This window comes from Theropithecus gelada, chromosome X, assembly GCF_003255815.1.
Source record: "Theropithecus gelada isolate Dixy chromosome X, Tgel_1.0, whole genome shotgun sequence".
NCBI lineage: Eukaryota > Metazoa > Chordata > Mammalia > Primates > Cercopithecidae > Theropithecus > Theropithecus gelada.
This window is the reverse complement of record NC_037689.1, coordinates 83893873-83965961: the sequence shown is the minus strand read 5'-3', so window position 1 is coordinate 83965961 and position 72089 is coordinate 83893873. Positions and strand designations below refer to the sequence as shown.

Here is a 72089-nt window from a genome sequence, read left to right as displayed (position 1 = left end):
ATGAGACATTAGACAAAACTAGCCATCATCTCAAGTTATTTCACTATTAACTTTTTCTTTTTTTGTTTTTGAGACAGAGTCTTGCTCTGTAGCCCAGGCTGGAGTGCAATGGTGCAATCTTGGCTCACTGCAACCTCCTGGGTTCAAGCAATTATCCTGCCTCAGCCTCCCTGGTAGCTGGGATTACAGGTGTGTGCCACCACACCCAGCTAATTTTTGTATTTTAGTAGAGACGGGGTTTCACCATATTGGCCAGGCTGATCTCAAACTCTTGACCTCAAGCAATCCACCAGCCTCAGCCTCCCAAAGTGCTGGGATTACAGGCATGAGCCACTGTGCCTGCCACTATTAACTATTTTTACAGCATATGAACATCAGGCAGTCATCACCAAAGCAAATTATATGGGTGTTGTTTTGGTTTTTTTGTTGTTTATTCGTTTGTTTCTTGTTGACAGCTCAGAAGATGCAGCTGTTTTCATTAAACCAACAGTATCAAGCTAGTCTTATTTACCAAAGATTTACTCAAGTCACATAAACTTGAAAAATATTTGGGTTAGTTCCCATATTTCTAGCAGTTTTAGTCTTCCATTTAGGTAAGCACTCATTTACCTCTAAGTCAATTTGGTTTTTGGTTTTTGTTTGTTTGAGACATGGTTTTGCTCTCTCAGCCAGGCTGGATGTAGTGCAGTGGTGCAATCATAGCTCACTACAGCCTCATCTGCCAAGCTCAAGCAACTCTCCCACCTCAGCCTCCCAAGCAGCTGACACTTGCAGACACACACAACCATGCCCTGCTATTTTTTTTTTTTTTTAAGTAGACATAAGGTCTCACTATGTTGCACAGGCTGGTCTTGAATTCTAGAGCTCAAATGATCCTCACATCTCAGCCTCCCAAAATAGTTGGGATTACAGGCATGAGCCACCATGCCCAGCTGATGTCTACAGCCAATTTGAATAGAACTCCTTTAAGAGATTTTATAACATGGGCCTGGCATGGTGGCTCATGCCTGTAATCTCAGCACTTTGGGAGGTCAAGGCAGGCAGATCACTTGAGCTTAGGAGTTCAAGACCAGCCTGGCCAACATGGCGAAACCTAGTCTCTATTAAAAATACAAAAATTAGCCAGGCCTGCTGGCAGGCCCCTGTAACTCCAGCACCTTGGAACACCAAGGCGGGTGGATCACCTGAGGTCAGGAGTTTAAGACCAGCCTGGCCAACATGGCAAAACCCCATCTCTACTAAAAATACAAAAGTTAGCCGAGCGTGGTGGCGTGTACCTGTAATCCCAGCTACTCAGGAGGGTGGGGCAGGAGAACCGCTTGAACCTGGGAGGCGGAGATTGCAGTGAGCCGAGGTCACACCACTGCACTCCAGCCTGGGTGGTAAAGCAAGACTACGTCTCAAACAAAAAATTAAGAGATTTTATATCATGTAGACATAACATGCAAACATGCTTGTGTATACACATCCATAAGCATACATAGGCATACAAATAAACACAAATAAAGATCTTACGGCATTTTACTTTAAAAGTTTTAGTCTTGAGGCAGTAAAATATAGTAATATAAACTCACTGGTTTATCCTCACTTATATTTTTATGTAAATTGTGTTTCTGACCCCCAAAAATAGAACAAATTAAGGTTACCTACTCACAAGGCTAAAGGTTTTTTGTTGTTGTTGTTGTTTCTTAAAGATGCAGTTTCACTCTGTCACCCGTGCTGGAGGGCAATGGCACAATCTTGGCTCACTGCAACCTCCGCCTCCTTGGTTCAAGTGATTCTTCTGCCTCAGCCTCCCAAGTAGCTGGAATCACAGGCGCCCACCATCACGCCCGGCTAATTTTTGTAGTTTTTAGTAAAGACAGGGTTTCCCATGTTGGCCAGGCTGGTCTCCAACTCCTGACCTCAGATAATCCGCCCACCTCGGCCTCCCAAAGTGCTGGGATTACAGGCGTGAGCCACCGCACCCAGCCAGCTAAAGCTTTTTACTGTTAATAGAAAAGAATTTTTTAAGATTTTTTTTTCAGGCCGGGCGCAGTGGTGCACGTCTGTAATCCCAGCACTTTGGGAAACTGAGGCAGGGGTATCACCTGAGGTCAGGAGTTCAAGACCAGCCTAACATGGTGAAACCCTGTCTCTACTAAATACAAAAAAAATAGCCGGACGTGGTGGCACATGCCTGTAATCCGAGCTACCTGGGAGGCTGAGAAAGGAGAATCGCTTGTATCTGGGAGGTGGAGGTTGCAGTGAACCGATATCATGCCACTGAACTCCAGGCTAGGCAACAAGAGTGAAACTCCGTCTAAAAAAAAAAAAAAAAAAAAAGGATTTTTCAGGTTTTTTGTTGTTGTTGTTTGTTTATTGCTGAGAATCATCTTCCTAAAGTTTGCATTTCAAAAGGGATAAGACAGAGTAGAAAGTTACATCTCAAAGGCACAGAGAAAGAATGTAAGTTTTCACCAAGAAGGAGGGGGCATGTTTGCCTATTAGAGGTCTAGTGTAGTTACTTTTTACATTTTTCTTTCTTTTTCTTAAGTGTAGGACCGTTCTGTTTCCAACGCTCTAATTTTTTAAAGTATCTGCAGACATCTTGAGATGAATAAGTGAAGTTTGGAGATTGATAATAAGGATAGGTGGGCTTTGAATTGCTTCTAGAGGCACATTCATGTTTTTGTAAGGACTCAATTTGTAAGACAAGGACTGCTGTTTTTAATTCCCCCAAAAATTAGGTTGCAGGCTGAATTATATCAAGGGGTTGACCAATCCATCTGATTACATTATCTATAATTTGCTTTTTTATATCAGGGAGATTTCCAACCAAAATGGAAATTAAAAGATTCCTCTGTTCTAGATTTACATGTGTTCATCTTTGGAATGTTTTAATAATCTGTTTTCTTTCGTTCTGAGTATATAGTTCCATTTTAGCTCAAGAGAGAAGGCCCACCCCCCCCAAAAAAAACAGTTCCTATTATGCTCTGAATATATATAAACCAAAGTTCTAAACCAAAGGTATACCTAATAGATCACTCAAACCAAAACTAATAAGCCTCTTTTGGCTTTAACCATGGACATATGAGGCATCTCCAGAGAGGGAGCAAGAAGATGCAGCCCTTCCAAGATACAAAGCCACTCCCAAAGACAGCCAGAAGAAAACCTTAAGACGATGATCCTGAGAGCTGGCAACAGTAGGTACACTAGCCTCAAATGGGGCACAACCCACATTCCTGTCCAGCCATACTTCGGGGTGCTCCCAACCTTTTGATTGTCTGCTTATACATGCAGGCCTGATAACCCATGTGCCTCTAACAGGCAGAAAGTTAAACCAAGTTCTCAAGACACAAAAATGAGACAAACAGGAAAACAATAGCTGTCCACAAGAGGGAAAGGATCACTACCAAATGGGTACTCCAAAACCAAAAGTCATAATTCAAAGCAATTCTTACAAATGTTTCTCTCCTTAGCTAAAGGAATGTAATGAGGAAATGGAGCTGGATTTGGAGGAGGGGAGTTTTAAATTAGGACCATGAGATCCAAAAGATATTCTGAAGGGTCAGAGACAGGGAGTTGGGGAACTATAAGAGGGCAGAGAAGTAGAATTTACAATGAGTTAAAAGGATTTTAACTTTGTTCTAATCTGATTTCTGCTTTTTGATCTTGCTAAGGGTATCTCTAAAGCTAGCTGTTATACCCCTTTATGCCCTTTTTTCAATTTGACCTTCTCATAGGTACCAATAAATAGTTGTTTAGAAGAGCCCTCTGAAAATACATTTTTTTAATATAGTCAATTCAGTTATCCTAAAAGTGACTCAAACCAATAAGTCTTTTCACAGAAAGATGTAGAGTTAACCCAAAAGTTATTCTAACTTTCCAGGTTTAGAATATGTGATCTGAGAGACCAAAATAGATTCTATCAACTAAGATGTACCCTAAGGTTAAGAAAATAAAAGTTACCTGTATTAGTCTGTTCTCGCATTGCTATAAAGAACTACCTGAGACTGGGTAATTTATAAAGAGGTCTAATTTGTTCACGATTCTGCTGGCTGTACAGGAAGCATGATGCTGGCATCAGCTTGGCTTCTGGTGAGGCCTCAGGAAACTTACGATCATGTCAGAAGGCAATGGGATAGCAGGCAGGTCACATGGTGAAAGCAAGAGCAAGAAAGCGAGGGGGAGGTGCCACACACTTTTAAATGATCAGATCTCACTCGCTATCATGAGGAAAATACAAAGGGGAATGATGCTAAATTATTCATGAGAAATCCACCCCCATAATCCAATCACCTCCCTGCAGTCCCCACCTCCAGCAATGGGGATTACATTTCTTTATTTTATTTATTTTTATTATTTTATTTTATTTATTCATTTATTTTTGAGACAGAGTATTGCTCTGTTGCCCAGGCTGGAGTGCAGTGGCACAATCTTGGCTCATGGAAACCTCTGCCTCCCAGGTTCAAGCAATTCTCCTGCCTCAGTCTCCCAAGTGGCTGGGATTACAGGCGCCTGCCACCACACTCGGCTAATTTTTGTATTTTTAGTAGAGACGGGATTTTGCCATGTTGGCCAGGCTGGTCTAGAACTCCTGACATCAGGTGATCCTCCTGCCTCGGCCTCCCAAATTGCTGGGATTACAGGCATGAGCCACCGCCCCAGGCTGGGATTACATTTCGATATGAGATTTGGGTGGGGACACACGTCCAAACTCTATCATCCACAGAATGTGGGATGCCTCCAGTCACAAACCTCCTGGTCTTTAACACTAGGCAAGTGATATTGGGATGGGAATTGCCAAGCACTAACCAAGCAATGAAGGTTAAAACAACAAAAGCCCCTTATGGACTGGGACTGCTTATTGTGACAGACTCTCCTGAAAGTTGACATGGTCAGTCAAAGAGAATGCTGCTTGTCACTTCTTGTCTCAGGTTCCAACCTGTTTGACTGGCTGCCTGATGCAAGCCCATACTTGAGCCCCACTCCACCAGATGGCAGATATCAGAGAGAGTGTTCTCTGGTCAGAAAGCCAAGCTCTCAGGACATAAAACAAGATGAAAGGAGAACCTCATCCAGTTTATTTGTCTCTGGGACCCACACCAAATTTTGTCTAAACTCACACCACTTTGGTGAGAACTCTAAACTCACCAATCTGTGAGGCCAGCTTGAACAACAGGTTTATAAGGGCCTGTCCCCATGTCCTGCCCTATGTTTCTACTCCTCATGACACATGACATGAAAGACAAAATAAATGGAAAACAAAGGCCATATCTGGGAGGAAAGGGATCAGAAAACAAGAATAGTCATACTCCCCTCCCCAAAATACTAGAATCCTTATACAGGAACTAGTTCAGTGGCCAGGTGCAGTGGCACATACCTGTAATCTCAGCACTTTTAGAGGCTGAGGTGGCCAGATCACTTGAGGCCAGGAGTTTGAGACCAGCCTGGCCAACAAGACAAAACCCCATCTCTATTAAAAATACAAAAATTGGCAGGGTGTGCTGGTGCACACCTGTAATCTCAGCTACTGGGGAGACCGAGGCATGAGAATCGCTTGAACCCAGGAGGCAGAGATTGTAGTGAGTCAAGATCATGCCACCGCATTCCAGCCTGAGTGACAGAGTGAGACTCTTGTCAAAAAAAAAAAAAGAAAGAAAAAAAGAACTAGTTCCCACACATTTCTTCTGCTGAACCAAATTTAGAAAGGGTAAGACAAAGAGACTCAACACTCTTGCTTCAACCAGACTCTGAAGGAAGAGACCTGAAAACCTGATGTGGTCAGAAATCTTACCTGTGGCTAGCATTTTCATCAGGGGTCCCAGAATCCTATAGTTTCAGCATTTGTGGAGCAAGCTGGTCCCTTCCAGTGAGGCCCTGGGTTGGGTGCCAACTATAGGGGAGTAAAAATAGGCTTTCCTCCACCCTTCTATGTTCCTTGGCTGGGCTATGAATTAAATGGATATAAGACAGATTAACTGGATTTTAAAAACCTATTTCATTACATACATATGTATGGGAATCCCACAAATTATGAGACTTGTAGAAGGGTCAGATTACTGTGTTATAGGACCAACAGGTTTGTATGCCCACTGTGCAGTAACATACCAATACACTGAAACAGAAGGGTTTGCAGCAGAGAAAGAGTCTAGTGATTGCATGGCACCAAGTGAGGAGATGGCAGGAGACCCTCAAATCAATCCTCTCAAGGAGCTCTGGGCTGGGGTTTCTAAGGGGATCCCGGAGGGTGAGGGGGCTGGAGAATTGGGGCCATTGATTGGTTGGGTTAAGGGGGATGAAATAATCAGGATGTGCAAACTGCATTCTTTGGTGAGTCAGCTTCTTGTGGGGTTCTTCACCCCAGCTGATGTCAGTAGTTTTACTGGCATACAGGACCTGAAAAACATATCGCAAATGGAAAACTTAATATTTTATAATGTTCAAGTTGTGCACTTTATTATTATTATGTTCATCAAGCATGAATGAATTAGCACCTTATGGTTATAAATGTTGATTCATAATATTCAATTTAAGTACAGCTACAATTGATTTGGCTGGGTTCAGGCTCCCACCATGCTGGATCATAACATCCCCAAATTTTAAAAATACCAAATGCATGACAATGCTCCCATGAGTGATCATGAGGTGATTAGTCATTGTTCCATTGAGATGTCTTATTTAAGAGGAATAAGCTGGCAATCTTAGTGTCCATGGCCCTGAAGAACCAGATGCCAGGTTTAATTTCAGTATAAGTCACACCCAAGTGTAATGGGCCTGGAGCAAGGAGGGTGGAACTTCCCAGATGGGTTTCTGATTTCTCGAAGGCTGGTAGTTTAAGAAGGTGAATTGGAGGTGATAAGCATGTTGACAGGGAATGATTTGACTTGGATGTGCTATGTACAATAAATGACTGAATGTCCTATGTAATATTAAGGATTTGCTGTACTGGACAATGGGTGTGTATGCAAATCTGTCCTTGTGATATGTTCAATAAATGTATGATAGGTTATTATGGCATTATTGTTCTTGCTGGATATTCATGGAAGTAGGAATTTAATGTATGACAATACATCAATGTACAATGTATGATTAAGCATATATGATACTGGTACGTTAATTCTTGGGGTGGAGCAGGAATGAGCAACGTATATAGTTGTAATATTAATTTTTGTGGATTCTTCAATACTGACATAGCAGTTAAAATAAAATTATTGTACTCCCAAGTAGAGAAATCAGGGGATAGTTAAGGTACAACTTAAGCTTTGGGTGCTGGTGGTGAAGCAGGAAGCTTCCTCCTTGAAACTGTCCTGGGGAGAAGGGCCCTCCATTTTTGGTTTGCAAGACCAGAGTAATTTAGTTATACTACAAGGACTTCTTCATTTGAGTAACTTATTTTCTATTAGACTAGTGAGTACCATAAAAACCAGGATGAGGGAAAAATATGCAATAGATGCTGCTTAGCCGACGATGATGAAGCCTCGCCTCTGATTCATGTAAGCTTAAGAAGGTCTGCTACTGGCCGGGCGCGGTGGCTCATGCCTGTAATCCCAGCACTTTGGGAGGCCGACGCAGGTGGATCACGAGGTCGGGAGATCGAGACCATCCTGGCTAACACGGTGAAACCACGTCTCTACTAAAAATACAAAAAAATTAGCCGGGTGTGGTGGCGGGCACTTGTAGTACCAGCTACTTGGGAGGCTGAGGCAGGAGAATGGCGTGAACCTGGGAGGCAGAGTTTGCAGTGAGCGGAGATCAGGCCACAGCACTCCAGCCAGACAGAGCGAGACTCCGTCTCAAAAAAAAAAAAAAAAAAAGAAGGCCCGCTACTAACATTCAACACAACATTGACTTAATGGTTGAAATATCATGCTTCGCTGCTTGGATATGTGAAGTATTGGAACAATAGTTAGGATAAGAATGGAGAGGACAAAGGGCAGTACCCCTCTTAGTTTGTTAGGGACAGAATGTAGAACTGTGTAGGCAAACAAAAAGTATCACTCTGGTTTAATGTAGGGTGGTGTATTGAGGGGATTTGCTGGAGTCTAGTTGGTCAGGTGAGAATGAATGGGTCAGGTGAGAATAAAGTAGTAATAGAAGAAAGGGGATCAGGCTTAAGATGTCTTTGTATTAGTAGGGGTGAAATGGAATTTTGTTAGAATCTGATGAAACTCCTGACAGGTTGTTAGATCCTGTCTTGTGGAGAAATAAAAGGTGGACAGCTACTAGGGCTACAATAGCAAAGGGTAAGATGAAGTGAAGGCAAAGAATCATGTGAGGGTGGCCTTGTCAACTGAAAAGCCCCATCAAATTCACTGCACAAGATCAGTGCCAGTATACGGAATAACTGATACGAGGTTGTGATTTCTGTTGTACCTCAAAAGTTTGTCTATTCTCATGGCAAGACATAACCTATAAATGCTGTACTATTATAGCAATAATAAAATAATACCAGTGTTTCAGGTTTCTAGGCAAGGATAAGACCCATAATATAAGCCTCATCCTACATGTAAGAAGAAGCAGATGAAGAATATTGATGCTCCATTGGCATGTAGATATTGGATAAATCAGCCATAATTTACATCTCAACAGATGTGTGTGATGGAGAAGAATGCAGCTATTATATCTGATGTATAGTGTATGGCTAGGAACAGTCCTGTAATAATTTGTAGGGCCAGGCAGACACCTAGAAGAGAGCCAAAATTTCATCATGCAGAAATGTTTGGTAGTGCTGATAGGTCAATAAATGAGTGATTAATAAGTTTTATTAAGCAGTGGGTTTTTCGGATGTTGGTCACTAGAGTTCTTATAGTTGAAGTACTGTATTAGGGTTCTCTAGAGGGACAGAACTAATGAAATATATATATATATATATTTCATCATATATATTCCCTTTATATATATGTATATATATGAGAGTTTATTAAGTATGAACTCACATGATCACAAGGTCCCACAATAGGCTGTCTGCAGGCTGAGGAGCAAGGAGAGCCAGTCCGAGTTCCAAAACTGATGATCTTGGAGTCTGATGTTCAAGAGCAGGAAGCATCTGGCATGGGAGAAAGATGTAGGCTGGGAGCCTAGGCCAGTCTCTCCTTTCGCATTTTTCTGCCCTCTTGCATTCTAGCTGCACTGGCAGCTTATTAGATGGTGCCCACCCAGATTAAGTGTGGGTCTGCCTTTTCCAGCCCACTGACTCAAATGTTAATCTCCTTTCGTAACACTCTCACAGGCACACCCAGGATAAATACTTTGTATCCAGGATCAATACTTTGTATCCTTCAATCCAATCAAGTTGACACTCACTATTGACCATCACAAGCACAATGATGATTTTTCATGTCATTGGTCATGGCTAAATTCCATGTGAAAATTATGACATAGACTGTGTAAGAGTTAAAGAAAGAGGAGCTGGGCACAGTGGCTCATGCCTATAATCCCAGCACTTTGGGAGGCTGAGGCAGGTGGATCATGAGGTCGGGAGATTGAGACCAGCCTGGTCAACATGGAGAAACCCCGTCTCTACTAACAATACAAAAATTAGCCAGGGGTGGTGGTGCATGCCTGTAATCCCAGCTACTCAGGAGGCTAAGGCAGGAAAATCGCTTGAACCCAGGAGGCGGAGGTTGCAGTGAGCCAAGATCACACCATTGCACTCCAGCCTGGGCAACAAGAGTGAAACTCCATCTAAAAAAAGAAAGAGAGAGAGAGAGAGAAAAGAAAGAAAGAAAGAGGAAAGAAACACGAAACGCAGCTGGCAGTTAAAAACAGGTTTACTTTAGATAAAACCTGAGAGGCACTCCTGGCTGATTTCGGTCAGGAGCACTTTCTCTTACGGACTAAGAGTATATATTGGTTTTAGGGTGGGGGGACTTATCACAAGCTTGGAATGTTTCTGTGTGAGGAAGAAGTTTTATGGTGGGGTTGGAATGTCTCTGGGAGGAGGGGAGGTTATCTTGGGGCAGACATCTTTCCGGCCAGAGGGGGCTTATCTCGAAGCTGGCATCTTCCTGGCTGGAGGGGTGTTTATCTCAAGGCTGGCATGTCTGTGGTCAGGGAGGAGTTTGGAATGTTTCTGGTTGGAGATGTTATTTGTGGTTTATGGTCATGCCGACCTTAGCCATTAGGCTGATACCCTTTGGATTTAGGCGGTTTTCTACTAAGGTGAACTTTAGAATGAGGGACTTGTCCAAAATGGCGATGCTCCTGCTCTGTCAGACTGTGTTTTTATTAAGTACAATTTTTGTTGTGGGCTTTGTGGGTTTTTCTTCAAAGCCTTCACCTATTTCTGGAGGTTTAGGGTTGATCATTAGTAGACGAGTAGGTTGTGGTACTGTGTTAAATTTTGGTGGTGCTTTTCTGGGGTTAATTTTTTTTTAATTTACTTGGGGTGAATGATAGTGGTTTTCGAATGTGCTACAGCAATGGCTACTGAGGAGTACTCTGAAGCTTGGGGCTCAAGTGTTGTTATGAGGTGCCCTGTTGTTGGGGTTATTGTTAGAATTATTTATGGTTATGTGAATAGTGCATTATGATGAGGTAGAAATTATTACTGATTATTAAAATATGGAAAATTGGGTGGTTTTTAAGGGTGAAGAAGTAGGGCTTTGTGAAGATTCTGTAGGTACTGCTGCATTGTACAGTTATGGTAGTTGATTAATGGTGGTTTCTGGTTTATCTTTGTCAGCATTTTTATTGTGATTGAGATTACTTGGGGAAACAGGGTTATATGATTAAGAATAAGATTAGAAATACTGGGATAAGAAAGGAGAGAAAATAGAGTTTGGTTAGGCCTTTTTGACTGGATACAGTGATTGAGGTTAGTTTTTAGAGCTGGGCTATATTTTTTGGTGTTGCTTTTTCTTTTCTTTTTTTTTTTTTTTTTTGTCTTTTTTTCTTGAGACGGAGTTTTGCTCTTGTTGCCCAGGCTGGAGTGTAATGGCACAATCTTGGCTCACCGCAACCTCCGCCTCCCGGGTTCAAGCGATTCTCCTGCCTCAGCCTCCCGAGTAGCTGGGATTACAGGCATGTGCCACCACACCCAGCTAATTTTGTATTTTTAGTAGAGATGGGGTTTCTCCATGTTGGTCAGGCTGGTCTCGAACTCCCGACCTCAAGTGATCCACCTGCCTTGGCCTCCCAAAGTGCTGGGATTATAGGCATGAGCCACCACGCTCGGTCTGGTGTTGCTTTTTCTATTTGAATTAAGTATCATAGAAGGAATGCTATATTTTGGCTTGCAGTGAGGTTTGAGTATGGTGTTATGTGTTGTATTGTAATTGGGAAGAACCCCAGTATATCGTAGGAGAATTTATATGTGTGTGAGGGGATTTTAAGATTGTTAGTCATAGATTGTTAGTCAGGAAATTAGTTCTTTTTTTTTTTTTTTTTTTTCAGACAAAGTTTTGCTTTCATTAACAGGCTGGAGTGCAGTGGCATGATCTCGGGTCACTGCAACCTCCACCTCCCAAATTTAAGCCATTCTCATGCCTCAGCCTCCCGAGTAGCTGGGATTACAGGCCTGAGCCACCACGCCTGGCTACTTTTTTGTATTTTTAGTAGAGATGGGGTTTTGCCATGTTGGCCAGGATCGTCTCGAACTTCTGACCTCAGGTGATCCACCTGCCTTCGCCTCCCAAAGTGCTGGGATTACAGGTGTGAGCCACCTCACCTGGCTCACATTAAGTTCTATTGCTACTGAAAATCCTAGAATAATAGTTATGCCAAGGGCTGTAAGTTTTAGGAAGAGGGGCAGAGTTATTTGGGGAATAGGTATAGGAGTAATATTGTTGGAGATGAAAAATCCAGCAAAAATACTACCAATTGCTAGACATTTAATTTAGTTTATTAGAAGAGGGTTACTTTTTGTTTTTTGTTTGTTTGTTTGTTTCTGAGATGCAGTCTCNTAGAAGAGGGTTACTTTTTGTTTTTTGTTTGTTTGTTTGTTTCTGAGATGCAGTCTCACTCTGTCACCCAAGCTGGAGTGCAGTGGCGCGATCTTGCTTCACTGCAACCCCTGCCTCTTGGGTTCAAGCAATTTTGCTGTCTCAGCCTCCCAAGTAGCTGTGATTACAGGCGAGTACCACCATGCCCGGCCGATTTTTTGTAAATTTAGTAGAGGTGGGGTTTCACCATGTTGGCCAGGCTGGTCTCGAACTCCTGGCCTCAAGTGATCCACCCACCTCAGCCTCCCAGAGTGCCAAGATTACAGGTGTGAGCCACTGCACCTGGCCTGAGTTATTTTTGTTGATGACAACTAAGGTTATAAAGCAAGGCTGTCCTAGTAGTGTGAAGAAAATAATTTGGGTACTGTATACAGCCTTTAGGGAGGTGGTGATGAGTGTAATTAACAGGGCTCAGCCATTAGTATATGATGTGCTTGTGGTTTCAATGATGAGATCGTTGGAGTAGAAGCCTGTAAGGCAACATATACCTGCGAGGCTGCCAATGATAAGTGAGGACGAAGTGAAGATGTCTTGTTCATTATTTAGTTTATGAATAATAGATCCAGAGCATATACACTATGGCTTTGAAGAAAGTGTGAGTATAGATATGAAGAAATGTTAGGTGAAGTTGATTAATGACAGTTGTACCTATTGAGACCTAGTTGACTTGAGGTAGAAAATGCTACAATTTTTTTGATATCATTTTGTGTTAGAGCTCAGATTGCTGTGAATAAAGTGGTGATGGCACCTAAGCATAGTGTAAGTGCCTGAACGATTATATTATTTTGTATTAAGGGGTAAAAGCAAATTAGTAGGCAGATACCTGCTACTACTATTGTGCTAGAATGAAGGAGGGCAGAAATGGGAGTTGGGCCTTCCACGGCTGATGGAAGTCATGGATGAAGTCCAAATGGAACTGATTTGCCAGTTGCTGCTACTAGGAGCCCAATTAGTAGGATATTGGGGTTGGGGTTAAGAATAAATATCTGTTGAAATTCTCATGTATTAGAGAATGACAGGAACCATGCTATTGCTAAGGTGAAGCCAATGTCTCCAATGCAATTATGTAGAATTTCTTATACAGCTGCTGTGTTAGCATCTGTTCAGCCATATCATCAGCTGATTAGTAGTAAAGATACAGTACTTGCTCCCTCTCATCCAACAAAAAGTTGGTAGTGACTAGAATTAGTATGGTGATGAGAAATGTGAGTAAATATTTGAAGAATGACTGATATTAGGGCCTGAGTGTATATATAATATTTATTTATTTATTTTGAGATGGAGTCTCACTCTGTCGCCCAGGCTGGAGTGCAGTGGCATGATCTTGACTCACTGCAACCTCCACCTCCTGGGTTCAAGCGATTCTCCTGCCTCAGCCTCCTGAGTAGCTGGGACTACAGGTACACACCACTATGCCTGGCTAATTTTCGTATTTTCAGCATGTTGGCCAGGCTGGTCTCAAACTCCTTACCTCAGGTGGTCTTCCTACCTCAGCCTCCCAAAGTGCTGGGATTATAGACGCGAGCCACTGTGCCAGGCCATCATATTTAAATTCTATAATCGACCATGTGATGAAGAGTGCTACTGGTATAAATACTACCGAAAAATAATCTAGTTTAAAGCTAAGTGAGAGTTTTAGGGTTTGGGTGGTCTTTCAGTGTCAGTTTGAGGTGATGGTTTCCTGAAGTAGGTAAATAAATGTAGTAGTTGGAATGAGACTGGTAATGAAGGGCTCATGTGATGGAGGTTTTTATGTAGGTGAGGTAGGAGTTACTTTTGTAAATATTAGTTGAAGTAATAATAATTGGAAAAGTTAAAGGAGGAGAATTTACGCGTATTACTCTTATTTGGAGTTGCGCCAATCTTTTTGGCACCTAAGGCCAATGAATAGCTTCTATCCTTTAAAAGTTGAGCCTTATTGTTAGATATGGGGGCATGAATTAGCAGTTCTTGCATGCTTTCTTGGTAAATAAGAAGTTGGAGGCTTCTATTATTAGACTCACAATCTAATGTTTTGGTTCGACTGTATTTACAATATATGAAGCCCAAAATCATTTTGGGGTTCAGTGACAGGAAGAGGAATGGTAAAAGATGTATGGACGTTAAGGTGTTTTCTCATGTAAAGGAAGGTTTAATGCTATTAATGTAAAAGGTAAATATCCCTCATTGTATTATAATTTATATATATATATATATATATATAGTGAATAGAGGCCTGTAATTGACATGTTAAGTCCTATAAACACATACTGAAGTTACATCAGGAGAATGAAGCTATAGTTACAAAAAATTCTCCAATTTGGTTGATGGTTGTGGGGAAAGCGAGATTAGTAAGACTAGCTAAAAGCTATCACATCCCTATTAGGGGAGTGTTTGGAGACCTCAGTGCTGCTTGGCCCACTGGAGACCTCTGTGGCCGGCAATGCCCCTGCCTGGGCCTCACTCAGCCCTGGGCTCTCCACAGGAGGTACCCTGCTCACTCAGCCCAGTGGGTTGCACTTGGCTTGTGCTCCGGCCCAGCACACTCACTATGGGATCCATGCTCAGCCCTCAGCTGGGCCAAGTGTGCCACGACCTACTTCCACCTTGGGCGCAGGCATCTGGATGAGGGGACTGTGGTAGTGCCTGAACAGGGATGCCAGTGACCTTGAAGCCCCAAAGAGGGTGTTGCAGCATGCTAACAGCTCTTTAAATTCCACTGTCCACAGCCTGACAAAGGGGGGCATGTGGTGCCCAGCAGCTCCCTCTCCTGCTTGCTCAGCAAGCCGGAGGGGAGTGCTACAGGGTTACAGTTCTGTTCACACACACCATTCAGGTGTCCCAAGTTCTTGTCCCACATCCAAGAAGAATGAGGTTATGCTGTCAGCCAGTGGGTGAGCAAGGCAAACTGAGTGATGAAACAGCTCTCAGTGGAGAAGGGACCCAAGTTGGGCAGCCCTTTTACCCAAAGTCAGGTAGGCTCCCCACAACCTGAAGGCAGGTAGTCCCAAAGTGTGAATGAGTCTGGGGCTTTTGTGGACTCAGAATGGGGAAGCGTGTGCTGATTAGTTTATGAGTGTGCAAAAAAGGCTAAAAAAAGACACAACTCAAAGATGGGCACAACAGTGTAAAAAACCAATTAGGGAAGGGTAGGTATATGTAAAATAGGTGAAGGGTGGGGATCAATCAGAGGAAAGCACGCCAAACAGGAAGAGAGGTTCTCAATCCGGTCTGTGGATTTATTGAGACTTGTAGCTTGGTTTTCAGACTTTAAACTGTCTTTGGTTTGAAGGTCAGGTTTCACAGGGGACCTGCCCCTGTCTGCCTAGGGATTTGTCTGCCTCCTGCTGCTATCATCAGGCTAATAGTATTGTTCAACTATGGATTCGTTCATAATTTGAGTTTGCAAGGCAAAACAGTATAGATGATGTGAGTCCATGGGCAATTTTTAGGACAACTGCACCTATAAAACTTCAGGGTATTTGGATGAGGATGGCTACAATAAAAAGTGCCATGTGGCTGCTTACAGAAGAATAGGCAATGATGCAGGGGCCTTTGAAAACAGTATGCTGAGAATAGATAGGGCTCAAGGACAGTATCTCCAATTGAACTTTTAATGAACTCCCGTAGGCGCCAAGAAGGCGGGCAGATAAAGAAGAGCATAGAAACAAAGAACTGAGTAGAAGGTTACATCTGGGAAAAGAAAGTTTGTTTTGCATTGCATTCTTTCTGCTGACGTGGGGTTTATGGAGTATAAATAAAGTGAGGCGCAGGCTCTGAGCGCGGCCGCCATGTTCTCTGTGTGTCTTTGTCTTTTGTGTGTTCTTTCATTCTCCACCACCCCCGGTACGGACCCCAACAAGTGGCGCAGCGAGCAGGGTCAGCACGGGTGAGTAGGGGAGAACAAGAAGGGGAACCCCCTAGGAGCGGGTAAGGCTTGGATATTGTTAAGGGGAACCTTCTTAAGCTTTCATTATGGGAATTCCATCTCTCTGGCCTCAGAATATTTATGGCTGTTTCAAGGACTGTTGCTGTCTATGGGAGTAGAAGTGAAAGAAAAAGACTTTGAAGCGATTGTTTGCCCATGTTGAACAACATTGTTACTGGTTTCAGTATCAGACTAAAGTGCAGCTGAATCGGAAAAAATGGTTACAGGTAGTAAAAGCTCTGCTTAGAGCTCTCTAGTTAGGGGATATTATGCCTCTAAAATTGTGGACCTTGTGTAACTCTATCACTCAGACATTAGAGTTACTTGAGACTGATTCAGAGTGTGGTAATGTAGCCACAAAAGGAAAGGTATCTGAGGATTTGGGAAAAAAATAAATCTGAAATGGAGCCCATTTGTGCCAGGATAACAGAGGATGGGGGGGTAGCAAAAGGGGGAGAAGAGAAAAAGCCAGCTCTTCCTTCTTCTAAGGGAAATTCTGACATGCAGTGTATTATGGAAATGCTTCAACAAATATTATAGATATATTCTTCTAATTCACCTTTGCGAGCTTTCCCTGTTTCTTTTCCTTCTGCCCTGTTAAAAGAGGATTTTCCAGAGCCTCCAACCCCCGGCTTCCTTATCTTTACCTTTGTTTGGCAAAGTTGAAGCCCTGTTCACATCAGACATACTTTAAATTTATACTAAACACCTGTTTAATATGTCAAAACCAGTGTATATGTATATCTTATTGTTTGTTAAAATATTATGAGTATTTCAATAGTCAATAAGCACATTAATATTAACTATTAATATTAATATAGTATTAATAACCCCAACAATGTGCACACAATTTTTCTAGGAAATTGTTATGTTATAGGGGTGCATAGGTTCCACCAATTTATACTCCAAACAAAAGTTGAGTATTCGAGTTGCTTAACACATTAACTACCTCTTGATATTTTCTGTGTTTTTAAATTTTAACCATTGTATTGTGTATGTAATGATTCTCAATTTGGTATTAATATACATATTTCCTACTGAGTAATGATGTTAGACATATAGGTTTATTGTCATTTCTTTGTTCTGCTACTTTTGGTTGGGTTATTTGCCTTTTCCTATTAATATGTTGGGATTCTTTGTATTTGGGGATATGAGTATTATTATATATTATATATACTTTTAATTAAAAAAAATTATTTAAGGAGCTGGATCTGTTTCCAATTATTTGTGCTTCTTTTGCTCCTAATGCTCAGTTTTCAAATGGTGGCAATAATATCCAATTTAATGCCTTACAAATTAAATTTTTAAAAGAAATGAAAGCTGCCATTTCTAACTATGAACGCCTATCCTTGGTCTTCTTGATATTTTTTCATCAGAAAATTTGATAATTCCTATAGACTGGAAGACTTTGGGGAAGGCTTTTCTTGATCGTTCTCAGTGGTTACAATTGCACAGCTGGTAAATGAACAAGGCGCATGTACAGGCTAGAAAAAATGTTATGTGTGATCCCCCTGGACCCACTGAGGAACAACTCACAGGCACGGGCCAATATGCTACTCTTAATGCTCAGGCTGGTTTAGATGATGTTGCCTTTACTCAAATCAAGACTTTGTTTTTGGCCGGGCGCGGTGGCTCAAGCCTGTAATCCCAGCACTTTGGGAGGCCGAGATGGGCGGATCACGAGGTCAGGAGATCGAGACCATCCTGGCGAACACAGTGAAACCCCGTCTCTACTAAGAAATGCAAAAAATAGCCGGGCGAGATGGCGGGCGCCTGTAGTCCCAGCTACTCGGGAGGCTGAGGCCGGAGAATGGCGTGAACCCGGGAGGCGGAGCTTGCAGTGAGCTGAGATCCGGCCACTGCACTCCAGCCTGGGCTACAGAGTGAGACTCCGTCTAAAAAAAAAAAAAAAAAAGACTTTGTTTTTAAGGGCCTGAAATAAGGTAGAGATAACAGGAAAATCTTCCCTTTCCTCTGTGTAGATTTTACAGGGCACAAATGAACCATATCTATATTTCGTAGCCTGTCTTCAGGATGCTGTCTTCAAAATTGTGGGTGCTGGCCTTGCTTCAAAAATTTTGTTACAAACATTGTCTTTTAAAAATGCTTATGCTGACTGTTAAAAATTGTTAAAATCGTTAAAGGCCAATGGGGCCAATTTAGATAAATATATTAAAACTTGTGTTAGTGTTGGAGGGGCTATTTATAATGCTCAATTATTTGCTGGAGCTTTGTTTAAAGCCTTAAAAGGAAATAACAAACAAGGTGTTTGCTTTCAGTGTGGTAAACCTAGACATTTCAAAAAAGAATGTCATAAAAATTGAACACTTTTATCCCTCAAGGCAGAAAGCTGCCTTCAGAGGTGTACAAATGTTGTGGTAAAGGTCGACATTGGACAAATAAATGTCGTTCCAAAACTGATAAAAGTGGAAATTTACTGTCTCCTCTCCTGGGAAACGGGAGCTGGGGCCCACAGGCTTGGGGCCCCAACAATTACAATACAAGTCTACTACAATACCCAGTGAGCAATGACCTACAACATCAAGGAATAAATTCAAGTCCTCCTTAAGGATCCCACACCTTACCCCAGTTTCTCAGCCTTATGCGGTAACTAAGCAGAGCGCCGCTGCTGACTTAGCTATTACTCAGCCTTATACTTTGTCTCCTAATAGAGGAGTATATAAATTAGCTATTAGAGTGTGTGGCCCTTTGCCAAAAGGACATGATGTTACTAATAAAATTCTTATTATGGTTCAAGTCTCACAATTTATATGCCTAGAGGCAGGGGAACGTATTCTCAATAGGGAGGGTTTGGTAGCACAGAAAAAACTGTTTTTTGGGAAACTTTAGTTTCTAATCAAAAGCCCTTATGTTCATTGCACATTAATGAAATAGTTTTTAAAGGGTTAATTGATACGAGGGTGAATATGTCTATTATTTGTTTAAATTAGTGGCCTATACAATGGGAAAAAAGACAAGTTTCAGTTATACTCACTAGCTTGGGTGCTGCTTCTGTGGTTTATCAAGACGTAGAACCTTTAACCTGTGTCGGTCCTAAAGGTCAACAAGGTCAAGTGTTTTTTTTATTTTTATATTGTTCCTATCAATATTAATTTTTGGGAACAAGATCTTTCACAACAATTTGCTGCTTTTTTAAACATTCCTCATATTTCCTCAGCTGCCAAAAATATGATGTTCAAAATGGGCTACAATCCTTTAAACTCATAGCCACCACTCCTATTTAGGTGAAACAGTGACCATTATTTAAAGAAATACTTAGGACTCTAAAAGAGTAAGTCAAAAAACAAATGGCCGAGAGGAATATAAAGCCACGTATTTCTGCATGGAATTCCCATCTTTGTCTTGTCTTAAAACTATAAATGGTTACATTAAACCTAGGGAAAGTTTACAGCCTGGTCTTCCTAATCCTGCCCTTATCCCACAAAGTTAAAAATTAATGGTCATAGATCTCAAAAATTGTTTTTTCTCTATTCCATTACAACCTCAAGATTGTAAAAAGTTTGCCTTTATTATTCCTAAAAATAATAATGGACAACCTATTCAAAAATATCAGTAGAAGCTTCTTCCTCAGGGTATACTTAATAGCCCTACTGTATGTCAAAAATTCTTACATAGGACTTTAAATCCTGTAAAAAATTAGTTTCCAACTGTGTTAATTTATCATTATATGGATCTTCTCTGTCCCTGTTTTTAATAATTCTCAGCCACTTTCTCGATATCAATGGAAAGTTTTACCTCAAGGTCTGTTAAACAGCCCTACCTTGTGTCAAGAATTTGTCCATAGGGCCTTGGATCCTGTTCGAAAGCGTCATCCTTCTGTTCTTTTATATCATTATATGGATGACATTCTTCTTGCTGCACCCACCAGAGAAAAGCAGCAAGATGCTTTTGTATCATTACAAACTCAGCTTTCTTTCTACTCGCTTAATATTGCCACAGAAAAAATTTAACTGGATTTTCCTATTCAATATTTAGGTTATACCTTGGGGGCACAAAATATTCGACCCCAAAAAATTCAAAGTCGACGTGATCATTTAAAAACATTAAATGATTTTCAAAAGCTTCTAGGAGACATTAATTGGATGCGTCCTGTTTTAGGAATACCAACATATCACTTATAACATCTTTTTTCTATTCTAGAAGGAGACAGTCACTTGGACAGCTCACGCCATTTAACTCCTTTGGCTTTACAGGAACTCCAGCTTGTAGAAGAGCAACTTTAACAGGCCCCTTCCTAATGTTCCCTTTTCTTTTTGTTTATTTCATACTTTACATTCTCCTACAGGAATGATTCATCAAACCAATCGGCCGCTAGAATGGATCTTTTTGTCCAATAAAACATCTAAACGCTTGGCTACTTATATCGATCGTTTAGCTGAACTGATCATCAAAGGACGGCATCACTGTCGACAACTTTGGGGAGGAGATCCTTCCTTAATTGTCTCTCAATTCACTCATAGTCAGATCACTTATCTTCTTGCAACTTCTGATTCTTGGCAAGAAGCTTCATCAGTCTTGAGTTACAGTTTATCCTTATCCCTCGGTGCAACAGGGAGAATTGTTTGCTATTCTCATGGTCTTACTTGATTTCCCTACTACTGGTTGTAACATTGTTAGTGATTCTCAATACGCCGTTTATGTTACTTCTTTTATTTCTCAGGCCACTTTACCTCTTTGTGCTACTTCTTCTCTTCAGAAATTCTTTTCTTTGTTTTCCTTTACTTTGAGCCAATGTCGAGCTCCTTTATTCATCACTCATCTTCGTTCTCATTCTCAACTTTCTGGACCATTAGTTCATGGTAATACTCAGATTGATTTGCTTTTAATCGGCCACCTACATGCTGCAGAACAAAAATATACTCTACATCACACTAATAGTTCTGGCCTTCAACGACGGTTTCATTTAACTCATAAACAAGCTCGTTCTCTTATTCGAGCTTGTCCTTCCTGTGCTCCTTTGAGCATTCCATTCTTCCATCCTGGGGTTAATCCACGAGGTGTCCCTTCTTTTGGACGATTAAAGTATGTTCATCATACCATTGATACCTTTTCTCATTTCTGTTATTACTCATCTCTTAGCTTGTTTCGCCATCATGGGCATTCCTCTTATACTTAATGTCTCTTGTAAATTACAAGTTTTCTTACAGCAATACACTATTCAACATATCATCGGTATCCCGGGCAACAGTCAAGGTCAAGCCATCACTGAGCGTGCAAATTTAACTTTAAAAACTCAACTATTAAAACAAAACAAAAAGGGGGAAATGGGCCCCCCAGAAACCAGATTTTGAAGGTTCTTTTTACCTTAATTTTTTTGAATCAATGGAGACAATTGCAAGATTCCGCTGCTGTAACCCATCTTTCCTCACCTCCCTCGGTGATAGTCCCTGCTGACAATTTAAAGGTTTGGTATCCTAATGAAGAAGGTAAGTATGTTCAAGGGCAAGTTCTAAAACAGGGACGGGGCTATGCTCTTGTCCTTACAGGGAGCGGACCTGAGTGGTTTCCTACAAGATGATTGAAACCCTGTTGAAAAGAAAACTGGATTCAGCATGCATTTCTTCCTTTGTTGGATGTGCCTCGGTGGGGGACTTATTTCCCTTAGTGAGGCTTTGTATGAATATTGCACTTATATTCCCTTTCCACCCTTTTATCAGGGAGTCGCCTGGGGAGAGGCGGAAATTAAGGTTTTCACCAATGACACTACTTGGATGCCGTCCCCCTATATAGACAAGGACAATATAGAATGGAAAACGGGAATTATAAACAACACATACCAATTTGGAGTGGAAGAACTTCCAATATGCATGGGAAATAGTTCTCATTGTCTCCGAAAATTGCATGAAGCCTGGGTTGTTCGCTATAATCATAGTCATGTGGCTGCTAATACTGTTATTATAATCATACTGTATATAGTAATGAAACTATTCCTAGTTCTTTACCTTTTTGTCCTATTCCAGAGGTTTCTCCTAATATTGAGGTGCTGGAGTGGCAACAATGTCGGGGAAATAAACCCCGGATTTTATTAGAATACAATGAAATGTAAATAACTGATTGGAGTGTGCACAGTGATTTTCAAACAAAATTTAGTCACATACCTTTGAAATGGCACCGGGTAAATAAAAGTATTGCTGCTAACAATAATGAAACCTTGGTATGGCGTGAAGGAGGCCTAAGTACAGAGTCATCTTTGGAAGTTGTTAGCTGCAGGGGATGCCATTAGCATTTTTGTGGGGAATATGCCCCTTAATCTTTCTAACCCGAATAACTCCTTTCATATTCAGTTATATCGAAATACCTCCTGATATATTATTGCTTGTGTCTGTAAGCCCTACCTATTATTAGCAGGGAATTTGACATGGGATAATGATATGGGGATTGTTAATTGTACAGATACATGTACATTTTTGTCTTGCCTCAATCATTCCTGGTGGCACAACTTTACTGAGGATATTTATATCCTCAGGGCTCGTAAGGAAATTTGGCTGCTTGTTAACCTTACGTGACCACGGGGGGCATCACCTCTTGAGACTTATATTTGAACTTCTCTCCAGCGAACCCTCCGTGCCCTTGGACTTATAATTGCCTCGGTGATGAGCCTTGTCGCCATCGTCTCCATTGCGGCCGTAGCAGGGCTCGCTCTTCATCAAAGCATACAAAATGCTGAATTTGTGCAGCAATGGCACGAACAATCTCACCGGTTATGGCTTCAACAACGAAACATTGATTCTCAACTTGCTGAAAGATTGGACAACATGGAATAAGCCTTGACATGGCTTGGAGATCAGCTCACTGTCCTCAGTACTCGGATAACATTACAATGTGATTGGAACTCCACTCAATTTTGTGTAACGCCTGTGCTTTTTAACATCTCTCAAAATTGGACCGTAATCCGAAAATTATTAATAGGCCATAAAAATATTAGTTTGGACATCCAGGAGCTCACTCAGAACATTTCCGATGCATTTCGACAACAATTACATGTGTTGTCCGGAACTGTAACCCTTCAGGAGCTGGGTCAGCGCCTTGCTGCCTTTAACCCATGGACCCAGATGAAGACATGGATTTCTACAATCTCTGGAAGTATATTGCTTTGGGCACTTGGATTGGGTCTACTTCTTTTGGTGATTCGATGCTCCCTCCGTCGCCTCCAAAAACAAAAGAAAACACAAGAACAAATATGGGCTACCTTTTTAGGATTGAGGCAAAACAAAAAAAAAGGGGGGGAAATGCAGGGGCCTTTGAAAACAGTATGCTGAGAATAGATAGGGCTCAAGGACAGTATCTCCAATTGAACTTTTAATGAACTCCCGTAGGCGCCAAGAAGGCGGGCAGATAAAGAAGAGTATAGAAACAAAGAACTGAGTAGAAGGTTACATCTGGGAAAAGAAAGTTTGTTTTGCATTGCATTCTTTCTGCTGACGAGGGGTTTATGGAGTATAAATAAAGTGAGGCGGAGTCTCTGAGCACGGCCGCCATGTTCTCTGTGTGTCTTTGTCTTTTGTGTGTTCTTTCATTCTCCACCACCCCCGGCACGGACCCCAACACAATGAGATATAGAACAATTAAGGGGAACTATAATCTTGTAACAGGGTCTACATGATTTTGAAGCAGTAGGCAGCAAACTATGAGGAAGGAAACGAGTCAGAGGGCAAGCTGACCTCATGATTCATGCTGAATTTGCTGCGAACTTGGTTTATTTTTTCTCTCTCCCTCCCTTCTTCCCTGATTAATTTTATGAAGTTTATAGGGATTGTTTCAATTGAAGCTTAAACAGCATCCTGAACTACAGAAAGGAATAGGGGCTTGGGGCTTCCTGGGGGCTGGTGGCAACACAAGAGTTATGGGACAGCAAGGGAAGGAAATGTGTGGTAACAGAGGTTGTCTTGTTATGCAGATAAAAAGTCTTTCAGGTAATAAAAGTTGTCTCAAAGCAGCCCTCAGAAGAATAGGTGATTGTCTGGGTGTGCTGTCAGCCTCCGATCTCCTCTCCTGTGATCCAAGTTAATCTTCCTTGGTTGGTAAGATTCCCAGAGAGGGTATTCATGACAATTACGTTCCTTTTGGAGGAGACAGCTTTAGGCAGATAAGGGGAGCTCAGAGACAGCCTCTGCCTGTATCCACTGTTTCCCAAGTGCCCTTGGTTCAAATAATCAGCATACCAAAGTGGCATATTTTGGGGTGGCATCTCCTGAACTCCTTCACATGTAAAGTACTTAGCATAGTCACTTGGCAGGATGTGAGCACTCAGAGAAGGTTGGGTATTATTATGATACAAAGTTATTCATTTAACATTGAGTCTCTCCTACCTAATGGGTGGCAGGTTCTGTGCTGGAGTGAACAAAGATGAGTAAGACACTCTGCCTGGCCTCAAAGAGCGCTCAGTTTAGTGAGAGACAGGTGTGGATAAAGATAACGACAGTACAGTACTATCACAGGGGGATGAATCAAATGCTGTAAGAGCTAAGAAGGAGGCAGCCTCGCCTACGGGGGAAAACCAGGAAGTGCTTCCCAGAGGAAGTGATCTTTGAGCCAAGTTATGAGTAATGAATAGAAATTTGCCAGGCACAAACAAGGAAGATGACATTCCAGGCAGAAGGTACCACCTATGTGAATGCATGAAGGCCTAAGAGAACATGATAGGTTTGGAGAACTAGGAGAGTTGGCTAAAGGTTCAGCTTAGGATCCATGAAGGAAGAAAATGAAAAGGATGTCAGCAGGCAGATCAGAAAGGATCTTGAAGTCATATTATTGAGTTTGACCTTAACAGAATGCCCCTCCGGGCCAAAGTTATTCTCTCCATTCTTCTAACACCTTGAACACACCTTTATCAAAATATTTTTCAAATTACTATTTGATTATTTGTTTACCTGTTTTTTCCATGGAACTATGGACCCCTTAAGAGCTTAAACCTTGGGTGGTGTTCGAATTCTCAATGCCTAGCATTCAGGTAGCACACAGCACATATGGAAAGAGTAAAGGAAGGAATTTCTCCAAAGTCACACAGCTATTCAGTAACAGACTTGGGCTAAAGGGATCCTCCCACCTCAGCCTCCCAAAGTGCTGGGATTGCAGGCGTGAGCCACCGCACCTGGCCAGATTAGTGCTTTTCATATTGTGTTACTTAGAGCCCTGGAGTCCCTCACCTGGAGTGCCACTCACTGAGCAGGTTGAGGAAGACGGGCCAGTGGCTGAGTTGGCAGACTTCTTTGTATCCTCTTCAAATACATCAGTCCTTTTAGAAATTGTAGGTTCTTTAAAACTTGTTTTGGAAAAAGAATTATGCTACTACAAAAAGTTTAAGTACCATTATACTTTCATGATTGCTAAGTGCCCTAAACTAGGATTTTAAAAAATCTCCCATGCACAATAGGAGTTTAATGTGATAAAGTGTTTACACACAAAACACAGTAAACGACTCGTTTTTATTATTCCTTTTTTTTTCTTTTTCTTTTTCTTTTTTTTTTTTGAGACAGAGTCTCACTCTGTCGCCCAGGCTGGAGTGCAGTGGTGCAATCTCGGCTCACTGCAGCCTCCGCCTCCCGGGTTCAAGCGATTCTCCTGTCTCAGCCTCCTGAGTAGCTGGGATTACAGGCCAGCGCCACCAAGCCCAGCTAACTTTTGTATGCTTAGTAGAGACGGTGTTTCACCATGTTGGCTAGGCTGGTCTCGAACTCCTGACCTCAGGTGAGTTGCCCACCTCGGCCTCCCAAAGTGCTGGGATTACAGGCATGAGCCACCACGCCCGGCCATTATTCCTTTTATTCCTTTCTTTCTAACCACTTCTTAATCTTGGTATTATTTCAAAATAAGATGAAATGCTATGCTTAAAATGACAATTCTAATATATAACAGGTACTCTAAAAGTAATTGGCATCCCCCATAAAGACTGTCACTTTGGTTGGGCACAGTGAATCACGTCTGTAATCCCAACACTTTGGGACAGTGAAGCGGGTGGATCGCTTGACCTCAGGAGTTTGAGACCAGCCTGGGCAACATGGCGAAACCCCGCCTCTACAAAAAAATACAAAAATTAGCCAGGAGTAGGGGCTTGCACCTGTAATCCCAGCTACTTGGGGGGCTTGAGGGGAGAGGATCACTTGAGTCTAGGAGGCGGAGTTTGCAATGACCCAAGATCGTGCCATTGCACCCCAGCACTCCAGCCTGGGTGGCAGAGTGAGACCCTGTCTCAAAAAAAAAAAAAAAAAAAAGACTAATTTTGAAAGCCATAAAAAATGGCTTACAAAGCTTAAGACCAAATTAAGATTCTGCGTATTTTTTTCCTCTTAAGTAACAGTAAAGACATGTTTCAATCCAAGCAAATGCAGAGAAGCAAATTATCTTTACTCTCACAATTACTACATTTCTAAGTCTCCTCCACAAATACTATCTTTTTCTTCTTTATATTCCCTGCCGAGCCTGACCCTGAAAGGTCAGTTTACTAGAGTTACTAGAGGTGCCAGATAAACCAAATAGGTAATTCGCCAAAGTCTCACTTCCTTCTTAGTTTATAAAGCAGGGGTTGCAAGGGAAGGTTTATTAGAATCACCTGGGAAGCTTTTTCAACCTGCACATGTGCCACAGTCTCCTCTCCCTCTTAGGAAGCACTGTTCTAGTTTGGGGCTTCAATCTGTCCCACATTAAAGGTCTTCATCTTTCTAAATCCTACCCAACTGAAGGCTAATGGAGTAGAAACAATTGAACTCAGAAGTCACTGACTTTGTCACAAACTGGCTGGGCAAGTCCCTTAACCTTTCTGGTCTCAAGTTTTTCCTCCGATTTTGGGGGTTCCCTTTAAACTTTGACATTCTTCTATGTGACTGCATGTCATGTCTAAGAAGCCTTCTGAACTACTCCTAGCATAGAACCAAGACTTGCCCTTTCTTGGTTTTCCAACAGCCTGTGCAGTACAACGTATCACCTATTTTATACTGTCCTATATTGCCCTCTAGTTGTTTTTTAATGAAGCTTTTCTCTTCTCAACTATATGTAGTTTAAAATACTAGTTTAAAAGTTTATATTCAGGGTTAGACAGTGTGCCTGCTACTTAAATCTCCTAGGACAATTCAGGCTGCGTCCTAAAGTAGTCAGTATGTATTTATACTGCTTTGTTCAAAACAATGATGTCCCTTCTTTGAAGTCCTGAAATTATATTTTTCATCAGTTCTGTCCAGTAGAAATATAACGGGAGCTACAAATATAGTTTTAAATTATCTGGCAGGCACATTTACAAAGTGAAAATAAACAAGTACAATTAATTCTAATAATATATTTAATCCAATATATCCAAAAGACTATCATTTCAACATGTAGTCCCTGTAAAAAGTATTGACATTTTTCATTCTTTTTTTTTTTTAATGTCTTTGAAATCTGGGTTTTTTTAACACTTGCAACACATCTCGATTCAAAATAGCCACTTTCAAGTGCTTAGTAGCCACAAGCAGCTAGTAACTACCTACTGAACAACGCAGTTCTGCATAACTGGGCTGCTTTCCAAACTGATCACATTTTTTTTTTAATTCAGATAATGACTGATACTGAGTACTCAGGCTAGCCAGAGTGGTGCAAAGATGAGTCAAATTCATTGTGATAAGAGACATTTGTAAGTCACTAGCAATTATACAGTGTGGTAGGTGCCATGATAGAGATGCAGAGAAGAAACCCAGACTTGGCGGCTGAAGGGCACAGGATGGAAGGCGGTGGGGAGACAAGGAAGGTTGCACAGAAATAACATTTGACATAGGAACTAAGTGCACGAAGGGAAGCCGGCTGTGCGGTGACCGAAGTTGCAGGTTACCAATCTTGCTGAGGGGGGCTCCACTGGACCCCGGGTCGTAGGCATGTGTGGTGTGAAGGGGGAAGAGGACGGGAGAGGATTGGCCGGGAGGAACCCGGAGCTCCAGCTGGTGGGTGGACGGAAGCCGCAGGGGGGCGCTACTTGCACTTCGCGCTCAAGCGACGGGATCTTCAAACCGTGGGAGTGGTGCGGCGGCTGGAGTCCCTGGACTCCTCAATCGAGGGAGCTACTCGCGAGGTAAGAGGCGCGCCTGACCGGCTCCTAAAGCGCACTCGCTCGTCCGCACTCCTGGCCCTCCGAATTCAGCCTCGCCACACCCGGGCTTCAGAGCCCACAGAACTTCTCAGCCCCGTGTCAGCGACGAGGAGCTCATGGTAAAACAGCGCCTAGGGTTTCGCTTGTTTGTTTGTTTTTAACAGACGCCTACGACTTGTAATAGGCTGCCTCATAAAATGAGTCTATGGAAACGGTTGCCAGGGCCGGCGAACGGCGGCTCCCGGAAGTCCTTTGATGCTTTGGTAACAGTGAAGCTACTGGACCAATGAGGTGCCTCTTCCGGTTTTGTCCGCGGTCGCCCAGTTCTTCTTTATCAAGGTTGCCTTTAACCCCGGGAAAGAGATCTTCCGGGTTCCTCTCTCCCCAAGATGGCTGCTGAGGACGAGTTACTGCTGCCGCGGCTCCCCGAGCTGTTCGAAACGGGCAAACAGTTACTGGACGAAGTAGAAGTAGCGACTGAACCTGCCGGTTCCCGGATAGTCCAGGAGAAGGTGTTCAAGGGCCTGGACCTCCTTGAGAAGGCTGCCGAAATGTTATCGCAGCTCGACTTGTTCAGGTATGGGGGAAGATAGTAATAATGGCTGAGAACGAAGGTAATAATGGTTACCAAGGGTGGAGCCATTGCGTCTGAGTGGCGGGGACCTTTAGTAGAGAGAACCTTTCGTTCCTACTTACCACTGCGATCTTGTGTACATTGTTTACATTCCCCACCTCTCTTCCCAGATGGTTGATATCCCACGACTCTGCTCCCTAGTGTCTGCTGATTGCAAGGCACTGGATGTGAGCACTCAGCCACTTTCATTGAGTGAAACTGGGCGCTGTTACCCGTGCCTCCTCCCTCTGCTCCACTCCCAGCCCAGCCTCCCACTCCGTCCCCCAGGAGCCAAGGGCCACAATTTGAATGCCTAGCCAGGCTTCACTGCCTCCTTTTTGCTCTTCCAGCCGAAATGAAGATTTGGAAGAGATTGCTTCCACCGACCTGAAGTACCTGTTGGTGCCAGCGTTTCAAGGAGCCCTCACCATGAAACAAGTCAACCCCAGCAAGCGTCTAGATCATTTGCAGCGGGCTCGAGAACACTTTATGAACTACTTAACTCAGTGCCATTGCTATCATGTGGCAGAATTTGAGCTGCCCAAAACCAAGAACAACTCAGCTGAAAATCACACTGCCAATTCTTCCATGGCTTATCCTAGCCTCGTTGCTATGGCATCTCAAAGACAGGCTAAAATAGAGAGGTGGGTCAATAGCTATAATATGAGGGCTGCCCAATGGCAGTGCTTTTCGAGGGCATGCTTTCTTGGCGGTTGGTGGGGGGCCAGAACGGTGTGTGTCACTTTCTTGGTTCTTATTGAGCATAGGCCCTGGGGAGAGCAAACTTTCCTGAGTTTTTCAAGAAGCCTCTGCTTTTGTTGAGATGATTATAGTTACCTATCAGACCCCTACTACCTTATGGTTGCCAACAGCAGCAATGTAGTTTAGCAGAGTGTCTCCCAACCTTTTCCACATCACATCATAGCAATGTTCACATGGTACAGTGGGGTAGATGTCTCTGGAAGACAAAGCTAGGCCATTTTATGGTCCACTGATTGAGGAGCTCTGTTCAGACTGCTGGAGTAGATGTGTAACATCCTGAACTCATCTTAGTCCTGGCACAGCTTCATCGTGTGATCTTGGAAAAGTTGCTTACTTTCTTAGGTTTTTTTGTTGTTTGTTTTTTAAACAACATTTAATGGGTGGTCATGCTGTCTAGGAACTATGCTAGGCACTGGGGATACAAAGTATATAGGTGTTTGTGTGAGTATGAGTTGTCCGTGCCTTGGAGGAGCATACAATCTGGTGAGGAAAACGGGCATAGAAACAGAATATCAATATAAACTGATGTTATGGAGGGTTGTACAACGTACTATGAGAGCAGACGGGAGGGGCACCTAACCAAAGGGAGCAGGAGAGAGGAGAAAGCTCCCTGGAAGAGGTGACTCCTGTGCTGAGTTCTTTAAGGGTAAATAGGAATATCCAGAGGAAGAGGAGAGGAGGGCATTAGCCAGCAGAGTATGTAATAGCCTTAGTAAAGCCATAGAGGCATTAAAGAAACAGTAGTGGGTGGAGATGTGTAGGACGAAAACAACAGCTATAAGCAATTAGGTGATGGTAGAACACAAAGAGGGTGGTGGTAAGGGGGAAGGAATGATACTGAAGAATGTTGTAGGGTCCACATCAAGGAGAGCCTGGGATGTGAGGAACGTGAAGAGAAACTTGTTGCTGAGAACTTGATAAGGTGTTTGAATCCCAGCTCGACCGCTGTGATTAATCACTGATTTTTGGCAAGTTATTTAATCTTTCAGTACCTGAATTTCCCCAGCTGCAAAATTCAGATAATAGGTCCTTCCTTATAAAGTGGTTTTTGAGGATTAAAAGACAAATATATATAAAGCAGTTAGCACAATGTTTGACACAGTAAACACTCAAAGTCAACTGTTATTATTTGCGGCTAAGAGTATGGGTCGTAGAGTGAGAGACCTGGGTTTGAGACCCAGCTTTACTTATAATTTGTTGGACTTTGGGGAAGTTATTTAACCTAACTGAGCCTCAGCTTTCCTCATATGTGAAATCTAAATAATAATGGTACAGGTGGTCCCCGATTTGCGATGGCTTGTCTTAGAATTTTTTGACTTTATATTGGTGCAGAAGCAATACACATTCAGGGGAACATCAATAAATTACATGAGTTATTCAACACTTTATTATAAAATAGGCCTTGTGTTAGATGATTTTGCCCAACTGTACGCTAATATAAGTGTTCTGAACATGTTGAAGGTAAACTAGGCTAAGCTATGATGTTCAATAAGCTGTATTAAATGTGTTTTCAACTTCCCATATTTTCAATTTATGATGGATTTATTGGGATGTAGCCCCGTTCTAAGTTGAGACGCATGTGTACCTACCTCAGGGTTAATAAGCACAAATGGGAAAAAGCACATAAAACAGCCCAATATCTGGCACATGGTGAGTATTCTGTAAATGTCAGCTGCTATCAGATAGGACACGCCAAAGAGCTTACTCTGGTTGGTGACTGAGATCCACTGAAGAGTTCTGTTTTTTTTTTCTTTTTTTTTTTTGATACAGAGTTTTGCTCTTGTCACCCAAACTGGAGTGCAGTGGTGTGATCTCGGCTCACTGCAATCTCCACTTCCTGGGTTCAAGCAATTCTCCTGCCTCAGCCTCTCGAGTAGCTGGGATTACAGGCACCTGCCACCACGCCCGGCTAATTTTTGTATTTTTAGTAGAGATGGAGTTTTGCCATGTTGGCCAGGCTGGTCCGCCTCGGCCTCCCAAAGTGCTGGGATTACAGGTGTGAGCTGCTGCGCCCTGGCTGTTTCTTTTCAAATAGTAGCATGATCACATTTGTATTTTAACTAGTACACTCTAACAGCAGTTAGGAAACAATGAGGGAAAAGATTAGACCCAGTTAAGTCACAAAGGTGACTGGGGTTTACTATTGCAATGGTAGAGGGATGGGGGAATATATTTAGGAGGGTTGAATCTACAGGAAACCTGGTGATCAATTGGTTGTGGAAGGTGGGATAGAAGGAAGCAGCAAGGAAAGATGTCCATGTTTCTGATTTAGGTGGATGGCTGTGAAATTTATTGCGATGGGGAAAGAGGAAAAAGAGAAGATGGGGGAAGGTGAGAGTATGAATTTAGTATTGAAACATGTTGAGTGGCCGGGCGCGGTGGCTCAAGCCTGTAATCCTAGCACTTTGGGAGGCCGAGACGGGCGGATCACGAGGTCAGGAGATCGAGACCATCCTGGCTAACACAGTGAAACCCCGTCTCTACTAAAAAATACAAAAAAAAAAAAAAATAGCCGGGCGAGGTGGCGGGCGCCTGTAGTCCCAGCTATAGGGAGGCTGAGGCAGGAGAATGGCGTAAACCTGGGAGGCGGAGCTTGCAGTGAGCTGAGATCCGGCCACTGCACTCCAGCCTGGGCGACAGTGCGAGACTCCCTCTCAAAAAAAAAAAAAAAAAGAAAAGAAACATGTTGAGTTTAAGGTGCCTAGGAGATAAGTAGAGGTATCTGTTAGTCTGAAGCTCAGAGGAGAGGCTTGGTCTAGAGAGCTGAAGATGATTCATTTATTCAAAAATATTTATTAATTCCTTCCTGTGTGCCAGGAGCTGTTCTAGGTGTTAGAGAACCAGATAAAGTCAGTGCTGCTATGGAGCTTTTATTCTGGTGCTAGAGAAAAACAATAAGCTAGTAAATAATGAAATTTCAGCTGGTAAGGACTATGAGGAATAATAAAGTTAGGGGATAGTGAGTGACTGAGGATATGGGCTAGACTGATATGAAATGGAATTTAACATCCTGTCCTTTGTAAGTAGTTGGGGGCAGCCTGTCAGCAGGTAATAGGTAGTTTAAACAGTGAGTTTGGTATCCAAATAATTATACAAAAAAAAAAAAAACTGCAAGAGAAAGAGAAGGGAGTGGTCACATCTGGTTGGAGGGATGAAGAAAAGGTTTCAGAACATAATGGCATTTGACACCAGACGCGGTGGCTCACGCCTGTAATCCCAGCACTTTGGGAGGCTGAGGCAGGTGGATCATTTGAGGTCAGGAGTTCAAGACCAGTCTGGTCAACATGGTGAAACCCCCGTCTCTGCAAAAAAAAAAAAAAAATTAGCCGGGAGTGGTGATGCACTCCTGTAATCCCAGGTACTCGGGAGGCTGAGGCAGCAGAATCGCCTGAGCCCGGGAGGCAGAGGCTGCAGTGAGCCGAGATCGCGCTATTGCACTCCAGCCTGGGTAATGGAATGAGACTTTGTCTCAAAAAAAAAAAAAAAAAAAAAAGAACATAAATGGTATTTGAGACGAGTCTTACAGGATGATTAAAAATAGAAATTAGGCTGAGCATGGTGGCTCATGCCTGTAATCCCAACACTTTGGGAGGCCAAGGCGGGAGGATTACTTGAGCCCAGGAGTTCAAGAACAGCCTAGGCAACAAAGTAAGACTCTGTCTCTACCAAAAAATGAAAATAAAAAATTAGGTGTGATGGCACAGTCCTGTAGTCCCAGCTACTCTAGAAGCTGAGCTGAGCTGGGAGGATCACTTGAGCCCCTGGAGGTTGAGGCTGCAGTGAGCTGTGATCGCACCATTGTATTCCAGCCTAGGTGACAGAGTGAGACCCTGTCTCAAAAAAAAAAAAAAGATTTTCTTGAGTGTAAAAGTAATAGTGCTCATTGTAGAAAGTTTGCAAAACAGAAGAATATTTTTTAAATTAATAAGCCTCAATCCTAGCACTCATGATGATCATTGTTAACTTTCTGGTGTGTTTCCTTTCAGATATATAGTTATTTAAGTTAATAAATTTGGAATGCTGTAACTATCCTGTTTTTTTAACCTAACATACCGTGAGCATTTCCTCGTGTTTTTTGAAACCATGATATTGAATGTTCCATGCTCTAGTTGTACCATAATTATTTAATCTGTTATTATCAGATATTTAGACACTGGTTTTTTGCTATTCTGAGTAATGCTATAAACAAACATCTTTAAATGCATCTGTCACTGTTTCCTTAGGGTGGATTTCTGGAGCCAGTGACTGGGTCAGAGTGTTTGAATATTTTGAGGCTCTTGACATTTGGTAAAAGTGTTGCTTTCCACGATAACAGAGTTTCAGAATATGTTCCACTGCATTTGTCTTGGATGTTAATACTTAGAAAATCCAATTGGGTGGCCGGACGCGGTGGCTCACGCCTGTAATCCCAGCACTTTGGGAGGCCGAGGTGGGTGGATCACCTGAGGTCAGAAGTTCGAGACCAGCCTGGCCAACATGGCAGAACCCCATCTCTACTAAAAATACAAAAATTAGCCAGGCGTGATGGCGGGTGGCTGTAATCTCAGCTTCTTGGGAGGCTGAGGAAGGAGAATTGTTGGAACCCAGGAGGTGGAGGTTAAGCTGAGATCGCACCATTGCACTCCAGCCTGGTCTGACAACAGTGAGACCCCATCTCAAAAAAAGAAAAGAAAAAGAAAAAAGAAAAAAAAAGATAATCCAATTGGGCAAACAGAAAGTATCTATTGTTTTGATTTGCATTTCTTTGGCCTGCCTGCTTTGAATGTTTTTCTTAAATGCCTGACAGATATCAACACTTAACTTTATACTAATGTCTCCCACATTCATATCACTAGCCCAGACTCTTCCTGACCTTCAGATCCATACTTGCAACACCCTTCCTTCATGGGTGTTTCACAGACATGTCATACTTTGAACCCTTGGCTTTTACCCCCAAATGTGCCTCCACAGCCATCTCAGTAAGTGTACCACCATTGACTTAGGTTTTTAAACCAGAAACCTAGGATTTAGCTTCAATTCCTCCCTTTTTCTGAATTTTCACATCCAGTCTATCAGCAAAGGCCTGTCCATTCTAGCTACAAGAGGTATCTTCTATCCTTCTATTTCTCTCCATCTCCACTATCATACCTCAGTCTAGGCTACCAACATTTCTCACCCTAGATAGATAAATCAGCTCCAAGGCCTTGTGTGATCTGCTGCCTGCCTCTTTTCAGTCTCACCATGTGTCATTCTCCCCTCGTTCACTAGACTCCAGCCACAATGACTGTCTTTCAGTTCTTTGAATAGACCCAGCTCTGTCCCTCTCTAGAATCTCTGTGTGTGCAGTTCTCTTTGCATGGAATGCTCTTCATATGGCTAATTCTTCATCCTCTAGGTCTCAGCTTGAATATCACTCCTCAGGCCTTTCCAGATCAGTCTCTTTAAGTAGTTAACAACTATTATTCTCTCTTTGCTTCATGTTTGTTTCCTTCTTGGCACTTATGTGCAGTCATTTCATGTGTCTTTCTGAGTTTTGTCTTTCTCCCCTACTACAGTATATACTCTTATGAGGGCACAAGCCATTTCTCGTTCACTGTGTTATGCCTGCCATAGAGCTTGGCATATAGAAGTTACTAAAGCAATACTTATTGTTGACAAGCAGAAGAAACAAGATGAACAAAAGCCCAAAGCCAGGGTATATTTAAGTATGTTCAAAGACCGTGTAATAATCTGGTTTGGCAGAAGCTAAGAGGAGTATGGTTGCAGCTCTGCAGAAAGAAGTGATATGTATATAAAATAGTGAAAAAGAAAGGCAGAGGGAGAAATACAAGTTAGCATGTTATGATAGTACTTCAAACAGGAAGGAGTGATAAAAAATGAAGTTATAGCTGTCAGAGATACTACTTTTGCAAGAAGAGTTTACATGGTTAGAAAACAAATTACTCAGATCCTTATTTACTTTCTGGAAGTGTCCCAACCCATGCCTTTAGATATTGAGGCAGTCTTACATAAAACACCTGAATGGTATGTCCTCTCTCTCAAAACCTGTTTCTTTCTGTATGTCCTCTATTTCCCATATCTGAGGAGTATGAGTCTGGTTGAGTAACAGCAACTCCATCATTTTGAGAGAAATAGAGAAGTGAACGCTGGCTAAGTAATGAGTCTAGTTTTGGATTTACTGAATTTAGGTCCTAAAGTGGCAACTGGATAGTCATTTCCATAGACAGATTGAAATGTGCAAGTAAAGTTTATGAGACTGTGTTGTGACTGATGTGAAAGATTTAGGAGGCCTCTGCTTTGGTTGGTGTAGATGAGTTTGCCAAGGAAAAACATGTAGACAGAAAAAAACTCAAGGATAAAACTTTGGGGCAAGTTAAGGGAGAAGGAAGAGGAAGGAAAGAGCAATCAGAAACTCAGTAAGGTAGCCGGGCGCGGTCTCTCACGCCTGTAATCCCAGCACTTTGAGAGACTGAGGTGGGTAGATCACGAGGTCAGGAGTTCGAGACCAGCCTGGCCAAGATGGTGAAACCCCGTCTGTACTAAAATTACAAAAACAAATTAGCTGGGCCTGGTGGCAGGCACCTGTAATCCCGGCTACTCGGGAGGCTGCGCAGGAGAATCACTTGAACCCGGGAGGTGGAGGTTGCAATGAGCCGAGATTGCGCCACTGCACTCTAGCCTGGGCAACAGAGCAAGACCCCGTCTCAAAAAAGAAACTCAGAAAGGTACAGGTAGTTACAGGAGCCTGGAAAAGAGAAAGCAAATGTTACGTCCTCTTTGAAGCCTTTCCCTAATTATCTTCCCTCCCAGATACCATGGCATTTAGTTCATGTTACTTATCACAGTATAACTCTCTGTCAGTCTCTAGACTTGAAACTCCTCAAGGTGAGAGACCTTGACTAATTGTATCTCAGTATCCTAATTATATCATTGTATATAATTGCATCCCTTGGTGCCCAACCCAGTAATTGGATCATAGTAGGTACTTGGAGGTGTCTTTGGGAGAGACAGAGTGGTCATAAAAAGATGGAAGCAAAATGCCGTAGCAGAAAAAGCCTAGACTTAGGAGTCAGACCTGGGGTAACTAATCCAGTTTCTACCACTTAATAGATGTGGCATCATTTAGCAACCCCCCCAGCCTCAATTTCTTTATCAGCTAACAGTGTATTGCTGCTTACAAAGCACTTTGATTTGTGTTTTTCCATGTGATCCTCGTAACAACCCCATGAAATAGACATTCTTGTCCCCATTTTAGAGATTAAAAAAAAGCGGGGGGGGCGAGCACTCTGAGAATTGAATTGCCCAAAGTTACATAGCTAGTAAGTGGCTAGGTTAGGATTTAAACTCAGGTGTTCAAATTCCCAGTTCAGTAACATTCCCACTGTAGCATGGAAAAGAGAAGGGTAGGCCAGGTGTGGTGGCTCATTCCTGTAATCCCAACACTTTGGGAGGCCAAGGCGGGCAGATGGTTTGAGTCTAGGAGTTCAAGACCAGCCTGGGCAACATGGCAAAACCCTGTCTCTACAAGAAATACAAAAATTAGCTGGGTGGTGGTACACGCCTGTAGTCCCAGCCACTCAGGAGACTGAGGTTGGAGGATGACTTGAGCCTGAGAGATTGGGGCTGCAGTAAGCTGTGATCATAGCACTGTACTCCAGCCTGGGTGACAGTAGAGACCCTGTCTCAAAAATAAAGAGAAGAGCAATCATTTAAAAGGGTAGAAAAATGAGTTGAGGGAAAGTGTTTCTAAGACAGGGGAAAGGCACCAGTAGAGTGAAAACTAGCTGCTAATGACAAGGAGGATGATCAATAAATAGAGTGAGGCCTGGAAGAATGTGTGTGGGGTACTAGATTGATAACAAAAGTGGAGTGGTAAAGACATTACCTTTGATCTGGCATAGTGGCTTGTGCATTTAATCGCAGCACTTTGGGAGGCTGAGGCAGGAGGATCATTTGAGGCAGGAGTTTGAGATCAGCCTGGGCAATGTAGTGAGACCCCGTCTCACTACAAAAAAATTAAAAATTAGCTGGGCATGGTGGTGTGCGCCTGTCTTAGCTACTCGGGAGGCTGAGGTGAGAGAATCGCTTGAGCCCAGGAGCTCGAGGCCAAAATGAGCTGTCATCACACCACTGCACTCCAGCCTGGGCAACCAAGCGGGACCAAAGCAAAACAAAAAAAAAACAAAGACATTACCTTGGAAATGCCTTGGTAGAGACAGAATTAGCTCCTTAAAGACAAGAGTAAAAGAGGAAGAGAGAAGTTATAAATTTTTTTTTTTTTTTTTTTTTTGAGGCAGAGTTTTGCTCTGTCGCCCAGGCTGGAGTGCAATGGCGTGATCTCGGCTCACTGCAACCTCCACCTCCCGGGTTCAAGCATTTCTGCCTCAGCCTCCCGAGTAGCTGGGATTACAGGCATGTACCTCCCTGCCCAGTTAATTTTGTACTTTTAGTAGAGACGGGGTTTTTCCATGTTGGTCAGGCCAGTCTCAAACTCCTGACCTCAGGCGAGCCGCCTGCCTCAGCCTCCCAAAGTGCTGGGATTACAGGTGTGAGCCACCGCACCCGGCCAGTTACAGAGATTTTATGGTGAAGAGGGAAATTGAATTCTACATTGGCTGGCCATCTGGTGAGTGTGATGGTGATAATAGTCTTCACAAAAGATGAACAAAAGGATGGCTGAGCAAGGGTGACCGCTCAGCCAAAGTTTGACAATAATGGTTTGTAGTTGAACCATTTGATACAGGTTTCTAATTCCTTAACTCTCTTCAACAGCTTGGGAACAGAGAAAGGGAATGGAAGTTGCCCAGGGTCAGAAGGGTTACAAGGATAGGGGATTGTAGGGCAATAGGGAGTATTTCCATGTAATGGCCCACCATGGGGAATCTAACAGTGATGAAGGTCTAAGACTGGTTTTCCATCTGGTCCTTGGAGCCCCAAAATTTCACTGCAGTGCCTCAGGGTGGGGGGGAGTGTTGGCAGCCCTCCTGATTTAACCAAGGTAAATTTTACTTGTTTATTACTTATGGGAGTTCCATGGCATCTCTCATTAGAAGAAAAGGTTCTTTTACTAAGACAAAATTGTTTAAAAAACACTGGCCCAAATGAACAAGTGTTGAGTTAGAAGTTTAAAAGATGACGAGCAGGTTGGGTGCAGTGGCTCACACCTGAAATACACTTTGAGAGGCTAAGGCGGGCAGATGACCTGACGTCAGGAGTTTGAGACCAGCCTGGCCAACATGGCAAAACCCTGTCTCTACTAAAAATACAAAAATTAGCTGGGTGTGGTGGTGCACACCTATAATCCCAGCTACTTGGGAGGCTGAGGCAGGAGAATCACTTGAACCCGGGAGATGGAGATTGCAGTGAGCCAAAATTGCGCCGCTGCACTCCAGCCTGGGTGACAGAGCAAGACTCTGTCTCAAAAAAAAAAAGATGATGAGCAAAGTCATAGAAGCTAGGAAATAGAAGAAAAGGAAGGAGCAGCAGAGTACAGTAGTTAGGCCTTAAGCATGCAGAGAATGGGAACAGAAACAAAAGAACCTTATTCAGAGGACTACTAGACTAACCCCGAATTTACCCTGAATTGTATCATCCTAAGGTCCTCATATGTTATTTTTTTCCTGTGACTTAGGTACATCCAGGAAAGAGGGTTGGGGATAGGAGTGAGACTGGAGTTAAACATTCTCAAGCGGTATCTCTGATAGCATTCATGAACTAGGAATTGTATTTCTTTGTAGTGTTTTACTCAAAAAGCTTCCTAGGATGATGATGTGTCAGTTATTTGTAACATTATAGTAAATGTTCAATTGTTAAGTAAAAGGAACAGAAGAGCCTAAAATTTTTTTAAATAGCCTTTTCAGAACAGTGGTTCTTGACTTTTTTTTTCTTTTTTTTTGAGATGAAGTCTCACTCTGGCGTCAGGCTGGAGTGCAATGACACGATCTCGGCTCACTGCAACCTCCCACTCCCTAGTTCAAGCAGTTTTCCTGCCTCAGCCTCCCAAGTAGCTGGAATTACAGGCGCACGCCACCACGCCCAGCTAATTTTTGTGTTTTTAGTAGAGATGGGGTTTCACCATGTTGGCCAGGGTGGCCTCGATCTCCTGACCTCATGATGCACCCCCCTCAGCCTCCCAGAGTCCTGGGATTACAGGGCCGAGCCACTGCGCCCGGCCGGTTCTTGACTTTTCATGGGTCATGGACCCCTTGCCCCTTTGATAATTTGATAAAATGTATACAAATTTCTCAGCCAAAGAAAGAGAAAGCATATAGGTAGAGTTCTGTATAAAATTTGAGGGAGTTCAAGGACCACCCCCACCACACTGAACTCTCTGTGGACTTCAGCTTAAGACACCCTGATTTGGGTGAAGACCTACAGAGGAACATCTGATTCTGGAGAGTCTAAAGTGGGATTTCAAGCAGAGATATTTCAAGATACGTCTCTTGGAAATCTTGATGTTTTTCCTTGACTTCTCTCTTTCCTTCAGGCTCTTACATCCAATAAATCAACATATCCTATCTATTTTATATTTTAAATATACCCGCATCCCACTATCTCCATCACTACCTTCCTGTTTCAGGTCACCATCTCTCACTTGGATTGTGGCAGTATCCTTTTAATTGCTTTGCCTGCTTATATCCTTGCCTCATAGCTCCCACAGCCTGTACTCCACACAACAGCCAGAGTGGCCCATATTTTAAAAAGTCTTTTAATGTCACTCTATTCATGTCATGTATTCAAAAGCCTCCAGTGGCTTTCCCATTCAAAATATCATGATATTTGATATTTTGGTTATTGCGACCTACCAGGTTCTACACATTATGGCCCTGGCTATGTCTGACTTCATTTTCTATCACTCCTCTTGACCTCAGCCACACTGGCCACCTTGATATTTCTCAGCCGTGTCAGGCCAGGCACACTTCCCACCTCATGGCCTTTGTATTTGCTCGTCTTCCTTAGCATAGTCTTCCAGATATTGGCATAGTTACTTTCCTGAAGCCTTTGTTCACTGTCACCTTTTCAGAGAGGTCTCTTCTGACTACCTTGTATCTAATAGCACCACTACTTTTCCACCATCACCGTATGCACTTGACCTTACTTTTTGCTCTTTCATAGCACTTATCACAACCTAACTCATCTATTTCTTTTTGTCTACTCCACTAGAATGAATGCTTCATGAGACCAAGGACTTTTCTTTCATACACTGCTGTGTCTCCAGCACTGAGAATGGTGCCTGTCACGCAATAGGTACTCAGTAGATATTTGTCAGATGACATACTAGAATGCATCCTGAAAAAGAAAAGTAGCCAGGGTGGTTACGAGTCTTCAGATGATATAAAGATAAGCCAGAAGAGCTGGGAACATTTTGCCCAGAAGAAAAAAAGAGTTGACCATTTTTTAGGCTGTTTCACAAGGCATTCCTGCATCAGTGGCAGGTAAATGACCTCTAAGATTCTACGATTCTTTGAAGGTGTAATTCTCAAAATGGAAGCATCATAGGAAGCACTAATTTGCGATTCTAAGCACCCACCCTAGTAAAGGTCAGTATAATCAAATGACTAAGGTACTCATCGTCCCTAAAAGAGTTGCTGAGATCCGGTTACTTCTGTATTTTTCTGGCTTCAGAATGTACTCCTCAGCCCCTGCTGGGTCCTTGTCATCTGAGGGAACTGCCTGGTGGCAAACTCTGGGGTATAGAATCTATATTCCTGCCAAAGTGGAAATTGGCGTGCTTACTACCCGGTCATTTGCAAAGATGAAATCTTATTGAGGCCTTCTTTTGAAGGAATACCTCTTTATTTGTAAGTTCATGGGTAATGCTTTTCTGTGGAACAGATACAAGCAGAAGAAGGAGTTGGAGCATAGGTTGTCTGCAATGAAATCTGCTGTGGAAAGTGGTGAAGCAGATGATGAGCGTGTTCGTGAATATTATCATCTTCACCTTCAGAGGTGGATTGATATCAGCTTAGAAGAGATTGAGAGCATTGACCAGGAAATAAAGATCCTGAGAGAAAGAGACTCTTCAAGAGAGGTAAGCCTGGCCAAAGAAAGCTACTGCCAGAGATTTGAGTATTCTACAGGAGATCAAATTAAGATCCTGTTAAGTCTCCATAAAATCACTGTTTTTATCAAGATGAGTATAGAAAGGCCAAAGGGTCACGAGAGTAACTTTCTCTTTAATTTAATGTGCTCCCCAGTGCTTTTTAATCTGTAACACACTTGTAGTCATTTGTAATGTTGTGGTATACCATGGGGGACAGAAAAGTCTCTGAAATAAAAATTGGTTTTGGTTGTGGAAAGCTGTGGCTGCTGAAGGAAGGCATAGGGAGTTAAACCTTTTAAAATCTGTGCTAACTGGCCACTATGGTGGCTCATGCCTGTAATCCCAGCACTTTGGAATGCCAAGGCGGGCAGATCACTTGAGGCCTGGAGTTTGAGACCAGCCTGGCCAATATGGCAAAACTCCCTCTCTACTAAAAATACAAAAATTAGCCGGGTATGGTGGTGCGTGTCTGTGATTCCAGCTACTCAGGAAGCTGAGGCAGGAGAATTGCTTGAACCTGGGAGGCAGAGGTTGCAATGAGCTGAGATCATGCCACTGCACTCCAGCCTGGGTGACAGAATGAGACTCCATCTCAAAAAAAAAAAAATTGTGCTGACTATAATAAAGGGGAAGAGAGAAAGAGGATAGGAATGGAGAAGAAAGGTAGAACTGGAGGAGAGGGAGAAAAGAGTAGGAAGAATCTGAAACAAAAGACCAGGGGGATATGCTTAGGTTGGAGGAGGAATTAGAATTTAACCTTGCCACAATGATGCACTCTCACACCTTTAGATTACCCATGTAGGAGGCACAGCAAGGACATTTCCATGCACAGAGTGTCCAGTAAACTGGTAAAGAAACCTGGTGTAACAGCTTTGGCTGTCTTTGAACATCATAACCCTGTTTTGGAGCTGCCACTTCAAAAGAATAGGCTCTGCTGCCACTTGTTCTTTGGTTCAGGACACAACATGAATTGGGTTGAATTTATCAGCAAGTCACAGGCATTTATTTAAGTCCTCAGAGAAACCTCTTCCTAATTTGATTTGTACTAATTAGCCCAGGAGCTCTTGCCTCAGGATAACATCAACCTAGTTCTTCATGTTAAGAGATCAAAGAATGAACAATTAGTATTCTAAGGTCATAAGGCCCCTTGAGCATGTCTAGATGAGTGCTTTACAAGCATTTTAAGGCTGGACTTTTCTGGGTCCTGCCCTGTCCCTTTCTTTGTGTGTGGGTTTTTTGTTTTTTCTTGTTCATTTGTTTGTTGGTTGTAATTGTCGTGTTGTTTTAATGTCCTCTCATGTGGTATTGGAATTGGTTCTGAAAGTGATCGAGCTAGAACTAAGTGAGCACCTTTTCTTTAACCATCCTTTGTTTCAGCATGCCCCTAGAAAGCCAAGGTTCCTTGAAACTTTTCTATATACCTCTATATGGAAACTACCAACTATTCCTTGTCCCTTTCATTTAGGAACATTGACTTCTAAAGCGCCGTAGAAGTTCTTGACAGTTAAGTGCATAATTACATTGGAAGAGGTTTTAGAAGAAAGGTTGTAGTGATTCAACTTTTTAACTGAAGGCCAGGCTGAGGAAAGGGGCTTCAAGTTCACCTCAAGGGATTTAGATGGAACATGGAAGAGGACTTTGGAATCTTCTTCTTTGGACAGGGTATTTTAAAGCCAAGTAATTTTTTTTACTTCTAGTGATATGATTCCTGGGAGAACTTTCTGTCTTTTTTGTAAGGTACTCAGGCCCCCTCAGGAGAGCTAAGGAACCTCCACCATTAGTGTTCTGCTGCTATATCTTAGAGACTGATAAATAGAAAGTGAATTTTGAATCCAGAGTTTTTCAAGCACCCGAAGACTTGAGAGCCCATATGGTAGGTTGAGTAAAATGGCAAATTCACCTCTCATAATTAATTTCCTTTTTAGGCATCAACTTCTAACTCATCTCGCCAAGAGAGGCCTCCAGTGAAACCCTTCATTCTCACTCGGAACACGGCCCAAGCCAAGTAGGTAGTACTAGAAAGGGGTTTGCTTTGCAGCCCTCTGCTTTTATGGTTCAATGTGGCAATTCATGAGTGACCCACAGACTGAGTGATGTTGAAAAGTCATGAACTCGGCCGGGCACAGTGTCTCACGCCTGTAATCCTAGCACTTCGGGAGGCCGAGGTGGGTGGATCACCTGAGGTCGGGAGTTCGAAACTAGCCTGACCAACATGGAGAAACCCCGTCTCTACTAAAAATACAAAATTAGCTGGGCGTGGTGGCGCATGCCTGTAATCCCAGCTACCAGGGAGGCCGAGGCAGGAGAGTCGATTGAACCTGGGAGGCAGAGGTTGCAGTGAGCCGAGATCACGCCACTGCCCTCCAGCCTAGGCAACAAGAGTGAAACTCCGTCTCAAAAAAAAAAAAAAAAAGAAAAGAAAAGTCATGATCTCACCTACGGAAGTTGTTCTTTTATCAAAGGGATATTATCTCTCCCGAAACTTTCACCATGTCTGTCTTCCTCAGACACTTCCTTCACAAACTCAAGCTTAAAAATAGGCACACATGGGCCAGGCATGGTGGCTCACGCCTGTAATCCCAGCCCTTTGGGAGGCCGAGGCAGGCGGGTCACCTGAGGTCAGGAGTTCAAGACCAGCCTGGCCAACATGGCAAAGCCCTATCTCTACTAAAAATAGAAAAATGAGCCAGGCATGTTGGTGGGCACCTGTAATCCCAGCTACTCAGGAGGCTGAGGCAGGAGAATCGCATGAACCCAGGAGGTAGAGGCTGCAATGAGCTGAGATCACCCCACTACACTCCAGCCTGGTCGACAGAGTGAGACTCCGTCTTAAAAAAAAAAAAAAAAAAAAAAAAAAAGGCGCACATGTAAACAAACAAATAAAACAGAAAAAAGGAAAATAATTGAATGGGGAATTGTATACTTTAAAGGTTTTTTTTTGTTTTGTTTTGTTTTGTTTTTTAAACATTATTCGCACTCTTCCTGCCTTCAGCTACAATTCTCAAAAGGACATATTTGCCTCCCTATGATTTAATTCTGAGTTCTTGAGATACTTTTCCCTAGGGTGGCATGAGAGTCTCCTTGTTTTCTGTACCTTTCAGAGTCACCAACTGTGAATACCCATTCCATGGTGTCTTCACTGCTTTGTGGAGTATTGGCCTCTGGGATTGCTTAATGGGAGATGATCCTGGGCTATTTATCTTCTCATGAAAGCTCTGGACTTTAATGCCCCTTTCTGGATGCCTCTTTTTACATATCCTCCCATGAGTTTGCACAACTCCTCAGAAGTTGACTGGGTAGGGAACAAGGCTGAAATGGACACAGACTTTGTTGTTAAAGAGACTTTTTAGTAGTAGTTGTTTTTTTTTTTTTTTTTCGTTTTCTAAATGCAGTGTAATTTTTGCAGAGTATTTGGAGCTGGTTATCCAAGTCTGGCAACTATGACGGTGAGTGACTGGTATGAGCAACATCGGAAATATGGAGCATTACCGGATCAGGGAATAGCCAAGGCAACACCAGGTATGACGGGGTAGGAGGGAAATAGTTGTACCACTGGTCTTTTACTCCCTGGCAATTAAGTTCTCACCAAGTATAGTTGCCCTTTAGGAGCAGAAATAGTGGGGACAAAGATTCTGAGTAATAGAAAGATTCTAGGCAGTATTATGTTTATTATTAGATAGCAAATGATTATGGGAGGATGGGGACAGTGGTAGCATAGTTTGTAAATCTCTCCAAATGTCATGACATAAAAACAGAGCAAGCTGTGTAGAAAACTCAGTGTATGGATAGCAGTTCCACATCTGGTAATGGCAGAGTAGGTTGTATCAGGCCAGCCCTTCATACAGGATAACAATTACAAACTGAACAAAATATTTTTAAAAACAACTACCTGAAGGTACTGGAAGGTCACCAAAACAGGTGTAAGCTGAAGGAGAGTCAGCACTTACAAGGAGGAAATGATACTTGGAACTCCTTGAGGGCAGGGACTTTGGCTTACTGTACCTTTAATGCCCAACTTAGTAATTGGGTCATAATGGGTACTTGGAATTGTCTTTGGAAGGGCAAGATGGAGAGGGTGGCCATCAAAAAGGTGGAAGCAATAGGGTATAACAGAAAAAGTATGGACAGACCTGGGATGAACAGTCTGACTCCTGTCACATTTTTTTGAGACGAAGTCTCACTCTTGTCCCCCAGGCTGGACTGCAATGGCGTGATCTTGGCTCACTGCAACCTCCGCCTCCTGGGTTCAAGCAATTCTCCTGCCTCAGCCTCCCGAGTAGCTGGGATTACAGGCACCTGCCACCATGCCTGGCTACTTTTTGTATTTTTAGTAGAGATGGGGTTTCACCATGTTGTCAGGCTGGTCTTGATCTCCTAACCTCAGGTGATCTACCCACCTCGGCCTCCCAAAGTGCTGGGATTACAGGCATGAGCCACTGTGTCTGACCCTCCTGTCACTTAATAGATGGAATATCCTAGTCCCTCTGAGCTTCAGTTTCCTTATCTCATATATTAACCCATTTGATCCTTTTTTAAAAAGGAAAAATAGAGACAGGGTCTCACTGTGTTTTCCAGGCTAGTCTCAAACTCCTGGGCTCAGGCAATCCTCCTGCCTCAGCCTCCCAAAGCACTGGGATTATAGGCATCAGTCACCACGCTCAGCTTCATTTGATCCTCTTAAAACTTCATGAAGCAGACATTCTTCTTCTCATTTTAAGATGAGAAAGTGCTCTGGGACAAATAGGTGAAAACAAAAAGAAAAAAAATAAAAATAAATAAGATGCGCTGGGCGCAGTGGCTCACACCTTTAGTCCCAACACTTTGGGAGGCTGAGGCAGGCGGATTGCTTGAGCTCAGGAGTTCAAGACCAGCCTGAGCAATATGGCGAAACCCCATCTCTACCAAAAATACAAAAACCAACCGAGCGTAGTGGCATGTATCTGTAGTCCCATCTACTCGGGTGGCTGAGGTGGGAGGATCACATGAGCCCAGGAGGCAGAGGTTGTAGTGAGCCAAGATCATGCCACTGCACTCCAGCCTGGGTGACAGAGTGAGACCCTGTCTCAAATAAATAAAATGAGGAAGTAGTCACTGAGAACTGACTTAAAGTGGCCTGACTAGGATTTAAAATCCGACCTTCAAATTCCCAGATTCAGTTCTGTTTCTACTACAGCACCAAAAAGAGAAGAGTGGTAATTTGAAAGGATTAGCTTTTCACCTGTGGGCAAACTGCAGTTACTATGATGTGGGGTAACTCAAACTTAGTTAGGAACTTGCAGTAGTACTGTTTGAGGAATGAGAGAACTGAGGTCACAGTGACTAGCAACTGAAAAATGAAGGAAGATATCCCAGAAAAGAGAGAACCACAGAGAAGATGCCCTTTTTCTGTGTACAGACCCTACTGAAATCTCTGGCTGACTATGCATGCACAGAGTGGACTCTAAGCACCTCAACTAAGGCTAAAATAACTGAATGGAGAATTCAGCTGTTGCCCAATGCAAGGGAGGTAGAATTTGGCATTTTGGTTTTAGACAAGTTAATTGCCTGCTAAAATGAAAAATCAGTACTCTTTAGAGGAATGAAACATAATTCAAAATCTCTACAATATATCATTTATCACGTCCAGAATTCAATTCTAAGCTATTAGACATGAAAAAAACAAACAGGAAAATGTGACTCATAACTCAAAAGGAAAGGCAATCAATGGATACCAACCCCAAGATAACTCAGATGTTGGAATTAGCGGACAGGGACTTTAAAACAGCTATTATTTTTATCCTCAAGGGCAGAGAGCAAAAGATGTTTGTAATTAATGAAGAGATAAGAAATCTCAGCAGAGAAATAGAAACCATACACATAATTCTGGAATGGAAAAATACAATATCTGAAAATGTAAAGTCACTGGATGAGCTTAATACCAGACTGTTGCTGACAGAAGAGCGTGTCAGTTAACTTGAAGATCAATAGAAATTATCCAATCTGAAAAAAAAGAATGGGTAAAAGTAAGCAGTATCTCAGTAGCCTGCGGAATTATGTACAAAGGTCTCATGTATGTGCAATTGGAATGCCAGTACGAGAGGAGAAAGAAGGGAACAGAAAAACTTGAAGAAATGATGGCTAAAGATTTCCCAAGATTCAGAAATGTCAGCAAACCCCAAGCAGTTTAAATACAAAGAAAATCACACATAGGCACATTATAGTCAAACTGCAGAACACCAGAGAGAAAGAGGAAATTTTGAAATCATCCAAAGATAAAGTACACATTACAAATAGGAGAACAAGGATATAAATTATTGCTGAATTTCCATTAAAAACTGTGGGAGCCGGAGATGGTGGAACATCTTCAAAGTGGTGGGGGGAGGAACTTGTCAATGTATAATTTTATACCCAGTGAAAAATATCCATAAAATGAAGATGAAATTAAGACATTTTCAGATAAATGAGAGCTACAAGAATTCTTCACCAGAAAATTGACATTAGAGAAATGCTAAAGAAAATTCCTCAGGCTGAGGGGAATGGTATCTATTCAGATAGAAATGTAAATATTCAAGTAGTGAAGAGCATCAGAAATGGTAATTATGTGGGTAAATACAAAGGACTATCTCCCTCAACCCAGTTTTAAAAAACTATACGTGACTTCTCAAAGCAAAACTTACAGTACTGTCTTGTGAGGTTTATAATATATGAGGTGTAGTATGTATGACAGCCATTGCAAAAAGGACAGGGTAAATGGAACTATTTTGTTTGTGAGATTCTTCTGTTTTATGTGAACTGATACATGTACACAAATTACTCTAAAACTTAGCAGCTTAAAATAATCAGCATTCATTGTATCACATAGTTTCTGAGGGTGAGGAATTCAGAAGCAACTGGGTGGTCCTAGCTCAGAAACATTCATGAGGTTGCAGTCAAGCTGTCAGCTGGGGCTGCAGTCTTCTGGAAGCTTGGATGGGACTAGAGAATTTGCTGCCAAGCTCATCAATGTAGCTGAGGACAGGAGGCTCACATAGCATTGCTCACAACATAACAGCTTTCATTCCCCAAAGTGAATGATCTGAGAATGACCCAAATCAAAAGGCTCAACATCTTTTGTAATCTAATGTTGGAATATGACTTCTGCCCTATTCTATTGGTCATATAGGCCAACCCTGACAAACAGTATGAGAGGGGACTCCATAAGAGCATGAATACCAAGAGGCTGGGATTGTTGGGCACCATCCTTGAGGCCCCCCATCACATAATTTTAACTCTAAGTAGGCTGGAAAGTTAAAGATGAACATTGTATTTCCTAGAGCAACCACTTAAAAAATAATTTATCAAGAGAATGAGAAAACAAGCCACAACCTGGGAGAAGATACTTGCAAAAGACATATCTGATGAAGGACTTTGTATATTTTACCCAAAATATGCAAAGAACTCTTAAAACCCAACAATAAGAAAAGGAGCAGTTTTAGGCCAGGTGTAGTGGCTCACACCTGTAATCCCAATACTTTAGGTGGCCAAAGTGGGAGGATCCCTTGAGCCCAGGAGTTCAAGATCAGTTAGAGCAACATGGTAAGACCCCCTCTCCACAAAAAAAAAAAAAAAAAAAAGTTTTAAAAAACTAGCCAAGCATGATGGTTTGTGCCTGTAGTCCCAGACACTTAGGAGGCTGAGGTGGGAGGATTACTTGAGCCTGTGAGGTCGAGGCTGCAGTGAGCTATCATCGCACCACTGCACTCCAGCCTGGGTGACAGAGCAAGACCCTGTCTCAAAAAAAGGAAGCAGCCTGATTAAGAAGTGGGCCAAAAACCTTAACCAATACCTCACCAAAGAAAATACACAGATCACAGATAAGCAAGTGAGAAGATGCTCTACATCATGGCATTAGAGCAATGAAAATTAAACCACACTGAGATACCACTATACACCTGATAGAATGGCCAAATCCAGAGCACCTCAAATGTAAATGGAATAAACCTTCAAATTAGAAGTCAGGGATCGATTATCAGGTCTAGCTACATGCTGCCTATAAGAGATACTTTTTAAATATGAAGACACAGATTGGTTACAAATAAAAAGAACAAAAAAGTTATATAGGTGGCTCACGCCTGTAATCCCAGCACTTTGGGAGGCCAAGGCATTTGGATCACGAGGTCAGAAGTTCAAGACCAGCCTGACCAACATGGTGAAACTCCGTCTCTACTAAAAATACAAAAGTTAGCTGGGTGTGGTGGTGCGCGCCTATAATCCCAGCTACTCAGGAGGCTGAGGCAGGAGAATCACTTGAACCCGGGAGGCTGAGATTGCAGTGAGCCGAGATCACACCACTGCACTCCAGCTTGGGTGACAGAGTGAGACTCTATCTCAAAAAAAAAAAAAAAGATATATAGGTTGAGCATCCTAAATCTGAAAATGAAAAACCTGAAATGCTCCAAAATCCGAAAGTTCTTAAAGCTAATGATGCTTAAAGGAAATGCTCGCTGGAGCATTTTGGATTTTCAGATTTGGGATGCTCAACCAGTAAGTATATGATGCAGATACTCTAAAATAAAAAACAAATCTGAAATACTTCTGGTCCCATGCATTTCAGATAAGGGATACTCAACCTATACCATGCTAACAGTAAGCATAAGAAAGCTGCAGTAGCTATAGTAATATCAGATAAAGTAGATTTCAAGACGAAAATGTATTATCAGATATTTTGAAAGGGCATTTCCTACTGATAAAGTGGCAATTTATCAGGGAGACACAGCAGTCATAAATGCGTTTGTGCCTAATAATTTTCAAATTATTTACTTGAATACTTATAGGCCACAGTAGGGTTATTCATTGGCCCAATTTCAATATTGCGTCTCCAGGAACAGAAAGGCCTGGGGCAGGGTTGGGACAGCCAGTCAGTGGAGCAGTCAGTACATACACATTTACCCATTAAGTTCTCCGTCTTCTGTGGGCATGGTTTGTGGTGCCCCAAAACAATTACACTGGTAATACCAAAGACCACAGATCACCATAACAAATAAAGAAAAAGTTTGAGAAACTGAGAATTACCAAAATGTGACACAGTGACAGGAAGTGAGCAAATGCTCTTAGCAAAAGGGCACCAATAGACTTGCTCGCTGCAGGGTTGCCACAAACCTTCAATTTGTGAAAAAAAAAAAAAAAAAAAGTCTCTGCAAAGCACAGTAGAGTGAGGCACAATAAAACAAGGTATGCCTTCACCTTCTTTTCAGATACCCATGGAACATTCACCAAGGTGGATCATATACCGGTCTATGAAATAAGTCTCAATAAATTTTTAAAAATTGAAATCACACTGAATATATCCTCAGACCACAATGGAATTAAATTAGAAATCAATAACATACCTAGAAAATTCTCAAATATTTGAAAATTAAACAATACACTTCTAAATAACGTATAGGTCCAAGAGGAAATTAGAAAGAAAATTAGAAAATACTTCTAACTGGAAATAAGTTCAAGAGATCTGTTATACAGCATGGTGACTATCGTTAATGGCTGGGTGTGGTGGCTCATGCCTGTAATCCTAGCACTTTGGGAGCCCGAGGCAGGTGGATCACCTGAGATTGGGAGTTCAAGACTAACCTGGCCAAGATGGTAAAACCTTGTCTCTACTAAAAATACAAAAATTAGCCGAGCGTGGTGGCGGCTGTAATCCCAGCTATTCGGGAGGCTGAGGCAGGAGAATGGGTTGAGTCTAGGAGGCAGAGGTTGCAGTGAGTCAAGATCACGCCATTGCACTCCAGCCTGGGCAACAGAGCAAAACTCCATCTCAAAAAAAATAAAATAAAAATAAAATACAGAGTAGATGTTAAGTGTTCTTACTGCAAAAATAACAATGTGTAAGATGCTGCATCTTTTAATTAGCTAGATTTAACTATCCCATAATATATACTTCAAAACATGCTGTACACCGTAAATTTTTGTTTGCCCATTTAAAAATAAAGAGAATACTTTGAACAGAATTACAGTGAAAGTACAGCATCAGAATTTATGGGATACAACTCGAGCAATGCTGAGATGGAAATATGTGTAACTTTCAACACTTGTTAGAAAAAAGGAAGATAAAATCAATTACCTAAGGTTTTACCTTAACAAGGGCGGGGGGTGGGCCTAGGGAACAAAGCAAGCCCAAAGTAAATAGATGAAAGGAAATAAAGGCAGGGAAACTAGGGGTGGTCGTGGTCATGGTAGTAATGCACAAAAGTTGGACATGTGTATATTCCCATGACCTGGCAGTCTCACTCCTCAGTATATACCTAAGAGGAGTGAGACCATATGTCCACGAAAGACCTGTGCAAGATTGAACATAGCAGCATTATTTGTAATAGTCCACACTGAATACACCACTCAAATGCCCATAAATAATAGAATGAAGAAATAAATTTTGGTATATTCACACAATGGAAAACTATGTAGCAGTAAGGTTAAACTATAGTTTGTTAGCTGTGAGAAATATAGCTGAATCTTATAAACCTAATTATGAGTGAAAAAAGCCAGATGCAAAAGAGTATATACTGTGTGATTCCATTCATACAAACTTGAACAAACAGGTAATACTTGTGTGTGCTGGTTGAAAGTTAGTAAGTGTTCACCCTTAGTTGGGGATCATGAATGGAACTGGACCTACAGGGTCTTCTGAGGAGTTAGAAATATTTTGTATCTTGATCTGGGTACTGATTACATGGATGTGTTCAATATGTGAGAGTTCACTGAGCTATACAAATATTAGTATACTTTTCTACATGTATGTTATACTTCAGTGAATATGAAAAAATACCCATGGACAATATTTATAATGAAAATAGGTGGCAGTGTATCCCCATGAACCTCACAATAAAAACAGGTAAGGGCAAATTACCCGTAGCCACAAGATCCAGCAGTTATTGGCATCTGTGCAGGAGAAAACCGGAGTTGGCAGGCCATCTGAAAAACTTGACAAACAGAATTCCAAAGCAGCATATTCCCTAGAAAGAATGGCAGTCCCATTTAAGAACTGCAGTTGAAACTGGGAGGGATGAGTATGAGGGACCAATAGTCAGAAAGTCTGAAAGGGATAGAGTAGTCTAGTCCTTAATGAACTCTTGAAGTTGATCCACCAGGTCTCCCTTCCAGGACAGGGACTCCACACTGAGGAGAAATTGCTGAGAGTAGAATTGAAATTAAGCAGGACAGGAATAGAAAAAGAAAGAAAAGGTCCAGATGAAATTAGGAGAGAGGACCAGAACCAGGAACTCCAGTCAAGCAAGTAATCATATTTCTTTAATGCACATAAAAACAGCAGAAAGGGAGCCTCTATGAAGTTAGAAAAGCTACTCTGAACCGTGCTTCTTTCTGCAAGTTTAGGAATACATTTCACGTAAAAATGAACAACAGACTGTGGTGATGGTTACACAACTCTAAATATAAAACACTGAACTGGGCTGGGTGGGTTGGCTCATACCTGTAATCCCAGCATTTTGGGAGACGGATCACAAGGTCAGGAGTTTGAGACCAGCCTGGTCAAGATAGTGAAACCCTGTCTCTACTAAAAATACAAAAAAAAAAAAAAAGAAGAAAAAAAAAAATTAGCCGGTCACGGTGGTGCGTGCCTGTAGTCCCAGCTACTCCGGGAGGCTGAGGCAGGAGAATCGGCCTGAACCCGGGAGGCGGAGGTTGCTGTGAGTCGAGATTGCGCCACTGCACTCCAGCCTGGCAACAGAGCAAGACTTTGTCTCAAAGAAAAACAACAACAACAACAACAACAAAAAAAAAAAAACAACTGAACTGTATACTTTTAAGTGGGTAGATTTTATGGATTCTGAAATATAGCACAAAGCTGAGAAAAAGGGAACAGAAAATTATCAAAGTCAAACCCTACACAAAATTAGAAAAGAATTGAAAACACTACAGAAAGACATGCTCAAAAAAAAAAAAACAGAACAAATCTGAAACATGGTATTCAAAAAAGAGTTGGAAGATATTCGGAAAATAACATAGGACATGGAAGGAAATATAAAGCAGGATTAGAAAAACTCAGAAATATGACAACTTGGGGAACATGAATCATTTCAGAAATATAGGCTAAAGTAGAAGGAAACAAGAATGAGTGAATGCAACAGAAAATGCCTTACTATGGTAAAAGGAAGGAAAATTTTAAAATGAAAAAAGATAAACAGGGTTTGAGGAAAAGTGACATATACTAAAGATAGTAAAGGAGACCCGGCATATAGATAATAGGATTATCTGAAGAAGAAAGCCAAAGCAAGGAAAAAGAATAAATGCTAAAAGTTAATATTAAGGAAAGTTTCTTGGGATTAAAAAAGTTGAGGTGGGGGGATCTCTGTGGGTGTGGCGCAACCCACAGGCAGCCACAGCAGTGCTATATTCCAAGGCACAGGTGCTCAGGGTGGCTGTGGAACTTGGTCCTGGGTCCAGTATCTTCTTGAACTGCTGCAGCACCCATGACATGGGTGCATGTTCAGTCTCAGGCACAGGTGGATGCCGCTCTCCCACCAAGCCAAGGACTATGACTCTGAGGCACTTCCCAGTAGCTTGGGCCCAGGGGCAGGGATGTAGCTGTGATTCCTATCCTGGGGGTCAGGGCATAGTACTGGCATGGCTCTGGGAAGCGAGGGGTGTTCCAGACACTCAGACCCCAGGGAGCAGGGCACAGTGGCAATTCAGGCACCAGGAAAGAAGATACTGTGTAGTGGTGACTCTGGACCCTGGAAGTTCTATGAGGCCGGGTGCAGTGGCAACACAGCCCCAGGAATGGTGGGGCATAGCTGTGGCTTGGGCTCCAGTGGGTGGGATGCAGTGCAGTGTTGGCTTTGCTCCCCAGGGAGGTGGGACACCTCAGTGACTCAGACCCCAGAGGTCTGGTCCAGATCCAGGGAGGTGGGGGTGCTATGGCTGTTTGGCCCAGAGAGCATTGTATACAGATTAGCCAAGGCTGTGTTTCCCTGGGGGGTCCAGGGACCCGGTGCTATGCAGGCTAAAGCACCAGGGTCCCAGCTGCTCCCCTGGGCCAAAGCTCCAGTTCCCTGGGGCTGAGGCACTGAGTTGGATCAGGCACCAAAGAGGCACAACTGCTCCCCCAAACCAGGCCCAGCTTCTCCACGGGGCCTAAGCTCCTGGTCCTGGAGGGCTCGAGCACCACGGTCACTTGATAAGAAAAATCACACCGTGTACCTGAGAAATAACCCAGAATGACCAGTAAGACATAGTCTAATAAAATTTCTGAATTTTAAAGAAAAGCCACAGACATCTCAGTAAAAATAGTAAGTGATTTATAAAGGAAAGAAACTTAGGTTACCCTCAGTTTTGAGATCTATACTTTACGCCAGAAGAAAGAAGAAAATGGAATAACAGATATTTAAGATACTCAAAGGGAAAAAATGTGAGCCAAGGAACATTATACCTGGTAAAACTGACTTTCAAGTATAGAGTACAGATATTTATCAACATGCAGAAATTCAAGAAATACTGTTCCACCATCCCATGAATTTGCTAGAGAATGAGCTTCAGACAGCCAAAGTGTTGAGAAACATTGACATAAGGACAGGTAGTGAGCGTTAAATGTACAGTTACTTGTAATATTAAGATGAAATGAGGATTAAAAGAGAGATGGATTATGTAATGCCTGTGTGCCCAGATAATGTAGATAACTATTTTTAAAAATGGAGAAATGGGGAAATCATGCAAAATTTTAATAGTTCTCAGTAATTATATTGGTGGGGTGTCAAAGTTAGTGTTATTATTGCAAGACTATGTATAATGTGAGATAATATAAATGAGCAATTATTAGATATTCTAATTCTATCGTCCTGTCTTTGAGAACTAGGACTTTTAATGTGAAAGAATACAGATGTAATTCCAAAGAATTTAGATTTTTTTTTAAACCCTGTAGTACTCCATATGAACGCATGAGAAATTTTATTTAAAAGTAAACACACACACACACACACACCCTACTTTTGCTCTATCCACTGAAAAGGCTTAGAAACAAGGACCAGCCCAGTAGCAATGAGGATACCTAGTAACTCCAGTTGTGAGACAGAAATACTCTTCCCAATATTCTTTCTTTTAAGAAATCAGGATATCTTAGAGAAATAACTGACTACAATTCTGGGTCAGGAAATGTATAAAATAAGCATGGAACATCTTGTCATAAAAGATAGGGAAGGAGCTTTCAAAGGCTACTGGGGTCATATCAAAAGCCAATTTGAAGATGTTTCCACTGGCCAATTTGGTTTCACAGAGGATAATTGACAGTAGCAACAAGTCCATCCAACACCCAAATCTTGGTTTCTAATACCATCCTCTAATAAATGAACCAGGGCTCCTTGGAGAAATAGCTGATTCTAGGGCTGAGGCAGAGAATATACAAGATGTACCTGGAGCATCTCGTAGTCAGATGATAGTCAACATATAATGGGGTTATATCCTGGTAAAGCCATTGTAAGTTGAAAATATGGTTAAGTTGATAATGCGTTTGCTACACCTAACCTACCCAACATCATAGCTTAGCCTAGCCTACCTTCGACCTGCTCAGAACACTTGCATTAGCCCACAGTTGGGCAAAATCATCTAACACAAAGCCTATTTTATACTACAATATTGAATATCTCAAAATATGAAGTATGGCTTTTACTGTAAGCATATCACTTTCACACCATCATAAAGTTGAAAAATCACCTCAGGGCTCTCTGTACTAGAAAACAAGAGCTCAAAAAACTGTTGGGGTGTTAAAGGAACACAAGAGCCAGCTGAACCCTCACAGCCCAAAACTGGGAGAACTTGGGCAGGAAAGTAAATTTAACAGTATTGGATTATCACACAAGGAATAAAATTAATACACACGAGTCCATTGTGATAGAAATAAGTGATTGAATAAGTAAATAAATGAGGGAGAAGAGATAAATCTGCCCTAGAGAAAAATTTCAAATAATTTTATGTAGATACTCCTGCTTCAAGGAGGTGTGTAGCATGACTGTGTACCCCAAAAGTGTGGGCTGTGCTTAGCGACTTGCTTCCAGGGACTGCAATGTGGAAGGAGGGAGGAGAAGTAACTTTAGTTGGAAACCTACAAATACCACTTTGGTCAGGTGATCGAAGTTATTATCAGTGTGAAGTCAGGTTGATAGCATATGTAGTATTGTCCTCCAAAACCCATAACCCTAGTCTAATTCTGTAAAAAATAGGCAACCCAAACTGAGGGACATTGTACAAATTACCTGACAAGTACTCTTCAAAACCGTCCAGGTCATCAGAATGAAGGAAAGTCTGAGAAAGAGTTACAGCCTAGAGGAGACTAAAGAGACAGACAACAAAATGTACTGTGGTGTCCTGGATAGGATCCTGGAACGGAAAAGGGACATTAGGTAAAACCTAAGGACATTTGAGTAATGTATGCACTTTAGTTGTTAATAATTTATTAGTATTGGTTCATTAGTTGTATGACAGAAACTGTATTAATGTAAGAGGTTAATAAGAAGAAACTGGGTGTGGTTATGTGGGAACTCAGTATTATTTTCTCAATTTTTCTGTAAATCGAAAACTTCTAAAATGAAGAAGTTGATTTAAATAGTTTTTTAAAACAATAATTGTGGGCCGGGCACAGTGGCTCACGCCCGTAATTCCAGCACTTTGGGAGGCTGAGGTGGGTGGATCACTTGAGGTCAGAAGTTCAAGACCAGCCTGGCCAACATGGTGAAACCCCGTCTCTACTAAAAATGCAAAAAATAGCCGAGTGTGGTGGCAGGCACCTGTAATCCCAGCTACTCAGGAGGATGAGACAGGAGAATCGCTTGAGCCCAGGAGGCAGAGGTTGCTGTGAGCCAAGATCACACCACTGCACTCTAGCCTGGGTGACAGAGCAAGACTCCTTTGTCTCAATAATAATAATAGTTGTAACTGGTTGAAACTCATAAGATACGTTTAAATCTATAAGTTCATAATTATGTATTTTTTTATTTTTTTAGAGGTGGGTCTCACACTCTGAGCCCAGGCCAGGCTCAAGCAATCCTCCTGCCTCAGCCTGCCCAGTAGGTAGGACTACAGCCGTGCACTACCATGCCTGGCAGATTTTAAACGTTCTTTTCTTTTTTTATAATTTTTTGAGCCAATTTAAGTGTCATAAATTTTTTTTTGTAGAGACAGGGTCTCTCCATCTTGCCTAGGATGATCTCGAACTCCTGGGTTCAAGCAGTCCTCCCACCTCAGCCTCTCAAAGTGCAGCGGTTACAGGTCTGAGCCACTGTCCCCGCCTATAATTATATTATAAAACAAGTCCAAATTATTCAACCTCAGAGGCTAATAAGGGAACACATTATCTTGAGAAATGGTAAATAAAGGGAAAAAGTCAAGTATTTTATCTTTTCTACTAGGCAACCAAATAGTAGTTGATGAGGGGAAGGCTCTCTTTGTAAAAGTATTCCAGTTAATTTTCAAAAGTTAAAATTAAGGGCATCACCTTTTTGAAACCCCCCAGGAAATGAATGGGTCTGGGCATTGAGCATCAACAGCTCCTAACATTACAACGAGACAGAGATATTTACATGCCTGCTGATGAAGGAATGCAGCACCACCTATAATTATTCACGCTGAAGGGATCAAACTTGAGTCAGATCAAGCCCCTGTATTCAGCTGCCAATCTGCAGAAAATACAGGAGGACATGTTAGACTGCATCATGAGTATGCAATCAGCAAAATCCAGTCTTTGGGAAACAAACTCTACAGGTCATATGCCCCAACTTCTTCAACAGATAACTTGGAAGAAAGGGATGGAGGGGGAACCTATAGATTTAAAAAGATAGCGAAACATTTTTAAATAGGCAAGGCTAAACTCAAAAATACGATGCTAGGCCAGGTGCAGTGGCTCACACCTGTAATCCCAGCACTTTGGGAGGCCAAGGCAGGCAGATCACTTGAGGTCAGGAGTTCGAGACCAGCGTGGCCAACGTAGTGAAACCCCATCTCTACTAAAAATACAAAAATTAGCCAACTGTGGTGGCAGGCACCTGTAACCCCAGCTACTCGGGAGACTGAGGCAGGAGTATCACTTGAACCCAGAAGGTGGAGGTTGCAGTGAGCCAAGATCACACCACTGCACTCCAGCCTGGGAGACAGAGCAAGACTGTCTCAACAACAACAACAAAAGATGATGATGCTAAGTGAAAGAAGTCAGCTGCAAAAGATGACACATTACATGATTTTGATTTCATGTATATGAAATGTCCAGAATAGGCACATCTATGGAGACAGTTGATTCATGGTTCTAGGAGCTGGGGGCAGGGAGGGAAGGAATGGGAATTAACTGTAAATGGGCACAAGGGATCTTTTGGGGTTATAGAAGTTTTTAAATTGGATTGTGGTGATAGTTGTACAACTCTGTACTAAAAAATACGTTGAGTAAAAAAATGAATGTACAAATGGACAATTACAGTGTCTAGTGATATACACTTGGGTAATAAAGCTGTAATGAACTCTAGGAAGTTATTACTGTAAAAAGCAGTATAGTGGTTACTTTTGCAGGGGAGGAGAGTTGATTTGTATAACGTACACAGAGAGGCTTTTGGGATGGATACAAGAGATCTGTTTCTTGACCTGAGTGGAGGCTATAAGGCCTCCTTATAAAAATTTGTTTTATATGTACTTGTGTGGTTTCCACCATCTTTTATTTTATAGTAAAGGATTTAAAAGAAAAGAACCAGGCAAGGTGGCCCACACCTGTAACCCCAGCACTTTGGGAGGGCCAAGACCAGCCTGGGCAACATAGGGGAAGACTTTGTGTCTACAAAAAATGTAAAAATTAGCCAAGCGTGGTGGTACATGCCTGTGGTTCCAGCTATTCGGGAGGCTGAGGCAGGAGGATGACTTGAGCCCAGGAGTTTGAGGCTACAGCGAGCCATGATCACACCACTGCACACCAGCCTAGGCAACAGAGAGAAACCCTATCTCAGAAAAAAGAAAAGAAAAAATACGAGACTCCTGAGCTGTTAGATGAGGTCCCCACACATTTCATTCATAGTAATGAGACTATTTCTCATGAGCAAACTCAAGAGTAGCCGGGAAAATGCTACTTTACCTCACAAAGGAAAAAAAAATGCAAAAGAGATGCGGCAGTTGGTTTAATTTCTTTTGGGTGTACACTGCATGATAAGTGCCATTTGGACCTCAGAGCCTATTTCAAGTACTGCAAAATAATACGTAGGCATGCTTTTCTTATAGGTCCAACTGCCCTGTGATTTTCAATTTTATGCACAAAAACTTGTATGTCTGGAGTGAAGGAAATGGATGGAGGAGGAAACGTCAACTGCAATCCACCCCCCTGGCAACTCACAAATCACAAATTCATAAATATTTTTTCTTTCATGTTTTTGGATTGCAGGGGTTGTTTGGTGGTGGTGGTAATGTTTTTGTTTTGGGGCTGGAGGAGGGTGTTGGCCATTTTTGCAAGAATTCTCTTCCAAAATAGAATTCATTCTGAGGGGCACCTTTTATGATTTTTGCCTTCTTGTGGAAACCGCTCAGAGCATCCTTTCGTACTATTTTTTAACATGCGATATATTAGGTAATGCAAGTTCTCTCCCCGCTTCCGCCGGGCCCCGGGTAGGCAGCTGGCTGTATTCCTGTTCTCATTGCATGTGGTTGTGCTCAGAGTGGAACTGAGGCCCCTGACGTTACTTATTAACATTCCCTCAATTTCTCACCTCCCTTTCTAATTTTTCCACTTTAGAGGAATTCAGAAAAGCAGCTCAGCCACAGGAAGAACAAGAAGAAAAGGAGGAAGAGGATGATGAACAAACACTCCACAGAGCCCGGGAGTGGGATGACTGGAAGGACACCCATCCTAGAGGCTATGGCAACCGACAGAACATGGGCTGATCTTCCCACAACACGACAGGACTGCAGGGTGCACAACTCCCCCGCCAAGAAAAACCATGCAGTCCTCCCGTCCCTGGGCTCCCGCTTCAGCTCTGTACGACGAAGGCAAAGATGCTAAATCTTGCTTTGCATTCAATAAAGTGTCAAGTGATTAAGTGTGTATTTGTACCCTAGATGATGTGAGCCAGCAGCCTTGTTTTGGCATCATCTTCATCACGTTGTATTCCAGTTTCTTAAGTGGAGAGAAAAGAGTGCTGAGAAATGGCTCTGTATAATCGATGGCTATCCGAATTCTCTGAAAAAACAATAAAAGCTCCCTCTACTACATGAGCCTGTACAGAAATATGGCTATCAGCTGCTTTTTTTGACGGGGGAGTGGGGACATTTAGCTGTGGGTCTCTGGGCTTATGGGGAGATGCCCTTTGATGTGGGCAGTGAATTTGTCCAGCATCAGATCTGCCCAGGCATTCTCCTTCCTACTGGGCCTATGATACGAAGCCGTATAATAACACCCTGCACCATGAAGCAGTCCAGCACTCTACAAGGGGAGATCATAAAAGCCAGAGCTCGCCCTGCCACGCAGCACTATTCTCAGAAACTACAGCTGTAGGCGAATGGACCGCAGAGGGAGGTAGTCTACTTCCCGGTCCTATCTACCTCGTTCTAGCGTGGCCAGAAGAAATGGGAGATAGAGGAGGTACTCTTTAAGAGTCATCCTTGTGTGTGTATCTGAGACCAGGGTCTTTACTCTCATGCAGACATTTACCATATATCCCTTGGGGTGAAGAGCAGCCTCAGGCCATAGCCTTTTTTTCTGGGCGGGGACGAGTCTCTGTTGCCAGGGCTGGAGTGCAATGGCATGATCTCGGCTTACTACAACTTCCACCTCCCTAGTTCAAGCGATTCTCCTGCCTCAGCCCCACAAGTAGCTGGGATTACAGGCGCCCATCACCACACCCAGCTAATTTTTGTATTTTTAGTAGAGACGAGGTTTTACCGTGTTGGTCAGGCCGGTCTCAAACTCCTGACCCCCTGAGCCACCCACCTCAGCCTCGGAAGTGCTGGGATTCCAGGCGTGAGCCACCGTGCCCAGCCAGCCTAACTCTTCAATTGGCCCTTCTTGCCCATGCTGTGAGATACCCGGCACAATCCAAACTAATGGCCTGGGTAAATGTGCCATGGTGGTCGTTTGGCTGCTTAGTGAGGTGCCTGCAGTCACGCAGATAATGGGCGTGGGGGAGGGGGACAGTACAGATGACACTGCAGCGTACCTACTTTCTGGGGAACAGAGAAGACAGTGTCCTCAGCTCTTGCGTTGGTATCCTATAAAAGCAGCCATGTGTTGAAACAAATGATATGCACAGAAAGCATACTTCTGTGGCTTTGTTACACGGGTTTTCTTTTAAGAGGAAGATGACTCAGCCCTCCCAGCTTCTGCAGTCTGGCTTAGGAGAGGTGTTTGAAAAGGAGACTCAGTTCCCTCTTGTTTATAGGGTGGTTAGTGGAGGGCTGTCAGGTGATGAGGGGGAGGTTGTGTTTCGTGGGAGATGACAGAAGACTACCAATAATCTATTTGTATACTGCTTAATGAGGAGTCATCTCACCCTCACAGCGTAAGCTCCTGAAACTGGGAGAGCACAGATTAAATCCCCCAAGGATTTGGAAAGCAACATTTTCCGCTCTCTTCCAATGGTTGCCAGCCTGCCTCTAGCAATGGCCTATTTCCTGTTCTTGAAACTCCACCCTGAATTTATTCCCAAATGGGCCAGGTTGGAGTCACCTCCTTGGTCCAAGTCCGTTTGAGATTGGGCCTTCCAGAAGGCCCAGCTCAATTAAACACCTTCACACATCCTGATACCTAAGAGGCAAACCAGACAAGGTGGGTTTGAATTCTGGCTTTAAAAATTGCAGGCTGACGGAAAGACAAAGTTTGCATATTCTTGCTTATTTGTGGGAACTAACAAAACAATTGAACTCATGGAGACAGAGAGTAGAAGATGGCTACCAGAGACTGGGAAGGGTACTGGGGTAGGGATGGGGATGGTTAATGGATCCAAAAAACTATAATGAATAGGACCTCCTATTTGACAGCACAACAGGGCGACTATAGTCAATAATAATTTAATTGTACATTTAAAAAGAAAAGTATATAATTTGTAACAAAGGAGAAATGCTTAAGGGGATGGATATCCCGTTTTTCATGATGTGATTTTTACGCATTGCATGCCTGTATCAAAACATCTCAGGTACCCTATAAATATATGCACCTCTGCACCCCCAAAACTAAAACATAAGAAAATTAAAAATTGCAGGCTGTGTGACGTGACCTTGGGCAATAAAACTCTGAACTGCCTTTCCTTCGGGCATGTAGATAAGCTGTCTCCAGGGGCTGTGAGGATTAAATGAATAATGGCACCTATTATCGTAAACTCAGGCGACTGAAGAGTAAGTGCTTTCTGTGAGCTTAGTGACTGCAGTCTGTCCACTGAGAAGGGAAAGGAAATGGACAGATATTGGGCCCCTAGTATGTGCCAGGCACTTTCCCACACTATTAATACAATGACCCTGCGAAACTTGCTTTCTTCAAGTTCACACTAGTAAGATGTTATGCTGCTGTCATTTTCCATATGCTTCCCAATTGCTTGTGCTTTTAGCTGTGTCTTAAAGCTGCTTCAAAGAGCAGCAGCTTTAGAAATCCAAACTAAAACAACCATGTCTACATCACTGGAGCTCTAGAAATTCCTTCTTAGCTGACTCACCAAAGAAAAGGTTATGTCAGCTCCCCCGCCACTGCCTCCTCAGCTGGGGGATAAGAAGACGGAGGTGGTGAGCAAGCTCATCTTCCTCCATTTTCCTCCCCAGTTCTGTCTGCCTGAATGCCGGAGACACCAAAAAAGCGCCACCTTCTCTACTCCCACCAGAGGCGAGTTCTTTCAGGGTCCTAGAGTGAGCTGGGTTTGGTGGATTCCCGGAAGCAAAGACTCTTAAAGCTCTCAATGATAGTAGTGCTTCATAGTTTGCAAAACACTTTCACATATGCTGCTTATTTCATTCTCACAACCTGTCAAGCAAGATCTGATATCTTCACACAGCTAAGAAGTAGGGCGCGCTAACAGATCGGCTTAGCCAAAGGATTTGCTCTCTGTGGCCCTCACGTGGAGGCCAATTAGATTTGGAAAAGGAGAATGCTAGGCACTATTTCCTTTACTGCCGTTACACACTGATTTGTCCTTTCCACTCTTGTTCCTCTTAACACCCCTGTGAGAAAGGGCAAGGGGAAAAATGAGCTGACTTCAAACCCAAGAATTTGGAGTTGGAGTTCTGAGTCAAAGTCTCAATTCTGGGGGCTCTGCCACTCCTAAACTGGGTGACCCCAGGCAAAGTCTTCTGTCATTTGAAACAACTTAAAGAGGGGGAAACTTTAGGAAACTGCCTCTCTGTGTCACCCAAACCCCAGAAAGTCCTCCCCTGCTGACCCTGGGCCTGCAGTTTGCTCATTAGCACAACAGGAGCATTGCCACTCATCTCTGTTGGGCACGCTACAGCAATAGAGTATTGTTATCACTGTCCCCTTGCAAAACAGCTGTCCCCAAAACCTGCGCATCATTTCCTCACAGATTCCTTTTAACCCACTCATCAAAGTGCAAGTCAACAGGGCACGGTTCGTTTCTGTCCGACACAAGGAGGCGTGGGTTCTAGTCCCAGCTCTGTCACTGTCTTAGCCCCTCTGAGATGCAGCCAATATCTGCCCTACTTACCTCACAGGCCAGGGTGGGGAGCAAATGAAATCATATAGGCAAAGGCACTCTGAACAGTTGTAAGACACAACACAAGAGTGACGAGTAAGAGCAACAGGCTGTTGGTAAGCTGGAGGGACGGAGGAGGGGATGCTTTTTTTTTCATTAAAAATTTTGGTAATAGAGATGGGGTCTCCCTGTGTTGCCCAGGCTGGTCTCAAACTCCTGGGTTCAAGCGATCCTCCTGCCTCAGTCTCTCAAGTAGCTGAGATTACAGGTGTGAGCCACCATACTCTGCTGATTTTTGTATTTTTTGTAGAGATGGGGTTTCGCCATGTTGCCCAGGCTGGTCTCGAACTCTTGGGCTCAAGTGATGCTCCTGCTTGGCCTCCCAAAATGCTGGGATTACAGGCATGAGCCACAGCGCCCGGCCTTTTTTTTAATTCAGCAGTTTACGACTTAAACCCTTGCTCCTCCAATGCTTTCTCAGTCTTCTAGATGTCACCACCAGCCAAAAGGTTTGTGACATACTTTTCTTCGTGTGCTGAAATGACCAGCAAAAAAGAGAAATAACTATGCACAGCAAAAACTGAGAACCGGTTTTTACATATCTGCCTGCCAGGCCATCTTTGACAAATGTATGTGAAAAGATGATGGGAAAAGTCTTAGATTTCAGTGTCATGTTCCAACTGGCAACAAATCCCTCAAAGAGAGTAGAACTGAGCAATGTCTTAGGCTGGCCTAGTCCAGTGTGGTAGCAGGAATAAAAATTATGGCTACTGTGTATTAAGCACCTACTATATACTAGGAGCTTTACATACAATATTTCTTTTTTTTTTTTTAATTCTACATTTATTTATTTATTTTTTTTAAATTTATTTATTATTATTATACTTTAAGTTGTAGGGTACATGTGCATAACGTGCAGGTTTGTTACATATGTATACTTGTGCCATGTTGGTCTGCTGCACCCATCAACTCGTCATTTACATCAGGTATAACTCCCAATGCAATCCCTCCCCCTCCCCCCTCCCCATGATAGGCCCCGGTGTGTGATGTTCCCCTTCCTGAGTCCAAGTGATCTCATTGTATTAATTCAAGATGGATTAGAGACTTAAATGTTAGACCTAATACCATAAAAATCCTAGAGGAAAACCTAGGTAGTACCATTCAGGACATAGGCATGGGCAAAGTCTTCATGTCTAAAACACCAAAAGCAACGGCAGCAAAAGCTAAAATTGACAAATGGGATCTAATTAAACTAAAGAGCTTCTGCACAGCAAAAGAAACTATCATCAGAGTGAACAGGCAACCTACAGAATGGGAGAAAATTTTTGCAATCTACTCATCTGACAAAGGGCTAATATCCAGAACCTACAAAGAACTCCAACAAATTTACAAGAAAAAAACAAACAACCCCATCAAAAAGTGGGCAAAGGATATGAACAGACATTTCTCAAAAGAAGACATTCATACAGCCAACAGACACATGAAAAAATGCTCATCATTACATACAATATTTCTAATCCTCACAACACCCAGCGTCGACACTATGATAGTCTCAATCTGTCGATGAGGAAATTGAGGTTTAGAGAAGAGATTTCCCAAAGATCACTAAGCTGTAAGTGGTTGAGCTGGTCCTGGATTCCAGGTTGGCCTGAGGACATATGAAGGTAGGAGATACATCCTGGTAGTACACTGCTCTGAGGATAACCCCTTCCCTTTCTCTGTCCAAGTTTTGAGCAACAATTCTATCAGCTCTGCCTGCTGGCCCCTTCAGGGACAGTGAGACCTGCTCACTAGGGGCAAACCCCACTCAGAAATCTTCCCTTCCTGGGGCCCTCACATTGCTCAACCTGCAGTGGAATATTTCTGCCCCCAATGCCAAGCCTACCTACCTTCCCTTTCCCTGTCCAGCCTTACTTAGCTGGTCTTTGTTCAAGTAAATCTTTTGTTTTTATTCTTTTTAGAGACAGAGTCTTGCTCTCTCTCCTAGGCTGGAATGCAGTGGTGCAATCATAGCTCACTGTAACTGCGAACTCTGCTCTCTTAACCTGAATGCCATCACCTCATTTTTTAAAAATAGAGACAGTCTTACTATGTCGCCCAGGCTGGAGGGCAGTGGCTATTCACAGGCACAATCATTGCACACTGCAGCCTTGAACTCCTGGGCTCAAGCGATCCTCCTGCTTCAGCCTCCTGAGTAGCTAGGATAATAGATACATGTCCACACCCAGCTATTTTTTCTATGTTTTATTTTGTAGAGATGGGGTCTTGCTATGATGCCCAGGCTTCAGGTAAATCCTTAAAACCTTTTCTCCCAGTCTCTCATTCAGGGGTTCCTACATAGTTTCTAAGCCAGTCACAGCATCTCTTCATCTACCAGGCCTTTCAGGACAACTAAGACCAGACCCAGGCCACGCGTGCATGGGGTTTAGGAGACAGGGGCTGGGAGGAAGGTTTCTGCCTGAACTATGAGGCGCTTCAACACTCAGTAACAGATACAGCCTCTGCTACCCTGGTGCCCTTGGCCCTGGCTCAGAGGTGTTAAGAGATTTGCAGAACTACTTCCTCACCAGCTTTATTTCATCTGTCTTCCCCTTTCCTTGTCTATCTCCTCCATTCCACTTCCGGCTTCCCTGTCCACAAATATACTGGCAGCTATCACTAGCCCTGGCTGTTTCACTGAGCTCCCAGACCTGGACCCTGCCATCTGCTACACAGCTCCCCTTGATGAACAAACTGAACTCAAACTCCACAGTCTTACAATGAACTCATCACATTCCCCACCCCTCTTTCTCCATCAGAGCTTCTTATATCCTCATCACCTACTTAGTGCTCATCCTCAGAAGCTTACCATTGTTTCTGACTTTTCCTCCTGACAAAGCAAGCATTCAAATGTCTGCTGAATGAATTACTGAATGAATGAGTTCCATCATGAATCACACTTCATCAGGCAGATTCACAAGAATCCAGCCTCTTTCTTTTCATATTCAAACAACTTTACATAAAAGAAAACTTTGAATCCCTTCACCTTAAAGCAGCAATCATTTCTGTCTCAGGCTGATGGATCAGTTCAGTCTATGACTGAAGAGACCAGTTTTTTTGTTGTTTCTTGGTTTTTTGGTTTTTTTTTTACCAAGTGCATTCAGTGTGGAGGTCTGCTTTATATTCTGCTTTTAAAGCTTAGCAAGTAATACTACAGAGTCTGCCTTGTAATAATTTTAATAATGTTAATGACTGCGGATGAGTCTATAATGTTGCTATATAATCGTTTACTTAGTCAGCCCCAGATTTTGAACATTTGGAATGATTCCAGGTTTGTACTGTTAGTTTCTTTATTCATTAACAAAGCAAATTACCTTATTTGCCTGTGTATGCAAAAAGAGGTTCCTGGAAGGGCAGGAGTATTGAGTTGTTAGAGGCCAGGAGTGGGAAGGCCACTTTTCACTGAGCACGCATAGTTCCTTCTGAATTCTGAGTCATGTAACTATACCAGCTATTCAAAATATACGTACCAAAAGCTTACTGTACACCAAGCATTGCGCCAGAAGCTGACTGTAGAGGTGGGGTTTATACTCCCAACCCAACTCCTTGATATGTGCTCTCCCAAAAGTATGTATAATGTGCCTTGGAAACCCAGAGGAGAGAGCGGGGAATGACATTTTCACTGAATCTTGAAGGGTGGGTAGGAGCCAGTCAGGTTGATCGGATGCTGTGATGGGCAAAGGCTCAGAATAGGAAAGGACACTTCCAGTTGGGGGAACTAGGGTGTATCTGGGTGGTGTGAAAGTGATGGGAAATGAGACTTTCAAGGAGGGTGGAAACCAGTGTAGAAAGGGCTCTGGGTCCAGGTCCTGGGGTGTGAGTTGGATCCCAGAGGCAATGGGGCCTTTGGAGTGTTTGCGACAAAGCAGAGGGACAGTAAGAGCCGTGTTTGACAGCAGCCCCTCTAACTGCAGAATGGAGACCAAAGGAAGGGAGGCGAGCAGGCAGCAACCTGCTGTAGTCCAGGAGACAGTGACAAGGGCCCAAACTAGGGGGACCGACTGTTCCAGTTTGACCAAGGTTATACCAGTTTTAGCCCTGGAAGTCCAGCATCCTGGGAAACTCCTCATTCCAGGCAAACCGGGAGGGTTGACCACCCCTCCCCCAAGACCCCGAAGGCCACTGTTCCCTGGGGTCTTGCTGCCATGAGAAGTGATCCAATCACTACTGCTTCCAGGGCATTTCAAACGTCCTCTGTTCTGCCCTACACTCTATCTCCACAGGCCCCTCGTCCCACCACCACTCCTGGGTCTACCTTCACTGGATTCTAGGTCTAGAATCCAGTGAAACATAAATCTCTTTACGTATATCTAGGCCTCCAGATACGTAAGGAGATTTGTGAGGAAATCAGCCCTACTTATGCTTTCCATGCTTCTCTTCTTCTACTCCCCTCCACCAACCTGAGGCTCCTATCAAACTAAACCACCCACTGTTGCCAAAGCAAACCTCTGGCCTTTTGTGTATGCCGGGCCACCGTAGGAAATGTCATGCTCCCCACTTCTCAGCCTGTTAGAGCACATTGCAAATACTCCCTCCCCACAGCTGAAGAGTAGCACTAGTGAACAGCTCCTGGATGGTAGACACTGCACGAGAAGCTTTTCAAATACTGCCGCTACATCTTACAGCAAAGAAATGGGATGCACCCTTTTCACCGGATAAAGAAACCGAGACTCAAAGAGAGGAAGTGTCTGGTCCAAGGTCACACAGCTACTAGCGTTCGTCTCTGTCTCCTTTGGCATTATCTGATGGCCCCAATCCTTGTATTGATGACATATGCGCTTCTTTCATTCCCTGTCTGTGCCCCCTGCCCCCTAACCCAACACACATGCAATTGTAAACCTAGAACAATACCAGACTTAGAGTAAGTAGGGCCTCAAGGAAAATTTGGTGAATGAAGGGATTAGGTATACTCCTTCTAGAATATCTAGCCTGGTGCTTGCCATTAAATAGGTTCTCCATTGTTGTTGTTTAAGACAGGGTCTTGGCCGGGCGCGGTGGCTCACGCCTGTAATCCCTGCACTTTGGGAGGCCGAGGCGGGCGGATCACGAGGTCAGGAGATCGAGACCATCCTGGCTAACAAGGTGAAACCCCGTCTCTACTAAAATACAAAAAATTAGCCGGGCGTGGTGGCGGCGCCTGTAGTCCCAGCTACTCGGGAGGCTGAGGCAGGAGAATGGCGCGAACCCGGGAGGCGGAGCTTGCAGTGAGCCGAGATGGTGCCACTGCACTCCAGCCTGGGGGACAGAGTGAAGACTCCGCCTCAAAAAAAAAAAAAAAAAAAAGACAGGGTCTTGCTGTCATCCAGGCTAGAGTGCAGTGGTACATTCTTGGCTCACTGCAGTCTCAACCTTCTGGGCTCTAGAGATTCTTCCACCTCAGCCTCTCAAGTGAGTAGCTGGGACTACAGGTCTGCACCACCATGCTCAGCTAATTTTTGTATGTTTAGTAGACACAGGGTTTCACCATGTTGGCCAGGCTAGTCTCAAACTCCTGGACTCAAGTGATGTGCCCACCTCAGCCTCCCAAAGTGCCGGGATTACAGGCGTGAGCCACCGCACCTGGGCCTAATGTTTTCAATTGAGCTGAAATTGTAATACCTAACCATAAAAGGGTATGACAGAGGGAGAAGATCAGAAGAAAACAAATTATGGCAAAACCTCAGCTATCCAAAGCTTTCTTTGAATCATTCCAAAGGTTGAGGGTGAACCTTTGAATCAGAGCTACCCTCCCTTCCACCACTTTCTGAGCTCTCTGGTCCCGGTCCCCTTGATCTGTTTCCTTCCACTTTTCTCCTTTGTTTTTCTGTTGCTCCTTTGAAGTTTCTTTGGGGTCCAGCTTATCCCAGCCCCATTTGGTGAGCTCACGGCAGTCTCTTAGACTGCCCGTCCAGGCCTCTGTCACCTGATCCATTTCTCCTCACTGCAGCGAGCCCTCTTCCACAGAGCCCTCCCTCACCTCCCAGGCCAGGCAGGTGCTTCTCTCGTCTGTGCAACCCACAGCACCCCATGCAGGTGTCTGCTTTTACACCTACTTCCAACACCGGACTGTGAGTTTCTTGAGGGTGGGGATCACGTCAACCTTCAATGTCTACAGATGAAATTGGCAGGCCTTTGTGCTCCTTGGCAACCTTTCCTTCTTTATTGCTTACTCTGAGGCGGCCAAGCTTCTGCTTGTTGGGTGATGAATTGTCATTGGGAAATCACGAGTGCTGGCTGTTCCGGGTTGATCTGCTAGCCTAATTATCTTCTTCTTGCTGTTTCTCTGTTCCCTGATGTTTATGTTACACTTGTCCATTCGGCTCAAGAGAGCTCCACCTGGGCCAGCGTGCTCTGTCTTTGGGAGTAAAGGGTGGCCAATCTGGGTCAGTCCATCTTGCCTGAGGCAGCAGGAGACCTGGTATCCCTCACAGGTTCCACAGATATTTACTTGAGTGCCTGCTCTGCACCAGACCCTGACCCAGGTGTTAGGGAGACAGAGGTAGAAAACTGTCTGGCCCTGTCTGCCTCTGGTTCCTGCATCACCTTGAGCCCTTTCTAGATCTCCTCCATTTACCCACCTGAAAGTGGAAGGGAGCAGAGACCTGATCTGTAAGGTGCATTGGAGCTCTTGATACTGTGGATCTCGTCTGGCCTAGGTACTCTAAGCCCCTCCATATCTCTGCTTTCCCCCAGCGGAGCCAGGCCTGCCTCTCTTACCCCCCTCCCTCCTCCCCTGCAAATTCTGAGCAGATACGCTCCGATACATCTCACCTTCTATGTGGTCTAGCAGCCCCAAGAAGCAGCAGGAGAACCCCAGCTAGCCCAAGGGGAAGAAAAGAAAGAGGAGGAAGAGGAAAGCGTCGCATATCAGATGACCATCTAGAGCACACGGGGGAGCGAAAAGCACACCCTGACGTACCAAAAAAGTTCCCCAAGCTCAGCTCTGAAGAGCCACATTGGTCAGTCTAATGAGGGAAGCCCAAAGCAGAGTGGGAGTGGGGAGATGGCAGAGTTCCGCTAATCTCCCTGGAAAAGGGACCAATGCCCCCATGCACTTGTAGAACCCTTGATACCATTTTTGTATCTGATTTTTCCAGCAACCCCTTCAGTTCTGTTTAACAGGTGTTTTTGACTTACCTTTTATATTCAAGGCCTTCTGCTGGAAGCACTGGCCTTTTCCTGTAGGACACATCACAACTTCAAGTGTACAGATATTTTATCTTATTTTATTACTTATTTATTTACTTATTTTGTAGAGACGGCATCTCGTTACGTTACCCAGGCTGGTCTTGAACTTCTGGGCTCAAGCAACCCTCCCGCCTCAGCCTCCCAAAGTGCCAGGATTACAGGCATGAGCTGCCACACTCAGCCTAACATTTGTGTGATTTTTTTCTGTTTTAATGTCTGTCTCCTCCACCAGACTGTAGACTCAAAGAAGGCAAGAATCATGTCTGTCTTCTTACTTACTGAATCCTCAGCACCTAAAACAGTACCTGGCAAACAGCAGTCACTCCATAGATAGTGACAGAAAAAATATATCCAACATGGTGAAACCCCATCACTACTAACAATAGAAAAACTAGCTGGGTGTGGTGGCGTGCGCCTGTAGTCCCAGCTACTCAGGCTGCTGAGGCAGGAGAATCACTTGAACCCAGAAGGCAGAGGTTACAGTAAGCCAAGATCACCCCATTGCACTCCAGCCTGAGTGACACAGTGAGACTCTGTCCGGAAAAACAACAACAACAACAACAAAAAGGTCTGAGACCTGGCAACAGTCTTCAATTTTCCAAAGGCTATTGCACAGAAGCAAGCCTCGGCCTGAAACACACATTACTTGTTCAATATATGTTACTTGAACTCAATGAGTAGTAATGACAGGAAACGGTCCCAGGCTGTGTGCTAAGCACTTTATATTCATTCACTCATCTAATCCTCGGAACTATCCTAAGAAGTAGGTACTATTATAGTCCCACTTTTACAGATGGAGAAACTGGGGCATAGAGGTTCACCACCACCTTGTAAGGGACAGAGATGAGATGTGAACCCCAGCTATCTGGCTCTAAAATCTATGCCCCTAACCTACACTGCATTCTAGCAATGAACGCTCAAACTGAGCTCTAGAGAGATGGAGCGTTTTCCAAAGGTGTCACA

General features: G+C 43.0%; 1 protein-coding gene across 1 annotated transcript; it reads left to right on the top strand.

Annotated features, from left to right (window-relative positions):
* Positions 1-27808: 27808 nt before the first annotated feature.
* On the top strand, positions 27809-60517 carry IGBP1 (immunoglobulin binding protein 1). Its single transcript, XM_025372762.1, has 7 exons — positions 27809-27889; positions 28072-28484; positions 28871-29164; positions 41097-41292; positions 43230-43309; positions 44711-44823; positions 60026-60517. Exons 2-7 carry the CDS (start codon positions 28297-28299, stop codon positions 60172-60174), a joined length of 1020 nt encoding a protein of 339 aa, XP_025228547.1. The 5' UTR covers positions 27809-27889; positions 28072-28296; the 3' UTR covers positions 60175-60517.
* Positions 60518-72089: the final 11572 nt, after the last annotated feature.

Bases quoted from the DNA above. Each gene is read 5' to 3' on its own strand.
- IGBP1 (XM_025372762.1), top strand. From the start codon at position 28,297: ATGGCTGCTGAGGACGAGTTACTGCTGCCGCGGCTCCCCGAGCTGTTC. The intron at 29,165-41,096 runs GTGGGTCAATAG...TCTGTGGAACAG, and splicing joins AGACAGGCTAAAATAGAGAG to ATACAAGCAGAAGAAGGAGT. The intron at 41,293-43,229 runs GTAAGCCTGGCC...TTTCCTTTTTAG, and splicing joins AAAGAGACTCTTCAAGAGAG to GCATCAACTTCTAACTCATC.